General features: G+C 37.0%; 4 protein-coding genes across 4 annotated transcripts; 2 read left to right on the top strand and 2 right to left on the bottom strand.

Moving 5' to 3' along the window:
• The first annotated feature begins 22,407 nt into the window (after positions 1-22,407).
• LOC149646276 (uncharacterized) lies at positions 22,408-28,135 on the top strand. Its single transcript, XM_089849567.1, has 6 exons — positions 22,408-22,439; positions 22,486-22,684; positions 23,413-23,472; positions 27,218-27,340; positions 27,432-27,802; positions 27,862-28,135. The coding sequence occupies exons 1-6, from the start codon at positions 22,408-22,410 to the stop codon at positions 28,019-28,021; spliced, it is 945 nt and encodes a 314-aa protein (XP_089705693.1). The 3' UTR covers positions 28,022-28,135.
• LOC149646275 (uncharacterized) lies at positions 27,998-29,356 on the bottom strand. The gene is made up of 4 exons (XM_089849678.1): positions 28,856-29,356; positions 28,570-28,741; positions 28,350-28,498; positions 27,998-28,244 (listed from the first exon to the last, which is right to left on the bottom strand). Exons 1-4 carry the CDS (start codon positions 29,148-29,150, stop codon positions 28,075-28,077), a joined length of 786 nt encoding a protein of 261 aa, XP_089705804.1. The 5' UTR covers positions 29,151-29,356; the 3' UTR covers positions 27,998-28,074.
• Positions 29,357-36,790: 7,434 nt separating this feature from the next.
• On the top strand, positions 36,791-38,007 carry LOC149646274 (E3 SUMO-protein ligase ZBED1-like). The gene is made up of 3 exons (XM_089849566.1): positions 36,791-37,537; positions 37,591-37,842; positions 37,888-38,007. The coding sequence occupies exons 1-3, from the start codon at positions 36,791-36,793 to the stop codon at positions 38,005-38,007; spliced, it is 1,119 nt and encodes a 372-aa protein (XP_089705692.1).
• Positions 38,008-51,973: 13,966 nt separating this feature from the next.
• On the bottom strand, positions 51,974-53,517 carry LOC149646273 (uncharacterized). The gene is made up of 4 exons (XM_089849677.1): positions 53,243-53,517; positions 52,970-53,176; positions 52,397-52,918; positions 51,974-52,333 (listed from the first exon to the last, which is right to left on the bottom strand). The coding sequence occupies exons 1-3, from the start codon at positions 53,441-53,443 to the stop codon at positions 52,604-52,606; spliced, it is 723 nt and encodes a 240-aa protein (XP_089705803.1). The 5' UTR covers positions 53,444-53,517; the 3' UTR covers positions 51,974-52,333; positions 52,397-52,603.
• Between the last annotated feature and the right edge of the window lie 18,572 nt (positions 53,518-72,089).

Raw genomic sequence — 72,089 nt, 5'->3', positions numbered from 1 at the left:
ATTACGATCAGACCTTTCACTGGTCTGGGCTGCGTTCGGCAGAGCTCACCAAAAAAGACAGCGGATTTTGGAAATGTTTACCGGTGAGCTCTGTCGTCATAGCTTTTCTCCGGTCATCGGCGTTTTATAAATGACGCTAGCGCAATAAAGCGTGCAAGGTACCAAGGCTTAACAAAAATTGTAGGATAACATATTTATAGAGATAGATAACAACTTTTATAATTAAAATTAGAAAATAACATATCTCTTAAAATTCTCGGGTGATCAACTGGTTTCACGCCAATTAAATAGCTATAGTCCCATAAAGTTATTTGTATTAATTCCTCCATGGTTTTTTCGCCAAGCTGAGAACTACGCGTTTTACGTCACGTTATCCAAAAAGCCGACTATTTTCTTTGAAGACCGCGCTAGCTCAGCGCTAAGCACCGTGACGTCAAAATTCAAAAGCAAAATCCCGTTATGTAGGACACTGCTAGCAGCGCTGGGTTCTGCTGAACGCGGCCCAGATTTCCACCATGATTATAAAATCTAAGCCTAATTATTTAAAAGTGTATTTAACTTTCGGCTCACTCTGAACCGTTAATGTCTCTGCATACAGAAACGAAAACCAAACCCAAACGTTTACTTTTTGGTTCCCTAGGCCTATTGACAAATAAAAGTTCATTTGACCAACATAGCAGCGTTGTGTTTGTATTCACTGTGACTTTAGAAAGGATTATGCTATAAACAGATGTAGTATAGCTTAAGTAATATATAAACATCCATTTTAAATAATAATATTAAACAAAATCTTTGGAATATCAAAATGAAACGGAGCTTTAAAGCTACAAAAGTACTAAATGCATCATAATTACGAAAAATATTTCCACATATTCATTTTATATTATGGAAAACGGGAATATTAAGGTTCTGAAGGATTTCTTTACACATCAAAACAAAACGAACTTCTAACGCAGCGCACTAGTGTTACAACGGACGGACACATATAGACAAACACATAGACTGCTGTTTTACCCTTTCCGTATTAATTTTGAGTTGAGGGACATGATTATCTTAAATATTAAAATAAATATAATTAATATTAAATATTTTCTTCGATAGTTGTTCGCCTTATTGAGCGTTACATCGTTTTGAAAAAGAACAATTAAACATTCTTGAGAGACTTGACTAATATTGGCGTTTGAAATGAAGCATACGCCGGTTGCTTCGCCTTCATCAAATAGGTAGTATATAACGGTGTCGAATCTCAGCTATGGATAAGAACAGCGCAATTGCGTGAACCTTTGGTGGAAGCCCCACCATTGGGAGGCCGGACGTTTCTCGTAACCCTGGCCGATCGCCGCGTATGTCTTAACCTTAAGGAGTAGAAGCCAGGTGTACAGACTGGTGTCCATGTGGGATGGACAAAAACCAAGACCAGAAGATGGTGGTGTTAGAAGCCAGGTGTACAGACTGGTGTCCATGTGGGATGGACAAAAACAAAGACCAGAAGATGGTGGTGTTAGGTGCCAGGTGTACAAACTGGTGTCCATGTGGGATGGACAAAAACAAAGACCAGAAATGATGGTGATAGAAGCCAGTAAGTACCGACTGGTGTCTATGTGGAATGGACAAAGACCGCAAAATGGTGGTGTTTGAAGCCAATAAGTGTAGATTGGTATTCATGTAGAATAGACAATTGACTAGTCAGATGAAGTAATAGTGGCCAGTTGATTTGTGGATAGATTCAAGTTTTGAAATTTCCGGGAACTGTGAATACGGTCCGGAAATAGCGAACACATTTGCTTCAATTCGGAAACTGCGAACACGGTCCCCTGGGGTGTAAGTCAATAACAACAGACAGACACACACACACACACACACACAGACACGTCGAAATTAGAACCTCTCCGTGACATACGTCACTCGGAGAGGTAAAAAGCAGTAATATTAATGCCTAACAGAAGCAGATAAAAATTTATGGAGCGCTCGAAGTTGACTTCCCGTACAAAAATTTTAAGCTGTAATTCATCTGCATACGCGCTTTTTTATCGCTACCACGCTGTAACCATTAAGGCTACATTTCTGCAGCTCAAAAAACGGGAAAAATTTCACAGCAATTCTAGAACTGCAAATTGACTGCCGTTTCTACATTTTCTGTTTGTTAACTGTTAACTGTCTAGACTGGCGGAAATTTGCAGCGCAATTCTGCAAACGCTATGCAAAGGTAGAAATACCAGCTGTTAGTTTAAAACTGTAATTTGACCGTTTTTATAGATATGTTACAGGTCTTCAAAAGTGATGGAAAAGTAGAAATCCAGCTGCTAATTTAAAACTGCAATTCTACCACATTTATAGACATGTTACAGATCTGCAAAAGTGATGGAAAAGTAGAAATGCAGCTGCTAATTTAAAACTGCAATTTGACTACATTTAAAGACATGTTACAGGTCTGCAAAAGTGATGGAACAGTAGAAATACAGCTGCCAATTTAAAACTTTAATTTGACCTAAATTGACCATTTTTATAGACATGTTACAGGTCTGCAAACGTGATGGAAAAGTAGAAATTCAGCTACCAACCTAAAACTGTAATTTAACCACATTTAGAGAGATATATTGCAGGTATTCAAAAGTAGGAAATTCTACTTTTGAATACCTGCAATATGTCTATAAATGTGGAATAGTTACAGTTTTAAATAGGCAGCTGGATTTCTACTTTTCCATCACTTTTTCAGACTTGTAACATGTCTTTAAATATGGTCAAATTACAGTTTTAAATTGGCAGCTGGATTTCTACTTTTCCATCACTTTTTCAGACTTGTAACATGTCTATACATGTAGTCAAATAACAGTTTTAAACTAGCATCTGGTATTTCTACTTTTCTATCACTTTTGCACACCTGTAACATGTCTATAAAATGGCCAAATTACAGTTTTAAATTGGCAGCTGGATTTCTGCTTTTCCATCACTTTTGTAGACCTGTTACATGTCTATAAATGTGGTCAAATTGTAGTTTTAAATTGGCAGCTGAATATCTACTTTTCCGTACGTTTTGCAGACCTGTAACATGTCTATAAAAGAGGTAAAATTACAATTTTAAATTGGCATCTGGATTTCTACTTTTCCATCACACTTGCAGGCCTGTAACATGTCTATAAATGTGGTCAAGTTGCAGTTTTAAACTAGCAGCTGGTATTTCTACTTTTTCATCACTTTTTCAAACCTGTAACATGTCAATAAATATGGTCAAATTGCAGTTTTAAATTGGCAGCTGGATTTCTACTTTTCCATCACTTTTGCAGATCTGTAACATGTCTATAACTGTGGTCAAATTACAGTTTTAAACTAGCAGCTGTTATTTCTACTTTTGCATCGCGTTTGCAGAATCGCGCTGCATATTTCTGCCAGTACAGACAATTAACAGATAATAAACAGAAAATGTAGAAAAGGCAGACAATTTGCAGTTCTGGAATTGTTGTTAAATTTTCGCGTTTTTCGAGCTGCAGAAAATGTAGCCTTAATGTATACCTATTACAGCGTGATAGCGATAAAAAAGCGCGTATGCAGATGAATTACAGCCTAAAATTTTTGTACGGGAATACTAAATTCCAAAATAGATCTCAATTTGTTTTAGTTACAGAATTTTTATGCGGTTTCAAACATTTTAGAAGAAAAATGTGTGAAATAATACCCTTTAGAATTGTATCCCTTTCTTTTTTTTCCTTAAAAAAATCTGTAAGTGTATATTTTTCATTAAGATTTTTGTAATTTAAGAGTTAGTAACTGGCCACATCGATGATATTAACAATGCATATTAATAAATGCTTTAATTGACGTAAATATTATACTCGCCCTGAAAAAATTTACTTTTGTTAAAACCAATTAGCTAGGCAGCTAATATTTCCATTCGACTAGTCGTGTAATATCGAATACATTGTTTAATATTTGAAATTGTTATAATTGATGCTCAACCTGTATGTTACTTGAAATATTCAAAGTACAAATTCTAAAGTGATTTTCATTGAAAATGTATTAAAGAAATTTCAATACTAGGTATCAGTATCCTTTACTATAAGCGAATGAAGCCTCGAGTTAAGGCTTGATCGTCGCAAAACCGTCGGGCCTCGAGTTAAGGTTTGATTGTCGCAAAAGCATCGGACCTCTTGCTGACAGGCGGTTAAGTCGACTCTCAAACGTGTTGGATGAGGGTCGTATTTCATTCGTGTCGTAACAGTCGGTAAACCAGTAGACCGTCGTCCCACCGCGCGGAAATTTCGATTCTCAAACGTCAAACCCTCACTCTACCTGCCCTTTACCGACGATTTACCGTTCCTATACTAAAAAGCCGCGAAATCGTCGGATTGAGCGCGGCTTTAGGTAGGCATAATGACGCCGACATATAGTCGGCCAACAGTCGTTTTATAGTAGCCTCAAAACAGTAGGAAAACCAGCGGGCCGTCGTCCCTCGAGGCGGACATTTCGACTTTCAAACCATTACTCTCCCGACTTATTTGTGACTTTATACCAACTCGTCGGTAACACACAAAGCCGACCATGTAGGCCCTGCGTCCGCAGTGCTACTAGCTAACAGCTGTTAGATGTCTCGAGCTCCTCTCTTGGAAGTCTTTCTTCACGTGAGCCGGATCTCTAAAGGGACAGGGAACGGTTTTGCTTTATAACAAGATGGCCTCGGTCAGATTTGAGACCCATCGTTTGTTAGGCTCCATCTATCGAGAACATTCTATCTTTGGAATAGGTATTAGTTAAACTTAATCCCCATTCATTTTCAATCACCAATAAATCCCTTTCAGTTTTAAAAGCATCAATAAAATCCCCAATGAAATAAAAAATCCACTAGAGAGTAGCCCCACGACTAGCTGCTTTTAACAGTGCTAAAATAATTATCCTGAACCACTTAATAACACTTACTCCCAATCCCTTTTAAAATCGGCAATGACCTTTTAGTGAATAGCCCCTCGACGCGCTACATTCAAGGTACGTTTCTAAAATAATTGCACGCAACGCCTAAGTAACCCTTAAACAAATTCCCTTTTAAAATCACTAATTAAAATACCCAATGAGTGAAAATTATCATTAAAGACTAGCTCCTCGACGTGTTGTCTTTAACAGTGCTAAGATGATTACCCTTAACCTCTAAGTATACCTTAGTCCAATTCCGGTTTTAAATCTACGAGGTTCTAGTTTGTAGCCCCTCGATGATTAACTATAATCCAGACATAACCTAGAATCCTCATCCAATTTAAATCACCAATGAATCTATATCCTTTTCAAAGTATCGATTAAAATCACCAATAAATCCCTAACCCCTTTAAAAACATCAATGGAAATCACCAATTAACGAAAATTTTAAATAGTGCATAGCCCCTCGACTCCTATAACAGTGTTTGAATGATTACCCGTAACATCTAAGTGGACCTTAATAGAAAAACAAAGTTTTAGTGATTATCCCCTCGATTAGTTCAACAGTGCTAAAATTATTACAGACGTAACGCTCAATTAATACATGCACAGAAAGTTTAAGTTTACCCACGCTTACTTATCGCATCGTATTAATTTTTATCTTTGACTTATGTCCATGAGCTTTTGAAAGAGAAAGAATTCGGTAAAACACCGAGCTTGAGCTCTTTCTTTGTGTTATTTCCGAAGTTTTTATTTTATAGAAAGTTGTTCAGGTTCTTAGAATATTTATGGCTTGAAAGGTGAGAAATTTTATTTATTTAACAAGGCTCGAGGGATAGGGTCGTGAAGCCACCAGGGCTTGGGTACGACCCCCCTCCATGGCACAAGAGGCAAGATACAACACGGGAGTAGGTACAAAATTACAAACAGAACACGTACAAATGAACTAAAACATAGAGAGTAATAAATAAATAAAGACTACAATAGAAAGTACCAAAACAAATCATAGCAAAAATAAAAACAAAGCATAGTAAAAATAAAAAAAAATCATAGCGAAAGTACAAACAAATTATAGAAAAAATAAAAACAAGTCATAGCAAAAATAAAAACAAGTCATAGAAAAAATATAAACAAGTCATAGCAAAAATAAAAGAAAGTCATAGCAAAAATAAAAACAAGTCACAGCAAAAATAAAAACAAATCATAGCAAAAATAAAAACAAATCAGAGCAAAAATAAAAACAAATCATAGCAAAAATAAAACGAAAAAAAACCCCAGGGTAACCGCGGGCACGAGACTTAAGGGACCGAGGAGAGCCAGGACGATACAGCGGACTGAAACGACTTGCGACCAGCGGAATCGAGGAGGGCGGGAGGTAGCGCGTTCCAATCGGTCACAACGCGTGACGTAAGATGGTTTTGGCGATGGCGGGTGCGGGCACGTGGCTTACGGAGCTTCAGCCGATGACCGCGAGTGCGCGACGCAGAGTTAAGGTTGAAGTACTTCTCGACCGGGGCATCGATGGCCTCCCGAAACAAGTCGAACACGTACACCAGGTCATTGACCCGGTGGCGGAGGGTGGGCGGCAAGACACTGAGCCTAGAGTCGCGTTGGGCAGGTAGGAGACGTTCACAACCCTTGGTTAGCTTCGTGAACCGATTGTGGGCCTTGACTAGCGAAGTGCGTGGCCCCGCCTGCGGAGGAGACCATATGATGGACACGAAATCGACGGACGGGAGAAGCCTCGAATTGTAGATGGTGCGCATGAACCGGAAGGAACGAAAATAAAAATTGCGGCGGACCAGTCCCGAGATGGAGTTCATGCGGCCGACTATTTTGGAGGTGTGGTCGCGAAACAGGAGGGCGTCGTCGACAAGGGTGCCGAGGTCGGCAGCACACGCTGTAGGTGGAAGAGGGGCCCCTTCAATTCGATACTGGTGACGCGGATTACGCGACCCGAGGTGCAAGACTTCGCACTTCCCGGCGTTGAAATTAAGGCCGTAAGAAGTTGCCCAAGCGAGGACAGCGTCCAAGTTAGCCTGGAGGGCGAGGCAGTCGGAGGGGCCAGTGATTCGTCGGGATAGTTTACAGTCATCATCAAATAACAAGATCAGCGAGTCCTGAACTAGGGCGGGAAGAGAGTTGATGAATACGCCGAATAGGAGCGGTCCCAAAACGAAGTCCTGCGGACCCCACTATGTAGGGGCAAAGGCGCCGAAGTATGACCCTGAAAGACTACACTCTGCCTGCGGTCGGACACGAACGAGGTCAACCAACGTAGGGCCGAACCGGAGATACCGGCGCGTTCGAGGCCCTCAGATATGCCTAGCGTGGGGATGGTGTCGAACGCTTTGGACAGGTCTAGGTAAATGACATCAACCGAACCTCCGTCGTCGAGCCACGTGACCCACGAGTGAGAAGCTTCCAGCAGGTTGGATTCCAAAGAGCGGCGGGTGCGAAAGCCATGTTGGGAGGGATGCAGGAAGGCCGTGGTGGCAAGGTGGGCATCGACGAGGGTTTTGACGAGACGCTTGCAGACTATGCACGCCACGCTAGTTAGGCTAATAGATCGGTAATTAGAAGCCTTGGAGCGACCGCCCTTCTTGTATATTGGGGTGACGTTGGCCAGACGCCAGGCTAGCGGCACGATGCCCAGAGCAAAACTAGCGTTAAAAAAGGCTGACAGCGGCCCGCACAGGGTCGGAGCGAGAGCGCGAAGGAGGTAGGGGTGAAGGCCATCGGGACCTGCTGATTTGGAGGGTTGCAGAAGCGTTAGTTGGCGAAACACAGGCGAACTGCTCCAGCGTACAATGGCAGTAGGGCAACGTGGCGGGCGGCTGGGAGGCGAGTTCGAGGCAACACTAGCGAAGTGATGGTTGAAGATATCAGCAATTTCGCCTGGGTGGGTAGTAAGGCCTCCGGAAGCGCGCTCCAGTTCCGAGATGTTGAAGTTGCACTTACGTTTGCGATTCACATGGGCAAAGAAGGCTTTCGAATTGGACGCAATCAGAGACTCCAAGTGCCGTTCAGTCCGCCTCCTAGTTTTCCGTTGAGCCTTGGTGAGGGCAGAGCGGGCGGTGCGGTACTCACGATGGGCTTGCTGGATCAACAGGTCACTGGCCCGGCGGTGCTTGAGGCGGCAGTAACGTTTGTACGTAGTCGCTTTGCAAGAAAACGACGTTTGCGAGCGGACAACCCGAGACGGATGGGCCGGACGAAGAGTGCGAAAAGGGACAAAACGGTCTATACCCTTTTTGATCAAGGCGAGTAAGGCGTCCCAGGAATCGTCCAGAGAGGTGGCCCCAAGGACCAAGCCCCAATCGGCGGCCGCGAGATACGCGTTGAACGCTTAATAGTCCCCTTTATAGAAGTCCCGTACCGGCCGGAGCGACTGCGTGGCAGGCGAAGTAGGAAAAGCGACTCGGAAGAGTAGCGTGTCGTGGTCACTGGAGCCCAACGGGGCCATGTGGGTGACGTCAAAGGCCAGATCAGGGTCGGACGCTACCACGAGGTCCAGAACACTGGGGCGAGAGTCAGCGGAGCCCCCTTGCCTGGTAGGTGAAGTGACCAGCTGAGTGAGGTGGAGGTCGACCACTAGCTCTAGGAATATCCTGGCCAGTTAATACGAGGGTAGTTAAAATCACCAATGATGAGAGAACTACAGGAGTTAAGTGCGCAGTAGTCGTTAACGCGAGAGAGGAGCTGCAGGAGTGGACAATGGTTGTCAAACGATGGAGACCGATAGACAACGCAAATGACGAGGCTGGACTGAGTGTTATTGCACAAAACCGTGAGGGCTTCAAGCCCATGGGCCGAAGACCAGGCTGAGATCTCCGCAGGGGTAAGGAGGCAAAGGGCTAGGGAGTGGAAGGCGGTGAAAACATACAGAGAGACACCACCGCCCCGGAGGGAAAGGTGTCGATCCTGGCGGTAGAGGGCGAGCGACGGGATATGAAGTTCAGAGTCGAGGGTGTCGGAGGTGAGCCTGGTCTCGGACAGGGCAACGGATTTAGCGTCGTGGGCGCGCACTAGAGCGGACAATTCGTCCCTGCGGTACAAACTGTTCAGGCTTCGAACGTTAGCAGAAAGCACGGAACATGAGCGAGAGGGGCGTGAAGAGCGAGCGGCGGGGAAAAACGGTGGCGCCAAGGGGTTGAGAGCCGGTCCAGGAAGCCGCGCAACACCTAGGACTGGAAGCGCGGTGGCAACAGGTTTTTTGGATACGTGGTAGGTGATGGACGGTAGCTGAGGTTCGGAGGAAATGGGATATTGTCAATTCCCCGAGTCTGAGGCGGGCGATAGGCGTAGGAGGATCCCTGGGAAAGCAGGGGTGGCGGGTAGGCGCTGACAGGGGCAGCGGGGGGCGGTACCATCGCAACGACAGAGTCGCTCTTGATAGTGAGATTGGTCTCACCGTTGCGGAGGCGCTCCGTCAGTTCATCCCGAGCACGGCGTTGGGCATCCATTTGTTGGGGGGTGCGGTTGATACGGGCCGCGAGGGCGTAGGTAGGATCACAGCTACGGCAGTGCTTTATGAGACCCAAGAACGCCCATTTGGCGTCGGTGTGGGGAAAAGTTATGATTATAGGCCTGGGACGACCGCCGGGGCAATGGGGTGTCTGCCCAAGGCGCGAAACGGGGGCGAGGGGGACACTTGGCAGGAAGAAAACAACTCGGCGAGTACAGTCAGGCCAGCAGCGGGGGACTGATTCTCGGGTACCCCAAAGAGAATAGCATTCAAGCGCCGGTCACGCTGGTCAAGCACCTCCGGCGTGACGAAATTCCCGGTGGGCGCGGAGGGACGCAGGTGAGAGAACTGTTCTAGCAGGGAGGCCTCAAACGATTTAAAATTGTCCTTGAAGTCTGTCTTAAAGGTGGAGATCGACGTGTCCAGATTATCTAGCCGCTGAGATGAGGCCCTGGAATCAGCCCTGCAAGGTGTCCTGGGCTGAGGAAAGGCTATCATAGGCTTTTTTAATGTCAACTTGGAGCTGGGCTATGTCCGTCGTGGCAGTGTTGAGGCGGGCTCTGTCAGAGTCGCAGGCCGACTGGACACTTTGCAGGCGGGAGGCAAGATTGGAGACAGAGGCGCGAAAATTTTGGACGGTAGAGGGCGCGCTCGTCGTGATCTTCGTCTCAAGGGCAGCTATCTTGTCTTGTATTGAGCGGAAGGAGAGTTTCAGGAACGGGTTACATTTTGAGCAAAGCCAGTGGAATCTCGAGTCGTTGGTTACCCCTTCGTACACTTCGTCGGGGATGTCAACACAGGGGGCGTGAAACCAGTCCCCACAGTCCTCGCACTGTATACTGTTGGAGGGTTCGTCGATCGCCATCCCGCAGGGTGGACAAAGTGAGGGGGACCCAGCACTTTTAAAGGGAGGATGAAATTTTCCAGTTTATATAGGGCAATATGACAAATTTGTGTGTTCACAAAAGACATATGTGCAGAGTCATAAGTTTATAATGCCTCTAAGTAGAGAAATGGCTGCTACTCCTATGGCAATAGTGTTAGTCTGGCTCCCTTTAATGAAACCCTATACTCTCTCCGTATCATTTATCACCTCAACTTCAATACAAAATTGTACTGCCTACCCTAGCGTTTCTTTTATCCCTTTTAGAATGTTTCAGAACTGAAACCGCCTCTATCTCACGAGAGAGGGATTTTGGGGTTGCTAAAGTAAAATTTGTTCCCCCCCAATGCCTGCCTATATGAAACGTAAAAATCTCCTTTATTCCATTGGATGATTTAGTAATTGTCTCGACCGCTTGGTGGCTGCACCGCGACAGAAATTTCAAAATTTTCTCTCTTCGGATCTTAGCGCTATACGAGTTCTCACGTCACAGTAGCCTGCAGAAGATGTCCAGTTGTAACCCGTATTTGTGTACTTAGAGGCATGATAAACTTATGGCAGAGTACATTCCCAATGCATTGTTATAGACAAATCAAAATCCTCACCCTTTCAAAATCACCAATCCCTCTTTTCATTCTCCCTTTAAAAACGATACTTCTTCTTCTTCTCCTTCTACATCTACATCTTCATACTAAATCAAACTAATACCCCCATCGTTAGATGTGCATTAAACGATGTGGTTAAGAAATTAAAAAAAGGAATGGTCACTTTCGTTAAATTGTTGTTCTTTTTCCACTAGGTTTATGAAGTATCATAATAGACCAAATGGCCTAGACTGCTCTCAAATTCACAGCCCCCAGCCCTTCCCCTGATATTGTGCTAGAGAGGGCTAGGTTTTACAGTGGAAGGGGGCGTTTTCAACCAATAGCTGTTTCTCTCCCAAATTTTGGCGTACGAGTCGCACCTAAACCGGAGATCTGAGAAAAGTTATCGCGAGTTGGCGAATGTGTCGCCCTTCCTCAGTATTTCTAGACAAGAGAGGAGAGTCCCAAACCCCGCTTTTGGTTACTTCCTAGGCTAGTTTAATGGACTTCTGCAGATATATATATTGTACTCTTCGTTGATTACAGTTTTAGCATCTGGTCGCTAGTGCGAATTTTTGAAAAATATACAGACCCTGGAGTAGTATCATACAACGCCGTGCACTTTATCTGCTGTTGTTCTTGACCACTCGCCGCCGCTTATGAAACTGTTGCTAGGGCCAAACTTCGAATACTTAAGGAGTTCAGTTCCTTAATTACATTTATTTGGCTTTGTTTACTTTACTGCTTTATAGAAGATATGAATAGCTACAAGAGAAAAAACCTAACATGAAGTAAATAACTACACAAAGTAAAAACAGGATGGGCTAGCCCAAATAAAGCCACATCGTTGGCAACGTTAATCACGCGATGCCAACGCCCTAATTACTTCGCTTACTGTCAACTTGTCTGTGTTAGTACTTACTACTGTTACAATTTGGTTAAAACTATTAGTGCAATAGACACAATGTAACAAAAATGATACCATTAGACCTATGGGCATAATCGTCAAAGCACGCGTTTGTTGATTCGTGGTAGAACTAGAGATTAGAAGGCTGAATGTATATCGGAACAGCTATGAGAAATGTAGCAGGGTCACGTGGGAATGCTCTCAGAGAACAGGCGGTCGCAAATTTAGTCTTCGCACTATTACCGCAACGGTTCTATCACGGAGGAAGTAAAGAAATGAAAGTCAAAGGGGGAAGGTTAGTTGAACCTTTGAACGGCACAATTGACCATTTCAATGCCTTTCACCTCGCATTTTGGTGCCTTCACTGTTGTCTCTTTGTATATTGAGTGGTGCGCAGAGACGACAATGTATCAACCCCCTTGTTTGTCCTGATAATGAGGGTTGGCTAGCCCATTTTTAACTCTCCGAGTTAAAATGACGTCACGGAAAGGTATTACACTAAAGGTATCTATGAGTCTGTCACCGCGTTCGCAGTTGGCAAATCGGTGCAAACGTGTTCCCAGAAAGCAATATTAGCTTCTACTCCATTATCATCATGAGGGTTAAGCTTTACGCGGCGATCAGCTAGGGTTACGAGAAACGTCTAGACTCTCTAAGGTGGGGTCACCACCAAAGGTTCACGCAATTGCGAACTTTCTTATCATTTATAGTGAATCAAGCGCCTTATACGCTAAATTTCCAAAAATTGTTAAAGAGGCATACGTTTGAATTCAAACGTCAACAATAGCTGTGTTTAAAATGATTTTAGGAATAAAGCTTCTAAAACGATTTAACTATAATTAAGCTAAATTAGTGACGATTAAATTATATCAATTATATTTATTTAATTATTGAAGAAAAACCTCTTATTTGCGTCACGACTCGGAGAGGTTTATTTTGGTTGCGCAACGTGTTTTACATCGAAAAGGTCTATCGTTTCGGTAATTCGCACGCACCAACCTGGGACTAAACGTCACGTGATCCGTTATAAAGGAAATACAAAAGGTTAAATTAAAAATGACGGTTAGAGTTGTGCTATTTAAAACTAACGATTGAAAACACATCATCTTCAACACACTTGGCCAAACTAATAACCCGTCGTTAACGATGCGGCTAAAAACCAGATTTAGTCAGTTGTATAAAGAAAACTACATTAAGGTTGGTATGTTTTCCAACATTATTTCTTTAAGCGACTATTTACGTACAAGTGCTTCGTGGCACATAATTCTATAGATAAGACTTTATACTGCTCTTAATGTATAAGGAGGGTTTTTTTGTTTGGATGCAACGTTTTTCGTATTATGTTAACTGTTTTGAAGAAATTCCACGGATCTACAATCCAGGCCCTTAATATGTGGTTAAAATTTCAAAGAGATAATTGCAATAGTTTTTTTTGATGAAAATAAAGTTGCTAAAGGTGGTTTTCATTTTCATAAAATTATTCAGTCAATTTGGCAAAAAAGGGAAATTTCCCCCTAAGAATAACATGGGAAATGTTTGCTGTGATAGCCAAAGTTTTTGAAGACTATTTGTTCGATAGGTCAGAAAAAGGGTTTAAATGAAAGGTTGAACATTAAACTGGTGCCTTTTAAAGTTTCATTAAAAAAATTTAAGCATTGTTATTCATAATTTTAATTACATACTCTAAATTGCGTTGTTTACCTTTAAAACTGCGGAACATACGACTTTTTAGTGGTATGGGTTTTTAGGTAGTCGTTTCACCGCGATTATAGCGCCTTTATAGACGATTATACTAGGCTAGCGATCAATGGTAATTAAACTAGGTTAGCGATCAAGGGTTATTTAACTAGGTTAGCGATCAAGGGTAATTGAACTAGGTTACCGATCAAGGGTAATTGAACTAGGTTAGCGATCAAAAGTAATTAAACTAAGTTAGCGATCATGGGCAATTGAACTAGGTTCGGGATCATGGGTGATTGAACTAAAATTGCGATCAAGGCTATTGTACTAGGTTAGCGATCATGGGTGACTGAACTAGGTTAGCGATCACGGGTGTTTGAACTAGATAAGCGATCAAGGGTGATTGAACTAGGTTAGCGATCACGGGTGATTGAACTAGGTTAGCGCGATCACGGGTGATTGAACTAGGTTAGCGCGATCAGGGGTGATTGAACTAGGTTAGCGCGATCACGGGTGATTGAACTAGGTTAGCGCGATCACGGGTGATTGAACTAGGTTAGCGCGATCACGGGTGATTGAACTAGGTTAGCGCGATCACGGGTGATTGAACTAGGTTAGCGCGATCACGGGTGATTGAACTAGGTTAGCGCGATCACGGGTGATTGAACTAGGTTAGCGCGATCACGGGTGATTGAACTAGGTTAGCGCGATCACGGGTGATTGAACTATTTCGTGTTCAAAAATATCTTCTACCTTATTTATACTACACACCTAAATAAGTTTAAACCGTTCATCATGATTAATGTTCTTAATAAAATTTTTCAATTCAAATAAATGTTACATACCTTTCTATCGGCTAAAAAATCAAAAGCTGACGTAGACGGTGCTGGTTCCAAACTTGAATTAAGAAACGTCATACATTAACCAGTTCCCATTCCACTTGTTAAATTTGGCCTTGGTATGATCTTTGTTGAAGTATGTTCGCAGCTTTTGCCAGTTGTCTTCGCCTCCTAAACTATTATTGAAAAAAGTAAAATTTGTTAAATAACAACAGGAGTGTCTCAAACACTGGAAAAACAGAATGTACCTCAACATTTGATAATTTCAGAGACATCCCGAAATTTAATTTCTCTTTTTTCTTCATCCTTGTACAATTCATCTTTACAATTGTTCAAAAACTCATTATTTTGCATAAACTCTATTAAGAGCCTAGTTTATTCTGTTGTCCAGTGAAAGGTTGTCTAAAAAGATTAAGAATTATTCTAATACAATTTTATTTTGGTTAACAAATACTAGTGAAAGTTCACTTACCTTTTTCTGCTTAGAAATTCATTTGCAAAATTGCAATTAAAGTTCGGCAAAAATAAATTTATTGTTAAATGAAATAGCGCTCCCCGTTTAGCAGCTTCAGTTTTACAGCGGACTTCAATATCCAAATAAAGCTTCTTAAACGCCACCTTCCTTGGTGAAATAGCCCGTGATTTTGATTTTTTTTAATATTATTATTTATTTTCTTTTTTTTGTAATTCATTTTGATTGGCTGAAGACATGAAATCAAAAAGTTGGAACAGTGATCCAATTTTTCCAAGCCAACATTTTTGGTAACTCTTACTCTACTCATCCAGCGTTTTCAATATACAAATAAAGCTTCTTAAACGCCACCTACCTTGGTGAAATAGCCCGTGATTTTGATTTTTTTTTAATATTATTATTCATTTCCTTTTTTTTTGTAATTCATTTTGATTGGCTGAAGACATGAAATCAAAAAGTTGGATCAGTGATCCAATTTTTCCAAGCCAACATTTTTGGTAACTCTTACTCTACTCATCCAGCGTCTATTCACACGATCCAACTAGTTGGTTCAACTCAAGTTGATCCATCGAGCTGAGTCAAAAAGTTGAGTCGTCTGAAAGGGCCTTGAATGTGTTCATTTGCTGAAAACTTCAAATCTTGTTCAAAACCGGAACATAAACGAATTGAACACGTTAGAAAATGAGCATATTTTACATAATACATCAGAAAAAGGAACATATATTTGCTTGAACATGTTCTCATTTTCAACAATGTATAGGAGAGTGTTGCATGAAGGTGTTCAGGTATAGTGATAAATTTCCGAACACAGTTTTTTCTGTGTATATCCAATTTTGAAATAAATGTACCAAAGATCATTGGCTGAGACACCGGCGTAACGCCGAAAACGACCGAAAAATAGAACACAACTTGCTCCCGGGCGAGCGGAAATTCCGTCGGGCTCGGCGTAAAGATATTTCGGTCGAACCCCTTTTTGCGTTACGCCGGTGTCTCAGCCAATGAACTTATTCCACTGACTACGTCATAAATTTCAAGAGTGCACGCATACGCTAGATAGATTGATAGCCGCCATGTATTTTTTTTGGTTGGAAACATGCCACGAAGAAAGAAAAATGTATCTAATGGAAGTATATAGATGTAAGATGTTAATAAGGAAGTCTTTATTGAGGAGGTTAGAAAATATACTTTCTTGTACGATCCAAGCGACAATGGGACAGAGATACCAATTCAGAGTGCGGAATAAATATTATGGAAACCACTCTAATCTGTCACGTGACCCAAAAATATCTACCGACAAACTCAAAATTCAGTCGTAGTGTGAACAGTCTTCAGCGTAAGGTAAAATTTCTACCGTATGCTGCGTGATTTGCGCCGGTCTTTTTTCGGTCGAGTGGGAATCTAGCTTTATGAGGCACGAAGTTGTCATAGTCTGACGCAAGAATCAGGCCGTCAGATTAAACCTAAGCCGCGTATTTTCCAGTCATATTTTATATTCTGTTATTTAGCACGACCAGATCTATCATACAACACCGGATTCATACACGTACCTCATGAGGTAAGAATTCATACCTCATTCGACCATTTTAACCCCTGTCTGATTTATTGATGGCCCCCTTTGATGACGTCAGATTTCATATATTTGGAACCGCCATTTCCAATTCTATCATTAGCCACCTTTTTTATTCATGTAGCTCATGAGGTAAGAAATCATACCTCATTAGGGTCAAACATGACCCCGCCCCCCTCATATGCCCCAGCTGTGGCGCGTAAGACGGCCAAATCTATTAATTAGCATCAAAACCGAACTCATTCCAATGGTCAGACCTTTTGTACTTTATGAGGTAAGATCCAGGCTCTTGGTCTATATGGAATTATTTATCTTTTTTGAAGTAAAAATTTAGGAATTGTTAAAGCAGTATTCCAAGCATTGCGAATATACAGTAAAGCAGACGACATTTTACATCCAATAAGGATAAATCAATCAATGGGAAAAAGAACAGGAAATGAAGTGTATAAATTTTGGAGAGATATAACCTTTATGTGTTTGTAAAGGCCCAATTGTCTACGCTTCAGCTGTTTACTCTATATTCTCATAGCTACATTCACAACTGGTTTGCAGTGTAAACAATGTCGTCTTGTCTCACCTCAACAATATTCTTAGGTTGCCAACATGCGTGTTAAGGTTACGTTACTCGGAGAGGTAAAAAACATTAGAAAACGGTCAACGTTCTATATTTAGGCTTATAATTACAAAGGAGGGTAATGAAAAAATTATTGCATGGATCCAATCAACGATTTAATCTTCTCGGGAAAATGGTGAGATTATATTTTTTTTTTTTTTCCCTTAATAGCTAACTATCTCATATAGCTAGTATTTGAGCTACTTGGAAGCCACCACAAAATTCACAGTGAAACCTTACATTTTATTTAGTTTCGATATCCTTTTCTAGCTGCTCAAACTCTGTAAAAACATTAATTAAACGGTCCACTTATTATCTTCAGGCTTCTATTTACAATAGCTAGTATTTGAGCTACTAGGAAGCCACCACAAAATTCACAGTGAAACCGTACATTTTATTTAGTTTCGATATCTTTTTCTAGCAGCTAAAACGCTGTAAAAACATTAGAGAAACGGTCAACTTATTATCCTCAGGCTTCTATTTACAAAGGGAAGTAATGAAATGTTGTTGCATGGACCCAATCAACGATATTGTCTCTTCTGGGAGATTTTATTTAACTTATAAAAACAAACAGAGAGACAATGAGGCAAGAGAAATTCTGTATTGGTACATATCATGAGCCTAAAAATCATGCCGCACACGTTCTACCTTTTGTAACTCAATTATTATATAAAAGACGATAATTTTTGAAAGATTAGAAAAATATTTCGAGTGTTGACTCATATCGCTACATTTTTAATCTTAAGATAAATAAGTCAGTAATATCTACAGAAGCGGGAGTGCGCTCTAACTTTCCGAAGCATTCATCGTCGTCACATAAATTGGTAATATATGAGAAATAATTCTTTTGTTTCCAAGGTATCTAAGAAAGACGTTCTTCGGTAGATCGTCAAAATGTCTCTTATGCAATTATAATGTATTAAACCACGGAGCAGACTAGATCCTGGGTGATCATTAAAGCGACCGCTGTGACCAATACCTGAAAAAAAAATTTAAAAAGAAACAATATCAATAGAGAAGACTATTACTATCCACTTATTCAGCTAATTATGCAACTATTGGTATTTATTGATAAGTAACTGCAGGCGTATAAATTAACAAACCAAAATATATCCCTCCGAGTCGAAACTAAATTAAGAGGTTTTTCTCAAGTTATTAAATAGTCAGTAATTTACCTCAAATCAGAAGTGGATCATATTACAGCTCCCTAGAAGTACTGGACGATATAACATCGCCGTGCATCAGCATTGTCTCCTAGCACTGAAGAGAAAAGGGTATATGCGAAACGCAGCGGCGAATTTGTGAACTAAACCAGAGGAATGATTTTGGCGCGAAAGTAATTTTTAATAAGCGGGCGAAGCATACGGAAGTAAGTGGTAGGCTGGTAGCCAATGAGGAAAGGTTTGAGAGAGAAGAGCGCGGAAGGAAACAAGTTGTTCCATACAAAGTGTTGGGTTGTGAATATAATAGTAGAAGTCCACTTTATTTTTCCGATTTTAAAAAATAATTGGCGGTCTATAGGTACGTTTTAAACGCTTGTGTTGAAAAGAAAATAAATATGAATTCAAATGATCAAAATAGCCTTCATCATGCTAGAATATTTCTAATGTATCCCTAGTACAGTACAGCACTGAGCTGAGCTTCCACCGATCGATTTAAAGGTTAGCCGGGATAGTTGGACCGATTGTTTACTAATTAAAGCAGGGAGTAAGGAACGTTAGAGGGAGTGTTGATCTAATGCTAAAACATCCGTCATACAGTGGCAAATGGGAAAGAAAGTGGGGGTAGGAATTTTTATCTCCGTTCCACAATTTTAGCTAACGCGCAGGCGCGACTCGCGAGTGACGTCGTTTACTACCGCCAGCAGAGAGAATTTAAAAATTTTTAAATTCTCTCTGCCGCCAGCTTCCGCTTCCATCGACTGCTGCCCCACTCACTCTGTTCAACCAACAATCACCGTCTGTTGGGAGGAAACCGAGGCTTAATAAAAATGCCAAATTTTTTTGTAACGGTTGTAGTAATGATTCAAGGTATTCGCTTAAAAATATATGAAAGGAATATCCTTCCACGCGTTTCCAAAGCCAAAAACCTAGATAAAAAAATGTAAAAGATGGATATTAGCTAGCTTCTATTCACTTTCAATAAATTTCAAGCTTTGTTTTTGGTTTGGGAAATGGTTAGAAAACGATATTTCCCATGTCGGGTCTTGTTAAATACTCATAGGTTACTTGAACAATTGAAAAACAACACTTCTAATAGTTAACCATGGCAGAAATTCAAACACGAACTTCCCCTTTTAGTTCAAAGCCGGTTATTAAATTTGACGCATGCGCGCGGACACCGCGATGAGACCCCGGGTCAGCGCCAGAGAGAGAGACGAGTTTAGTCACGAAGCGAACGAACGCGCCTATTCACTTTAACACTCCCTCTCAAGTCTCTCCTCCCTGATTAAAGGTTATGTGCGTCGACATAGAAATTTGTTTTCCTTTTTTAAGTGTGACAAATTTTTTCAATGCTTTAACGTTTTCCGTTTGCGAAAGATGCTGGTCAATATTTTTCAGTTTTGCAAAACGTTTTTTTAGTTTCTTACGGTTAAGTGCTTTTAATATCACATAGATCGTGTTCAGATGTCTCTTTAATGTGGGCATGCAAACATTGCAAATAGTTACATTGATCCTAACATAAGCCATTCTAAATCGAAATTATAACGCGAATTATCGCTTAAGCTTCACACTAATCACGACACTGACGGCGGTCTGACAGCCATTATCATCAACCGGAACTTCCGTAGGTTAACCTAACGCAAGATCCGGGTTAATGGGAAAACTATACTTGTAAAACTGAGCTATAGATGGCGGGCTTGGATGTCTTGGAAGAAAACGCTGTTTTCAAAAGCATAACCTACGTCCAGTACTTATAGGGAGCTGTAATATGATTCACTTATGCTCAAATCTAGTGTAGTCGTTTTAAGAAACGTTACTCCTAAAATTAGTTTAAACAAAGCTATTGTTGACGTTTGAATTCTAGGGCATGCACCTTAAACAATTTTTTGAAATTAAGGGTAAATACGTTGGCCGATATAAAGGAAAAGAAATAGCGCAATTGCGTGAACCTTAGGTGGAAACTCTGCCATTGGGAGGCTACACGTTTCTCGTAACTCCAACCGATAACCGTGTACACCTTATTCCTAACTAGAGATGTGAAATTACCGTAATTTTTCAAAACGGTAATTTACCGGGTAAATTACCGATAAATTACCGATTGAAATTTTAGGAAAACAAAAATTACCGTTCAGTCGGTAATTTTTGGTAATTAATATTTTCCTGTGCTTACAATCCATTTCTTAAAACAAAGTTTAATTATGAGCACTGTCTGACTGCTTTACACGTATTTGCGGCTTTTGCTACCAAGACGGCAGCCGTGTCCTTTCTAATCTGATTTCTAATTAAAGTTTTATTAAAGACAAATATCTAGCGCAACTTTGTAAGTACTGGCTAGCGAATAGCGCCTGGTGAGTCATTTTGGAAGTAAGCACAGAAATAATTGATCATTTAAGAGTAAAATGAACATTTATTGCGTAATAAAAATGTTTTGAAATTTACCACGGTAATTTACAATGGTAATTTACCGGTAAATAACCATTGCAAAATTACGGTAAGATATAAAACGGTAATTTACGGACGGTAAATTACCGATTCACATCTCTATTCCTAAAGATGATAATGGAGTACAAATCAATATTTACTATCTGTGAACTGCGAACACTGTTCGGATATTGAGAACGCGTTGGCTCTGATTTGCCAACTGCGAACGCGGTAACACACAGACACGTCCAGGTAATTTTATTTTTTTTTCCCAAATATTAATTGATTATTTCACATATCTATAGGGCAACACAATTCTTGTCTACCCGATTTTGCAAAATATAAAATTAACACGATAATTTCTTCCTAGCAATTTTTACGAAATTGAAATGGATAGCATATTTCTATACTCAACCTGAACTGTAAGTGTTCTACGAGTCCTAGATCACTTATTGTAGCTTTGATAGTCATAAAAATGTGAAAACTAGTTATGTCATAGCTTGGAGCGTGCGGGTAGTGATTCTTTGTATATTAATCTGGTTCAAAATATCAAATATTTGCTCTTCAGGCACCAAGGCAATTAGGCTATGGTTGTCGGGTAAACCCGGTAATAGTCCGATATTTAAAGTTACGAGGAATACTTATCGGATAAAATGATTATAATACGGCATTCCCACTCTCAATATTTGGCTGAAATTGAATGGGGGACATCTATAAAATTCATCTTATAGATTATTTCCAAAACCTTTCACTAATTGTGCAAATCAAAATCTAACATGATGTTGAATACCGAATATTTAGGAAAACCTTAAAACTTCAAATTGCACACAACTTATTCAATTATATTGAATATGCTTTTACCAACTTTACACATTAAAAATTACATATAAAGCGGAAAAAACACAGATTGTAATGTTATTTGAATGCGAAATATCTTTTCTTTTGTTTAAATAGCATTATGAGTAGTAAAGAATTCTTTCAATTTATATTCCCAGGTTTTTACGCCAACATTGTGCATAATTTACTGCAAAAAGTGTTACATTTCCTAAAATATATTGTGATATTATATTTGAATATTACACAAATATTAGTCTAGATAACGTTTTATTTATACTTCATAATTAAAACAAAGGGCCCTTGTGCAAATTATTCACCCTGTAGGGTGGGTTTAATGGACATTGTCAAGTAGAGAAAAATATCTCAATAATCTAAATATTTAGCGAAATTACTGAATACTTCAAACTTGGAGTAGGTTATTTCTCAGTTTTTTAGCTTTCTTTAAGCTTTCGTTTCGGTTCATATATACAAATAGTTTGACATCAGACAGAAAAAAACTTAGGGCAGATACTATAGACTAATAATGTTAGCTTAAAAAGCTTAATCTAAACATGGGATTTTGGTATTTGGATTCATAAATGGGTGCGCAAACGGTAAAGTTTTAAAATTCTAGTGTTTCCTTGGATTAATAAACCACCGAAAGCTAAGATTAGGTGAAATGAATTTAAACTAAACACGTAGTTTTAAAAGTTGTAAATAATCTTTACCGAAAAAAATAACCTGGGAGAAGTACAGACCCACCAAAATGACATGTTTACATAACCCGCCAACCAGTTTGAACCTGACACGGGTAGAAGAAAGAAACATTTTTTTTCTGCCCGGGCGGTTTCGCGTATTTGGAGAAGTAAATTTCAGGTATCAGGGTGGGTGTTCGACCTGCTCCCCGAACGGGTACCCGCATAGTTTCGCGTAACTGCACAACCCTAGTCATAGCATTTTATATGAGGTAAAAGCGTTGTTGTTCTCATTGAAGGATTTTCTTGTTTTTCAAACTTTCAGTATCACGATAATATTAGGAAAACCACAACTTTTTGGAATTATAGAGAAAAATTTTACATAGAAGATTACATTATGGATAAACTGTCCAACAGTCATAACATCAGGTACTGTAAATATCTTCCATTAAATTTTGTGAGTGGACCACAGTAGCGCAGTCGGCTCTTTCAGACGATCCAACTTCTTGACTCAGCTTGAAGGTACAACTCGAATTGATTCATCTAGTTGCATCAGGAGTCCATCACTATTGGAGAACAAAACTCAAGCTTTCCCCATACCCTCATCAGGGCAAAATTCAGCCAAACGCCGCGACGCTACCGCCACCACACAAGTTCTTGCCTCTGAGAGAGCCGTGCGATAGGTGCGGTCCAAAGAGAAAAAAGCTGGTTCAGCAACCAGAACATTTTTGCACACCCAATCAATTTATAGGATATTGGTCCAGTGAGGCAGTGACCCCTATAAGTGTCTCAAAGTTATCTTATTTCCGTCCCGGCTAAATAGAAAACCGACACAATAGGTAGGGTTCATACAACTTTGGAAAACAAATTTCCCTGAGATTTCCAGGTTTTTCCCCATATACTTCCCTGAGTTGCCCATATTTTTCCCGTATGTGGAGTATCCTATGGAGCAAATGTTAACGAAGGAGGAAGGGTAAATAGGACAATTACATTATCAAAGGGCATCCCCGTATCTCTAATATAATCAGAGTTATGAGCCTCCAAAGTATAGTGTTATGTTAATCCTATGGAGGGAATGTTCACGAACATTTTGTTTAATTACTCGGCCCCTGTTTGACAAAATCCCAAGTTTTTAGCATCGTTGGATGTTAGGCAAATAAGACTATAACATACTCGAAGGACATCCCCGTATCTCTAGTAGAACCAGAGTTATGAGCCTCCAAAGATTAGTGTAATGTTAATCCTAAAGAGGGTATGTTCATGCCATGAACATTTTACTTAATTACTCGGCCTCTGTTTGACGCAAAATTCCCTGATTTCCCTGAATTTTACTAAAAATTCTAAATTTCCCTGAGTTTTCCCTGAGGTTTTCGTCAACTATTTATTTCCCTGATTTTTCCAGGTTTGTATGAACCCTGTCCCTGATAGCTCACAGCAAGACAAGGTTGAAAAGGGGGCGGAAGTAAGTCAAATACTTTGAGCCTCCTGGAAATTCGCGAGAGCGGAGATAAGCAGAACACTTGAAATGTATCCATAGACACTATTCTCTAAACATTTGAATGATTATTACCCTAATCCAAATGTAAATATTAGGGTTGGTTCCATAAGGAGAGCTTAAAACCTTATTCTCTAACCCAAATCCAAATCGACATTTGAATCTCCCGCCAAACATTTCACCATCTCAAATTATTCTCTTAATTCTTTAACCCAAATCGACATTTGAATCTCCCGCGAAACACTTACCGAAATGTACGTCACTTCCTCTTTCATTGCATAATTTTATTTCAGCATAAATTACACAAAGGCAGTAAATTACTTACCTACGATTAATTAATTTATTACTTTAAAATTTGAATTTTATTCATTATAAAACTAAGCTTTTCCTGAAGGTTTTGAACCGTTTAATTGAAATTATTTAAACTATTAGTGATGATCAATTGGCCAATAACGTAAATTAACCGATGTCAATACCAATTTATATAAAAACAATGAAACGAAAATATCAATATCAAACAATTATCCACTGGAAAAGATATCAAGCTATTCTTTAATTTAAATTTCTCAGGTTAAGTTTCAAAAGAAGATGAATTTTATTATTTTCTGACACCAAAATTGGCAGCTTCTTTGCATAATTCCCGAAGTTTTTCTATTCCAAAATAGAAATATTAACGTTTTGTGATATTTAAGGAGAAACATAAATATAATTTTCGTTTCTTTTGAACTAGTTTCTATAAAGGAACTTTAATCAAATGGCCATTTGTATGAGTACACTTACCGGTAATGGATTTTACTAATCTAGACAACTACTACGTCTTTTAATTAATATTTTATAAATACTACCTGAATATTTTTTTTAAATATGAAAGATTTTATTTTTATTTCAGATTAATGAGTTAAAAAAATTGGTATCCGTGTTTCAGTTAAGCTTTGATATTGACATCGGGCAATATGCCTACAATCCGATCTTATATTGAAATAAAAACTGTAAAAAGTAATACCGAGTGTATTTCCGCGTTATACGGCGTAATACGCTTCCCATCTTACACCCTCAGAAAGACTTTATTACAGAGTGGCTTCTCCCTCGTCAAATTTTTCATATGGAGTAATATTTTTGCAAATGCCATCTAGATGTCGTGTGCAAAAATAAAAATTGTCTCTAAATCGGTGTTACTCTATTTGCTTTTGAATTTCCCGAACATAAAAGAGCCAATGAGAACAGAGAGAGGTTGCAAAAAGTGACAACGGAAATTCCCGTGAACACAACGCGGCGCAGAGGCTAGCGTGTATATTATGGTTAGGGATCCGGTAGTTTTTTTTATAAACAACGAAAAAATCTTTTTTCTTGTCGCTTATGTTGAGATCATAGAATTTTATGAAGAATGGTATTTAACTTAATTAATTTAGTCATCGGAATATGAGCAATATATTAAAATATCGAGCGTTAGCATTAACCGAAAATTGATTCATATTAAAAATTTATGATTTTACGAACGTAAAAAAAACAGAGCACTTGACGAACTCCTCGCCAAGCCTTCATCTACTCCCCCCGTATACCATTTTCTATGGTAGGGACTAGTGGCAACAGAAAACAATAGAAAAGATAACAGGTTGATTGGACAATACTATCTAACGTCACCCCTTTCGTGATAAAACAACCCACCAAACCAGGCTTGAAAGGTGAGAAAAATATTTCCCCAAAACTAGTCGGAAAACGGGGGGTATGGAACAAAATTTCCATACTGAAGACGGCCATGGTATAAACCGTTACATCTCCGTACTTCGAGGGGTTTATGGACTTCTGTGAATATCAGTATTTATACGTCTGTTCTCTCGAAATATTTCTTTCGTATGTTGTCAGCACGCTTAGGGACCGTTCATAAACTACGTCACACTCTTATGGGGGGAGGGGGTTTCTAAATTTGTGACGGTCCATGAAAAGGGGGAGGGAGGGGTTCTTCGATGCGTGACGTCACATTTAGCATTGATTTTGTTACGAAGTCAGTAAGAGGCCGATTGGTTCTCTTATGTTATAGAAAAAGAAACACAACATTCCAAAGTCCACCGTTACAATAAATTACCAAAATTGTTATTCGATAATCGCTTAAATAGTAAAACATTTAAGCAATTATCTACTATAGCCAATTTAAATAGCGCCAAAAACGGATTTATGTAAGAAGAACGTTGAACGTAGCAAATTCTCTACCCATCCTCGCATACTTTATTGAGAAACTTCGTCTGCTTATATTTTGACTCCGCCCACAAATTCTGTATATAGCGACTTCTAGAAATCGAAAATGTCATTCCTATCTCTATTTTCGTGGTTAAATATTTTTTCCGAAATTCCGCCAGTGGTAAAAAAGCAAAGTGGACAACAATGAGATATAACTCCCGATTTAGTGGAATTAAGTTTTAAAGTTAAGAATATTGATGTTGAAGAAAAACTAGATACTTAAAAAAACATCAATTATTTATATTCTTAACTTTAAAACACAATTCCACTAAATCGGGAGTTCAGTTATATCGCATTGTTGTCTACTTTGCTTTTTTACCACTGGCGCAATTTCGGAAAAAATAATTAACCACGAAAATAGAGCGGCGATATACAGAATTTGTGGGTGGAGTCAAAATATAAGCAGACGAAGTTTCCCAATAAAGTATGTGAGGATGGTACTAGAGGCTAAATCTACGATCCGACGTTCTTAGTACATAAATCCGTTTTTGGCTTTATGGAATTATATTATTTTACTTTTTTGAAGCTTATAAAAAGCACATCCAGACATTAAAATTCTAAAGGTCAATCAGAGGAAAAAGCTTAAAACGGAAGGGAACTTTGAATTTTCAGCCGAGCAAAATATTTCTGAGTGAGGCGGCATTTAACTCAAAAAATTAAATTAAATTTGTAAATTAAGACAAATCATGGTGCCGTGGGGGGGTTTAAAGAAGTGTAACGTAGTTTTTAGGGGAGGGATCTGAGAAAACGTGACGAAGCGTGATCTGGGGGGACGGGAGGTGGGTCAGAAAATGTTTTTTTTTGCGTGACGTAGTTTATGGACGGTCCCTTAAAATTACGTTATAGATTACCGCAAAGTCACTCCAACATACAGACCATGGTTTGCTCGTGCTGAGAACCAAAGCTGGAACACATTATATATCGATAGATCCGACCGTGGATGCAGGGCCGTCGAGAGAGGGGGGCAGTTCGATCCTTTTTCCCGGGGCCCGTACCTCTCGAGGGGCCCGGCCAGGCCTCGACCTTTGTTAATTCTAGTGAATAATGGGTGTTAAAATTTAAATATAATACTTATAATAATGTTATCTTCAACTAGAGCTTAAAGGGATAGTGAAGGAGGCAAACAAGTTATTTTTAATCGATTAAGGCTGTTAAAATATCCATAAAAACATAAACATTACTCACCAAATCGTTTTCGTTAATTTATAATTAATTATGAAAGTTGTGATTTGAGCTCGCTAAGCCTAACGCGATTTTTCAACAAAATCTCGATATGGAGTATTGAATTTTCCGCGACCAATCGGGGGGCAGTTTATAAGAACCAATGAAAATGCACCGTTGTGTTTTCGTCTGATTTTGTATTCATCAGAATTCATATTTCCATCAAAAAAAGTTACGGAAAATATTAGAATTCGAAATTGCCGCGTATAGTTTTCTCGTATTTTTTTTCGGTTTTGAATCATAGGCGGCGACTTAGGCGCTCTATAATGTACTTGTAGTCTTTGATGATAAGCACAGTTTGCTTGGAGCAGCTAGTAACTCGACTAATCTGAAGTTAAAAGTCTGGATTTTTAGTTTGGATACAAAAAACTCTGAAAAGGTAAATAGTTTAAAACATAATTATCCAGAGGTTTTTAAAGCTTAACTGTTTTCGGCAAAAAAAAGTGATATTTGGCCTGAAATTATTACAGATTATGAATTTTGGCCAAGGGTTAGGTGCACAGCCATACAATTTTGAGCCTTTACTATCGGATCATCCAGAATATTCACAAGGGTATGAAGAAATTATCGACGATGATCAGATAATAGCGCCACCAGAAAATCAACAACGAATCGGAAATAATAATTGGTGCACTTGTGGTAATTGCGTACTGATGAATACAGTCAGGGAAAGTTTATGCTGCCGTGAAATACCAAAATTAGTAGAAAAGACCTCTGATCTAAAATGTGCGTTGGATTGGGCTAAATTAGTTAAAAATTGTCTGGACATTGATGTGGTGGGACCAGCGTATGATCATTATGTTGAGGAAACTAATGATAGAAACGATTTTCAAATTCACGAGTAAGTAAACAGATTTTTTCAGTTTTCTTGGTATAAGTACCAAATCTTGCAATTTTTAGAAAATACAGATATGTAGCATATAGGCAGTTCACAAGAATTACCTACAGGAAGTTAGGAAGAAATAGAAGGAAACCAATTCCAAGTTGCGTTGTGGCTAAAATAAGGGAAATATTTCCAAGCGAGGATTATGTTGGGTTTCGTTATCCCAGATTTGAATAATAATAAAATTAAAAACTAATGTAATCAATTGTTTTATTAAACATTTTATTGGATTATTTTGTAAATCTGCTTTTTCTCTTCGCAACAACTTCGTTTTTTCTAACACCGTCAGAATATTTTCCGGCTAGAGTATCAGCGTGACATGCTGGTGCCATTAGTTCACTTGCTGAAGTTACTTTCAAGGCATTTTCGTAGGTTTCATTCATAAGCTTTTCTACGTATTCTGTAAATAATTTGACAGAATTAATGGAATTAGTGACGTTGTAGTAAAACTGAATATTCCAACCAGTTTTTAGCATATAAAATCTCAAGTTAGAATGTTATTTACCATAAGTGTTATCCTCTAAAAGCTTCTTTGCTGTAGGCTCACCCCTTTTAGCTTTAGGAAAAGCTAAAAAAAATACTTCCTCGCCATGCTCATTTATAACTTGCTGTTTGTGGCCATTCTCGTTGTAGTGCATTACCGTTAAATAAATTCTATAGGTAGAAAAAATACACCGTTTTATTCTTAAAACGTTCACCGTCGCGTTAATAATAGGGTACATTACCTTGACTTTAGTGAATCTTGGTGAAAATGAACTCTTTTTGTACAGAAAGAATTCAGGACAGAATGAAATACCTCAACTGAATAAGTTTGGTAGTCACTTGAGAGATTTGCAATTGCAGCCAACGTGTAGGGTGAATTCACAATTTTGCTAATGCTCCAATACAGGTCTGATTCTATGATAATTGGGTCTTTGAGAACTAGGTAGATTTTTTATATCTCCATTTGGCACAATTAAGATTAGTCCCTAATTTTTTTCTTGGCGATACTATGGGAAACATAAAACTAACCTTTGTCAATCCAAACTTTTGTATCTTCTGCGGGTATAGGACCATGGGTGCATTTTGGATAAGTTTGGCTATGACCTTCATGAATGTTACAAATATGATTTGTTAGGGACGTCCATTTGTCAATCCGTTCTTCTTTAGTTGTCGATGTGTTGGCAATCCAATAAACATGATTTATTATCGCTTGAATCCAAAGTTCAAGGATGCTATTAGATTTCTTCTTTGCAAGAGATGCAAGTTTGGTCTTGATATCTAATCCAAAGAATATTTTTAGCAAAATTGATCGGGAATATTTCATGCATTGATTTGAAATATTACTTTTACAAACATGCCAGGTGTCTAATTAATGTATTACATTAGGGAGATGGTCTCTCACGTATGCCGTAATACTTGGGTGCTTGTCTGTTACTATTTTTTTTATTTCCAAACCAAATGAAAACAAATATGCCAATCCACGTTTCAAACCCTCAATTTCCATTTGGTTTGAGCTGCTAACTTCTGTAGACTTTTTGAGAATATTTATCAGTAAATTCAGTATAAAGTATACCCACTGTTATTGTTGACTTACTTGAAGTAATTCAACGTGCAAAATTTTATGAGATGCAGCTTCCATAAAAGTATAGGTGCCATACTTGGCTGAAAACCCTGGACTGTCAGCTCTACCGTCACCACAGATAACTATTGGCTCGGATAAACAAGCTGCCAGAAGTTTTTCTTGTTCACCAAGCCAAATCTATAGTCATGCATTTTTATTTTTTAGTAAAATATGGGGTGTAAAAACTAATATCTGTTAACTGTTTATGTAACATACCCTTTCAATAACAGGGTGAAACATTCTTTGGTAATAGAAATACATTCTAGTTGAGAAAATTTTTAGGTTGAATTGTTTCAGGGTTGTTATGAACTTTGTTGGGAGAATTGCAGCGTAAAACATGGAAGCTGCTAGCAAGTAATTTCCCCAAAATGTAAGACCAAATTTAGGTTGACTGTCCCAAATGAAAACACAGCCATCTAAACATTCAGTGGTTATTTGTAGAGCTGTGCCAGCTACTTTTTTTGTTGTTTTTATTATCGGCTGTTTGTGGCAAATATGGCAGATTTTAAATAACATCAACAAATTGGAGGCAAATACTATGTATTTGTCCTCATGATGAGGTAATGGATGCGAGAGAAACTCTTCCTCCCTAAAAGTAATGTAAAATTGATAACATCAGGCTAATCCGATTATTATCACGATTTACCCTTCAGATTCTGATGCTTCTGTATCCTCCATCTCTTGACTAGCTCTGCTACTCTGAGTAGGCTCATACGATGAGTCATAGTTATCATTTACATCCTCCATTGAAGAGCATGTCTGCTCAGTTTCTTGAGATAAAGTTTGAGAACACATATTTTTTAAACACTGCCCGTACTGCATCACATTGGACGTATCGAGAAACACCTGTTATTTAAGTATTTCTTATTTAAATATTTCTTATGAAAGTGAAGTACAACAATGTACCTTTTATCCGCGCTTGGATGCCAATGTTTCTACAAGGAATTTTTGCCTGTACAGATACAGTTTTTTTTTTATTTCCTGAAAAATAGTTTACATATGCTATTATTTACAAGAGAGATAATAATCTAGGAAATCAGGAACTTATAACTTACCAATGATGAATAAGTATGACAATTGTGCCTTGGAACATTTGAGCACGATGCTTGTTCCTCAGGGTTCAATAAAATGGTTGGATTTATTTTAGGAATTGTAAACACTATAAAGGGTCTAAGATACTAGGTATTGCCGTGTGCTTCAATAATTTCCGTTTGCTTCTTCCATCTTTTGTTTTATATGATTTGGCAACTGCAGCAGGGTCCTTAAATGAGTCTGGTGTGAAGTGAATATAGCATACTTTTAAATGTGTGTGAGGTAGCCAATCTGAATCTTTTCCTAATGCAGCAATCCATTTTTGTTTTAATCCATCATCACTAGGAAAGCTATGGAACGTGACATCATCGACACATTTATTCGAATTGTTGTCACAGCCGTATACAGCACATTTGCAGCCAACCATTTTTGAAATTTGGACTGTTAATTATTCGTCTAATTATCAAATCCGAAGAAGTTTTAAAGAAATTAGATACGTTAGTTGTACTTCAACTTTAATTTACCTCTGATTTAGGCTACAAATGTTTCTTGGTGGGATCCAAAAATCTTAGAGCACCACCTAACTATCCTGAAAGTATGAAGGCTCAAAATTGAAAATTGTATGGCTGTGCACCTAACCCTTGGCCAAAATTCATAATCTGTAATAATTTCAGGCCAAATATCACTTTTTTTTGGCCGAAAACAGTTAAGCTTTAAAAACCTCTGGATAATTATGTTTTAAACTATTTACCTTTTCAGAGTTTTTTGTATCCAAACTAAAAATCCAGACTTTTAACTTCAGATTATAGCGATTTCCACTGACTGCACTAGAGCACTCTAAGTGCACTCTCGGCGCGTTTTCGTCCGCCACTGGGAACACGAGTGCAACACGCGCCCAGAATCGCGTTTTCCACTGACCACAAAAACTGCCCGAAAACTGCTCTTTCGTGCTCTGAAAAATTCGACGGAGCGACGGTGCTCGAGTATGACGTAATGAAATTAAAATGGCGGACCACGCGGTATCTCATACAAGACAGGCTCTCGCTTATGCTTATATATTTCTGGAATCATCTTCTGAAAGTTCTGAAGATGAAGAATACGAGGTTTTATCATTACTTTAAAGATATTACGCCTCGTCCTTAAACCAATAATTATATCAGAGACGTTGTCGATCATTACTCAAATAGATTTTTTTGTAAATTAATTGAAATGTTAAGTCTATTAATTGGTTTCAGCTCATTTGCGCCAAGATATACACACTTTATTACAATTTCGTCTCCGGCGCCAATTTTGATTATTCAGAGCGCGCTCGGACCTCTCGATCGTGGTCCACTGACGAAACTATTTTCTCCAAAACTCGCTGAGGGCAGTTACGTCATCCTAACCCTGAGAGCACTCTTTGGAGCAGTCAGTGGAAATCGCTATTAGTCGAGTTACTAGCTGCTCCAAGCAAACTGTGCTTATCATCAAAGACTACAAGTACATTATAGAGCGCCTAAGTCGCCGCCTATGATTCAAAACCGAAAAAAAATACGAGAAAACTATACGCGGCAATTTCGAATTCTAATATTTTCCGTAACTTTTTTTGATGGAAATATGAATTCTGATGAATACAAAATCAGACGAAAACGCAACGGTGCATTTTCATTGGTTCTTATAAACTGCCCCCCGATTGGTCGCGGAAAATTCAATACTCCATATCGAGATTTTGTTGAAAAATCGCGTAAGGCTTAGCGAGCTCAAATCACAACTTTCATAATTAATTATAAATTAACGAAAACGATTTGGTGAGTAATGTTTATGTTTCTATGGATATTTTAACAGCCTTAATCGATTAAAAATAACTTGTTTGCCTCCTTCACTATCCCTTTAAACAATAAATGGTATAAATTAAATGAAGAGTGGTAGATTCATAACTTGAGCTTTCTCCCAAAATGCTCTCAGTCCTTTATTCTCGCCTTTCCCCACTAAGCATGAGTAAGGCATCGAGGGGCTGATTTTATGCACGGTAAATAATTTAAGCATTGTAAATTTCACTCATTAGGGTAGGGTATAGAGGGGTTATCCACTCATAAGGGTAAGGTATAGAGGGGTTATCCACTCATAAGGGTAAGGTAAAGAGGGGTTATCCACTCATAAGGGTAAGGTATAGAGGGGTTATCCACTCATAAGGGTAAGGTATAGAGGGGTTATCCACTCATAAGGGTAAGGTATAGAGAGGTTATCCACTCATTAGGGTAGGGTATAGAGAGGCTATTCACTCGTACGATGCGGCTACTATTTTGAGCCCTTGGGCCGTCTTGTTAATTATCATCTTGTTGCATAGTCGTCAAATAGTGGCTTTTCCAAGGCAGTAAAAATGTATTTAAAAGCTTTCAATGAAAAACGACATTAATAGAAATTAAACTACATAGCATTTTTGGGGTCGCTTAACTCGACAAATAGCGTGTTTGAATTGTAAGTACCAAACTCGTGGTTTGGCTAAATTGATTAAAAACATTGGCGGGATTCGGTCTAATGGAATTCTACGAGATGGCAATATACCGTTAAGAATAGCAACCTTTAAAATTATTTTATTAGTAAAGTTTCTTAAATCGACTTCATTATAATTAACGTAAAATACTGACGATTAAAATAATTAATATCAACAAAAGTAATATAAGAAACCTCCCTTCGGGAGGAAAGTATACAAAGGCGAATTTTTCCCGATACATCCTCGTACCGCGAATGTCCCCGCGCACTTATACGGCCGTAAACAAAGTTAAAATAATAGGGCCGCGCCGCGTAGAGCGTAGGAATACATTCTCTGGTCTCGCGTTTGCGTCGGCTGCTTAAGTTAAGTCAATTTCACCAAAGAGGGTACCCTCTTTGATTTCACAGACTCATAGTAATTTTAAGCTTTTCCAATGAAATAATTCATGCAGCATTTTTAGATTTTGATGATAATCAATCATTAATAAACAGGCAGTGACTCGATTATAGGATTTTCATTGGTCTTTGCATAAAATTTGAATTAAACCCTTATCTTGCTAAGGTATATGAATAACACTATACGTAGATAGATTTTTAAATGGTGTTATTATCTCGAAATTTTGTTCTTGTATTCATAATATTCATCTTCTTCTTGGATTCACAACAAACTAGATTATCGTTTCGAAATAACCGTATGTGAATATTTATTGGCAAAATCAGGAATCTTCTATTTCTTTACGACAGACGGCTAAGCAGACTACTCTAGTTTGAAGCACTTTTTCCTCTTTTCCTTTCCAATTACCATATCAAAGGACTAAGATCTACAGTACCTTGTCCATGAGCAATAGTGTCTGAATATGGTATTTGGCGGTTCGAGGATGTCTCGCCTGTTTTAACGTTATGCCTATGGCGTCTTGTATACTTCCCTCCCGTAGGGAGGTTTCTTATAATACTTCTGATATCACTTATATTAATTTAAATATTTAAGGGAAACCTCTTTGTTCGTGTTAGGATAGAGACGGTTGGTTTTTAATTAGCTTTTTGCAAACGTTAAATTAACTTATTACACACGTGTAATTTACCTATAAAACACGTTAAACCAATTTTAATGCACGTTTAATAAACCTTTTAGACACGTTCGATTAACCTGCATTCAATTAAATTATTACACACGTTCAATTAACCCGAAAAATAAACCAACTTGGAGCCATTGAACGCATGATTTACACACGTTGGTGTGTGACTTGGTCGAATGGTGGAGCCGGACTCAGTTTGCGACCAACGGGGAACTGATGCGAGCTCTGATGGTATGCATCGTATAGTGAATCCGGAATGCTGAACCATTCCGGAGTTATCGTCAGACTGGTACTGTACTGGTGGCTGCCATTTGCGAGTGTGTCTTGTTCCCCCATAATTGTACTGACGTCCCTGATGTTGCTTTCGACCACAGTTTTGAGGTCGAAGTTGAACTCGTGGCCGTCAGAATATTTGGTGTTGTTCCGTTTGAATTATGTAGGAGTCCGGTGTCGTAGCATACTGGAGGATTACAGCTGGTTTCCATAGTCGAGGACCCGCAATGTACCACACTGGTTCTCCAATCCGTAACGGCCGTAGAGTTTTTTGTGGCTTTCTGCTGTGTTGTTTAACCATGTTTTGTTGCCTCTCCCTCAGGCCTGCCTGTATTTTATGCGTCGGAAAGTTCGGTCTGAGAATCGTGTCGCTCGTTCTCAGTGGGCTGCGTAATTTCCTTCCCATTAACATTTCCGAAGGAGTGGGAAGGTTGTCCAACGGTGTTGTTCTGTATTCAAGTAGGATTTGATTCAGATCTTTCCTTTCCGGCTCGGCTTTGGCTTGAAGGTTCTTCAGTGTTTGCACCATGCGCTCTGCCAGACCGTTGTTCTGAGGGTGGTAGGGGCATGACGTAAGGTGCGGGACGCCCCAATTTTGCAGGAACTTCGTGAAAGTGTAGGATGAATAGGGTGGACCGTTGTCGGATAGAAACCATCTTGGTATGCCGTGGCGTGAGAAGTGAAGAGTCATGAACTTTATTACAGCTTCAGCGGTGGTTGAGGTCAGTTGTTGGGCTTCAACATACTTGGAGTAATGATTGATGATCAAAATGTAGTCCTTTGTTTTGAATTTGAATAAATCCGACGAAATGGTGTGCCAAGGATGAGGCGGAATTTCCAGTGGTCGAAGCGGCTGGGGGATATTGGCACGTGCTCTTTAATTGCAAGTGGTGCAGTTTCGGACGAAATTTGTGATGTCCATGGTCATTGAAGGCCAATATACATTAAGTTTCGCTCTTGCTAGGCAGGCTGTTACTCCTTGATGGACGTTGTGTATTTGCCTTATTGTCTCATGTTGTAGAGTCATTGGCACTACCAGTCGTTCCCCTCTGTATAAAAGAGCATCTTGGGTGTGCAGTTCTTCTTTAATTGACCAGAATGCACGGACTCCGTTGTTCTTTATTGAGTTTAAGTTCATGGGCCAGCTCTTTCCAATGTATTGATGGACTTGTTGATGAACCTCGTCATGATTGGTGGCATCTTGGAATTTTTTGTAGGCGGTCTTCCGATAGCGTTGTGAGTGCATGTAGTGCTGCAGCTGGGCCCTTTAGAAATTCCGTGGACATCTTGCATTCCGGATGAGGAGCTCGTGACAATGTATCTGCAATGTATAGCCTTGTTCCGGGGACGTTTACTAAAGCAGGAACGAACCTAGCGAGTCGCAAAGTCAGGCGTTGCAAGCGAGGAGATAGCAAATGGAAGGGCTTCTTCACGATGGAGAGTAGCGGTTTGTGGTCCGTTTGTACGGTTAGCGGTGCCACTGCGACGAAGTAAATAAAATGTTCGCAAGCGTAGAGTATTGCCAGGAGTTCCTTCTCGATCTGTGCATAACGACTTTGTGCAGGGGTGAAGGTCATCGACGCATACTAGATTGGTTTTCCTTCTTGTAACAAGACGGGCCCAATGCCGTGCTGGCTGGCATCAACTGATATTGTGTTGGGAAGTTTGGAGTGTTTAGTACGAGAGTACGGGTGACGATGATATGGCTTGTTTCAAGTCTTCAAATGCTTGTTGATGCGTCTCCTCCCATTGAAAAATGGCGTCTTGTTTCAGTAGAGGTCGTAATGGTGCACTTCTCTCGGAATATCCTGGTATGAATTTCGCGAGGAAGTTTATCATGCCAAGGATTCGCAGTAATGTCGATTTGTCTGCGGTGGTGAGAGATCCCTTATGATTTTCACCTTCTCCGGATCAATTTCTATTTCGTCAGGCGTGATTATGTGACCCAGATAAGTGATGCGAGGTACAGCCAATTGGATTTTCTTGGAATTGAATTTGAGGCCCGTTTGTCGTGCTCGTTCTTAGTCGTAAGCCAAATCAAGTAATTCTATATGAAACCTCTGTTATGCAAACACTAACTGAAACTGGGAATGGCAAGGGCCTGAGGGAGTTGTTAATAAAAAAGTGGGTGTCTGTTAACCATTCGGACTCACATTTACTTAATAGATAAAACTTATTGTGATATAACGTCAAATGAAAAAAAAGAAGTTCGTCGACACTGTCGTAGAGTATTGTGCCCTTGACGAAAGACCATTCAAATGTTTAGTCGGTGATGTATTCTCAAGAATAGCCCAGTCCTTAGTTCAAATAGGGTCGAAATACGGAAACGTGCCAGTTCACACCATCATACCTAATCCTACAACTGTCAGCCGAAGACTTGATCAAGTGGTTACAAACAGCAAAGTCGAAGTGATATCTGTGATTACAAAGACAAAATATCTGGCCATTACTACTGACCATTTGTTATCAGATGAAACATAGCAATCTTATATGTCTGTAACAAGCCATTTTTTGGATGATAACTTTGAGTTGCACTCGAAAACATTAGCTTCACGCCCAATGGACGAAAAGATAGATGGAGAGAACGTAGCGAATAAGATAAGTGAAATTTTGAAAGAATTCAGAATTTCTTCCGAAATGGACATTTCATACGTAACTGATGGTGCTCCCAATATGAGTAAAGCCTTCCCAAGTCGACTGTGGTGTGCTTCTTATCAGCTTAATGTAAAACTTGGCCACGTTTTTGAAAAACCCCTTGGAGGAAGACCAGCGACTCCTCAAGAAGTTGTGAACATTTTTACCATTTGCAAAGAACTTGTGGCTTATTTTAAACGAACTGGTTTACAAAAAGAGTTGACCTTTACACTAAAACAAAACGTAATCACAAGGTGGAGCTCTAAACTAATCATGTTGGAATCAGTGGAAAAGTCAAAAGAAGAAATAAAAGATATATTACGGAGGAGACAAGAACATCATGAGGTAGCCAAGCAGAGACAGGCAGCGAGTCAACACCTTTATGCTTTAGAAGAGGCGCAACCTCTAATCAAAGAGCTTTTACAGTTGCTTGGTCCGTTTAGAAATGCAATAACATTACTTTCGGCGGAGAAAGAACCAACTCTGCATCTTTCCTTCCTTGTCGTGAAACTCTACTTAAACACTGTATTCCAAAAGAAAACGATTCTGCTTCTATTAAAAAGGTACACTAAAATTAATACCAAATCAGAAGCGCTTTATATAGTATACTATTATGTGATTCCTTAATTTATAATTTTCGTATCTTATTCCGTCAGTGTAAAGAAATGCTTATTACTGAGATGAAAGAGTTAGAAGTACATCGTTTTCATAAGATTGCAGTTGCTCTAAATCCAAGAACAAAGAGTATGGCTTGCCTCTCAGCGAAAGAAAAAGAACTCGTGACGTCATGGATTAGAGATATGGTGAAGGAATTTGTTACTAACAAGCCAAATCTTGAAAAATCTACATCGACTGGACTCACTGAAGAAATGAACTTTCCAGCAAAACGACCCCACTTGGATAAATCGGTATGAGTCACTAAGTGTAATAATAATCGTACGGGTTGTTTCTAGTTCACCGAGAGTTTATTCGAAGCATACGATGAGGAAGAGGAAGCTTTGGCACCTAGGGAAATAGAAGAACTTACATCGTATCTGTCGGAACCATTCCTGATAAAAATATTCCTCTTTTGAATTGGTGGCGCCAAAACAAGAGTCGCTATCCATCGTTGGCCCAAGTGGCCAAAAAAATCTTCTGTATCCCAGCATCTAGTGCTGCTAGTGAAAGGGTCTTCAGCAAATCTGGTCAAATTCTAAGCGCAAGAAGATTTTCTCATTGGCTTTGGCAGGGATTGGAAAGTTTTTTATATCTATCAATCGGCTTTGGCAGGGATTGGGAAACTTGTCGAATTTCTCATTGGCTTCGGCAGGGATTGGAAAGGTTTTTAAATCTATCAATTGGCTTTGGCAGGGATTGGAATTCGTGCGAAACTTCACAATTGGCTTTGGCAGGGATTGGAATTCGTGCGAAACTTCACAATCGGCTTTAGCGGGGATTCAAAAATGAAATGAACTTTAGTGTGGAGTTAGGGAGGAGTTAAAAATATAACAATGGCGTTAGGGTGGCAGTGGCGTTTGTGGAAAATTTACCATTGGAGTTGGCAGGCTTTGGGAATGAATTTTTTCATTTTGCAGCCCTCTAATACAAAAGCTATCGTTAGTAGGTAAATAGTTTTTTTGTTATACAACAGTCACCCCGTTTAAAAGACTAATACACACGTTTATTCAATGTAACGTTGGAACGTTGTGTCTACGTTAATTTCCTACCTGGGTGTGTTTTCGAGGACAAACCGACACTGACAAAAAGAGTCCTTGGGCTTTCCTTTAGACCGTTGAAATGTCCTAGCCATAAATGATTCGACCCAACCGATGCGGAAATGAAGTTTGCAAACAGTGATACCGACTCTGAAAAGTAACTGAGCAAACGCTCTTTTTAATCTTCATCTTAAGTCGACTTTTTCAATTTTTGAAAGTCGTTTTATCAACTTATAATAATTACAGTATTACTTCTCGAATTTGTTGGTATTTCACGAAAAATGAACTAAATGTGCTAGCCTTGATTTTTGGGTTCGAGCCGAGCCTCAACTCCCTCGAGCCTTGCTTTTCTTCGGTTATCGAGCCGAGCCTCGAATTTCTTATCGAGCCTTATGCTGCACGTTGAAAATCTTGTCTCGAGCTTTGATCGAGCCTCTTCTAAGGCGAGACTAAACGACTTTCAATTTAGCACTTGATTTGCAATGCTATTCCTTTATACTTTCAATTACTGTCATTAAGAAAGAAAAAACCCTATAAATTCGTAAATATAGCAGTTAGTCTTTTATTTGACTATGATTACACTTGAATCCTATTATCACTAATTGAACTCATTGATAATACAAACCTAGAGTATTTTTCTATACCCAAAATTAAAACTTGAAAAATGATTTTTTAGTTATTTTCTTTACCCAAAAGTGGAAGTAAAACTTACACCAAACAAATAAGGGCTTACAAAAAGGATAAGAATCTTACAAATTAATAAAAACTGTCTTTGCAGACAAAGGCGAGAAAAAATAAGAGATAAGTTTATAAAGTTATTGCCTGAAGTACAGATATTCAAATTTTGACTTTTGAAGATATGATTATAAAACATTAAATATTTAAAAAAAATTCTTATCTTAGTTTTTTTTTCATCAAAATACCTTTATTAAAAATATTTTATTATGAAATATCTGCTACGTTTCAAAAACAAAACGCGTATGCATTTTACTTTCTATTAAAAATGTACAGTTAGGTTTGACTATTCGACTCTATAAGGAGAATAAAATTCACTGAAAATCGTTTATAGCTGATAAAAAAATTAGTATTGAGACCTAACAAAACGTGTTAGTTAATTTTAGGTTTTCCAAGTTTCAAACATGAACGTGTTGTATAGCTCTCAAAAGATCACGATCAAGGTACAGATCTTTTCGACTCTAATAACAATATCACAGTCAAGCGGCCTATGTAATTTTCCGCTTCGCATTATTTTCAATATTAAAAAATCAAAATTAAAATAAATCAAGTACAATTTTTCAGAGTATTTGAACTTCTTAAAAGCACTTGTTAGTCAAAAAAAAAAGAAAAACACTGGTATCAAGCTAGTATCCCTGAAGATATTCTTGGAAATGCCATTTGTATCTAGAACTATTATTAAGAGCAAAATACTTGTTTAAATAATGTTTGAAAAATATTTTCGGCAAATGAAACTTTGGTGAAAAAACTAAGATAAGATTTTTTTCAAGTCAAAATTTGAATATTTGTTAATTCAGGCAGTTAATTTATAAATTTATCCCTTACTTTTCTTGCCTTGGTCTGCAAAGACAGTTTTTATTAAAATCTGGCACTTCCGTCTCAATATTAATTAAAGTTGTTTAGAAACTAGCGTTTTAAACCTGAGGAAAGAAAAGCAGGCGCTCCTTTAAGTCTAAGTACTTTGCAAGTCCATTATTTAAAGCCTCAATCCTCTCTGATTGACGTGACAATCAACGCCCAGTCCAACTCAAATAGCTTTCCCTTCGTTTTATTAGTGGAAACTTACCCTTGATGGCTAACCTATTTCAATTACCCTTGATCGCTACCTAGCTATCTTTGATCGCTAACCTAGTATTATATAAAAACGTCTTGGTTTGGACCAAGGCCGAAAAAACAAACGATATGTTTGAGGTTTATCATTTGACTGAAGTTCAGATATTGCAACTGTTTTAGTTATTTTTATCCATTTAATCCTTAATCAACATTAAATTCAATCAACTGATTTTACTGTTAATCGATCCATTCCCTCTAAATTAATTGAAAAAATTACATATCTACGCTTTTTCAAGAACAATCACATTTTCCGAAAACATTTTAACATGAAATTAATTATTTTGAAGGGAGTACGTGTTGAGGTATCAACATAGAATATTTGAAATATTCTATTGACTTTCTAAAAAGAGCAAGCGAACTTTGACGTAGTTGGAAAGAAAATGTAAATATTTAATTGAAATGCTACATTTCTATTGTCGCCTCTATGATGAAAAGATTGCACTGCAATTTCTCTCTCCGTGCTTTAGAATTTCTTGGTCATAACTCAGTCTTCATTTGAAACGTCACCACCCCTTTCTACACTGTTTGCGCTACTTGTACACCGGTTACGTATTACGCGTAATTATTTTAGCACGCTTAAAGGCCATTTCGGAAAACACACAGGGGCGAGGCCACAGTTCACTAGAGGCAGGAGGCTAGTCAATTCGCTCTGCCTATAGCGGTGCTTCTAGGCGAGAGAGAGAGACGACCCCAATGGCGGCATCACCATTGTGTTTTAGTTTCTCTGTATGTAATTTCTAAAACGGTCTACTCATTTACAAATGTACACAAATTGCACTGAGTGATCGGTCCTTCAGGCGCTAGCGAGTGATAAGCCACAACCATAATCATTCATGTACACGAATGTTTTATAGTTTTAGGTTATTTAGGTTGGCGGGCAAGTCCGGATAGTCACTAATGTGAAAAGATTTCGAACTATATGGTATTATTGTCTGAGTATGTTGCGACGGCTCAGATGACCCATACACTTGAACCACTGGTGCTTTTAAGAATTTTTATATTGGGAAATTAGAGGAAGGGGGGTCGAAGTAAAGTGTGACCTTCTTCGCATAACTGGTAATGAATAATGTGTATACCCATATTATTTCAGCATGAAATGAATATAACAAGTCATTGGTACTGAGAAGTATTTTTTTTATGTAATCTTTACCCCTTACCTTTCGTTATATCAGAAGGACTAAAAGTATCGAGGTAACCAAACTCTTCACTTGGCGATGGCAGCGGCATAAAATCGTCAAATTTGTTCACTAGTGCTAGGCTCTATTACCAATGCTAGGGCACTTTAATTCTAGTCCCTTATCTTACTGCTGGTTATATTTATACCGATATCATATTTTTGCTGTGCTACAGAGAGCCACCTACTAAACGAAACCACACAGGATAAACATTGTTCCTTTGTCTTAAGAAGACGACATTAGTTTATAAATTAGTTTGAGAAAAAAAGGTCTTATCATATTTTCTCTAACATAGTCTTCTCAGAAACTTACTACAGATTTAAACTTTTTTGGTGCAAACTTGAAAATTTGTTAAGCCAGCAATAATTCAAACTATGTCCGTCAAGGTGCTTACAAGTTAGTGAGCAACGACACGAAATCCCTTCAAAATAATTAATTTCATGATAAAATGTTTTCAGAAAATCTAATTGTTCATGAAAAAGCGTAGATATGTAATTTTTTCAATTAATTTAGAGGGAATGGATCGACTAACAGTAAAATCAGTTGATTGAAATTAATATTGATTAAGGATTAAATGGATAAAAATAACTAAAACAATTGCAATATCTGAAATTCAGTCAAATGATAAACCTCACACATATCGTTTGTTTTTTCGGCCTTGGTCCAAACCAAGACGTTTTTTTTATAATGTCTGTCACTTCTGTCTTACTGTAATTAAAATTTGAATAATTTTATTTTTGCTTTACCGTCATACATTTGGGGTTGATCTATTTCTAATTGCTTAAAGAAGTACTTAAGTATCGTTAATTACATTTAACTTAAATTCAAAAATTTAAATTGATTTCGATAAGCAAATAATGTTGTACTTTATTTATGAAAGAAGTTTAAAAACGACGGTATTTGAAATATGGAAGAAAAATATTTGTTTCATACATTGTATACATATACAGTGTTGACGAGATCAGACCAACAGCTTCCTTTATGTAAAACGATTGTCTACCATTGGGTCGAATCCCATTGGATCGAATGTCTCGTTCGACCGAATCCCATTAGACCGAATACCGCAATTTGGGCGGTTTTCCAATCATGAATTTTCCTTTCAATCCTATTTTTCTATTGATTTTCCTATTAAACTTCTTGTTATTGCAGAAAATACTAAACCAAACGTAACCTAATATAACAGTAATGTTTTGGAAAAGGCATATTTTTGGAGAAGTCAATGAAGCTAAATTTCAATATTTTGGAAAAGGCGTAACATTGTTAAATGATTTATAAATTATTACTAACCTAATTTAACCAAACCTAACCTAACATAGAAGTAATGTTTTGGAAAAGGCATATTATTTGAGAAGTCAATGAAGCTAAATTTCAATATTTTGGAAAAGGCGTAACATTGTTAAATGATTTATAAAATATTACTAACCTAACCTAACCTAAACTAACCTAACCAAACCTAACCTAACCTAACCTAAACTAACCTAACCAAACCTAACCAAACCTAACCAAACCAAACCAAACCAAACCAAACCAAACCAAACCTAACCAAACCTAACCAAACCAAACCAAACCTAACCTAACCTAACCTAACCTGACCTAACCTGACCTAACCTAACCTAACCAAACCCAACCTAACCAAACCTAACCTAACCAAACCTAACCTAACCTAACCTAACCTAACCTAACCAAACCTAATCAAACATAACCTAACCTAAACTAAACCTAACCTAACCTAACCTGACCAAACCTAACCTAACCTAACCTAACCTAAAAATAAAATTGATTTTCTTATTAAACTTCTTGATACTGCAGCAAATAATATGTGTTCACCAATAACATTCTTCAATAAATTTCAGAAAATAACTTCCATTTTTGGAAATTGTCTAACCCTAACCTAACCATACCTAACGTAATCTAACCTTACCATTAAGAGATCTCCCTCCCAAGTACTGACGGCGCTCGATGCTGCTTAACTTCTTCGATCATCCAAATCACTTTATCCATTGCGCTACTGGAGCCCGGCAACTCAAGGAAAACGCTATGATTTTATATGTGTAAACCCATCCCATTCAGTCGAAAGCTCTTCCATTTAAATATTCCCATTCAGTAGAAAATCGCTCTTTGGGCTATAAATTGTTTTAAATTTGGCTACAATTTTAGAAATTTGAATTCGATCCAACGGGATTCTATCCAATAGGATATTACCTGTAAAACCCCCAAGACTGCCAACGGGAGATGTCATACTAAATTATACAGGGTGTAAATAAATGTTTAGAATTCATGTTTTATTGTATGCCTGAATGAAACAAAATATATTAAAGCAGAGTCCTACGATTAGTCTTAGAACCTGGGTCTCAAATTGCAACCTCTAAACTGTTTGGTAAACATCTCAACGTAAATATTCAAAGGGTCTACCATTGTGGTTGAGGCACTCTTTCAGAGGACTGTCCGTGTCTTACATTACATTTGCAACCACTAAACTAATTTATTGAATTAGGGATAGCGAGAGATGGCTAGCGATGTGGCTTAGTTATGGGCTAGACGCCCTTGTTTTATTGGCAACATTATTACATTGAATGTTGCCAGATTTAATTGTTGCTGGTGATTTTGCGAACTATGTTAATGATATATTAAAATTTAAATGGAAAAGTTTCATTTTGACACATTCCCTACCCTAAAATTTTGTATTTGGAGCCTATTAATGTATTATAGTGATAATGTAAATAATTTTAGTGTTAAATTGGAAAACATTTAGGCTGAAAGAACAACTCGCGTAGTTTTATCTTATTTTATTATTTCAGTTAAGGGTTATCTATAGTTACTCAAAAAACCTATCGTTTTCGATTAATTTCACGTTAAATATGGTTATTAAGTTGAAATTAACGGCTTATCTTCTTTTACTAGTGTTATTTCAGTTTATTATACGAGTTTGAACAAGAAATTCTCCCTAACTGCAAACTGTTTGACTCTTGCGGAACAATCACTATTTTCCCCCAAAACTTTTAAATATCGCTCCTTTTCAATGGCTCTCTTTTCAAAATGGGAAAAATGCTTTTAAATGATATTTTAATTAATGAAATGAAATGAAAGGAGGATTTATTGCGCATAAAAATTGTAAGAATTATACAGGAAAGTGGAGGCTGGGTGAAAGATAAGTGTAGTTTTAATTTTAATTTGTTAGTTTAATTATAAGATATCCATGAATTTACCCAAAACACGAATCTTTCACATTAATTATACTTGATTGAGTTTAATTTAACGGCTTATCTTGTCTATCTAGTGTGGATTTAGTTTATAATAAAATATTAACTTTAGTTGCAATTACACTAAAATTTTAATGTATGCGCTTTTGATATATTTTAATGATCATTCAAATTAATTTGAAAGTGAAATAGGAAACTACTGTGGCTGTACGAAAAACTTAATCTTAATTTGAGCGTGTCTCGTGAGAGTGGATTAAGCTTAAAATTTATTTGAATTTTTTACTCTAATTGCAATGTTTAGTGCAGTTTAATATTTTTCCCATATATTCATCATTATGGTACCCTAAACCTTTGAATTTCGCGGCCATGAATGTACTTTAAAGATAGTTTAAATTAACTTAAGTGTGAAATAGAAAATATTGGGCTTTACCAATGGCTTGGGTAGTTTTAATAATAATAAAACAGTTTATTTAAAAGTTATTTGAGCTTTTATCCAAAAATGTATATTTTGGTTTAATTTCACGTTAATTATATTAAATTCAGTTAAAATTAACGTAAGATTGTGTTTTTGCAGTGTACATTTAGGTTGTAAAATGAGTTTAAATGTATGCTTTACCTTAATTGCAATTTTTAGTGAAGTTTTCGATTCTCAATTTTGAATTTCGCGCCTATTAAGGTACTTTGGAGATAATTTAAATTAGCTTAAGTGTGAAAGAGAAAACATGGGGCTTTACCAACGTCTTGGGTAGATACATACAATCTTAATCAAGAACATCATTTAAGAGTTATCTGAGTTTTCATCCAAAAAGATGTATGTTTGGTGTTTAATTTCATGTTAATTATACTTAATTACGTTGAAATTAATTTGTCATCAGTGCTCATTAAGCTTATAAAATGACTTTCAACAATTAATTCACCTTATCTCTAATGTTTAGAGGAGTTTTTGATTATTTCCAAAACATATATCGTTCAATTTTTATCATATCCTGATCTAGGTTTGTGGTTAAGATTATTTATACAATATGTTAATGAATGCAATGATGTTATTCTAGAGTTTAGCTTGAATATCAGTAATTAAATCAAACCTATACAATTCATAGCAATTTAAACCAATAATTAAACGGCAATGTGGACTGTGGAAATAGCAAACAACGTAACCCTCCTTTTCTAACGTGGTTACGTTGAGAGAATCTGTGATGTAAACCTGAAAATAATTTCACTAATTAAATTATATAACGACACTGTCCTCCTGGATTAACCAGTACCACTGTTACTTATGAAGAATTAAACAATCCACTGTTGGTAACAAATAGTTTATAAAATGATAACGTAACATCACAGTATGGCTGATTCAATAGGATCAAAATTGTTTTAACGAATAATCTGGTCCTCTACATTGGTTTAGTTTCAGGAATTATATCACACACCTTCACAATTAGTGGCATTTTAGTGGGATTAACAAATAATGAAACCGTTTATATCTGTCCTCAAATGAGAATGTTGAATTAACTGCGCTAACGTAAACACCACTCTTAACTGCCGTAGGGAAAACACATTGAACATTTTGTCATCTTTCCTGTAATATTTTGAAGTTGAATTCTTCACAGGGTGAAAACACTACCATTGATTTCTAAACCATAATAATTTGGATAGATATGCCATTTTTTACTTAAAACTAGAAGCGCCAACAAACAGTCATGATGAATGCAGTATTAAGTAGCGTAAAACCTAGGCCCTAGGGTTAGGATTTGTAGCATGAATCGAAGCAGACTGCGTATTTTTGCAATTCCAATCCAAAACAGTGCTGGAAATTAGCTTTCTTATAATCTTTAAAATGAAAGACCATAGACATTAGAATACTATAATAAGATGTATCTCTATAGGAAAGACACTATAAACTCTATAGTACATGGTCAAACTAAAACTTAAGCCTTGGCCGTAAAGAACGCCGAAAAGCTTACTTTAAATGATATAAAAACCTCTATTAACCGTAATTATTTACCTGAATTACTTTTCTAGACGAAATTAGACCTGATAACGACGTATTTCTTATTAAGGGTGCTACAGTTAATTAGAAAATACATATAAAGGTGCTCAAGCTCGGATGAAATACGAAAGTAATTTGTTGGCGTCTACTGCTAAGAAATTAGGAAAATCAGCAAGAAACCCAACATTTGAAATTTGTCAACGTAACTTGTTAGCACCCACAAACCTAGGCCCTTCTAGTTGTCAACGAGAACGAAATGAAGAAATAGGTTTAAGCGCGCTATAAGGTTAGGCTGACTTCTGACCCAAAAGTAACTATTTGACGTACTTTGTTAATTAGTTATAAAGTACAATACTTAGACTTCATTAATTAAAAATCGAAACAGGTAAGTTTTCCATTTAATAAATGCTTGTTAATTTGGAAGTATTCCGAAAACTACCTTCGCTATACTTTTCCGTATGGCCTATGAAAATTGCGTTAAAAAAACGAAATTTTTTTATGCTTTTTCTATGGGACGCTAACCCTAAAAACTGTGAATTTTCCTTTAACATTACGGAAGGGTGTCAAGTCATATCTACAAGGGCCTATATTCTATCGGCCCTGTAGAATAATTGTCTATAAAGGTGCTATAATCGCGGTACAACGACTACCTAACCCATACCTCTAAAAAGTCGTATTTTCCACAGTTTCAGGGTACACAAGGGAATTCAGAGTATGTAATTAAAACCATGAAAAACCATACTTAAACTTAATTGTTCTTAATGAAACTTGAAAAGGCACTAACATAATGTTCATCGTTTCATTTAAAACCTTTTTTAGACCTATCAAATAAATGGTCTTCAAATAATGGTCGAGAAACTTTGGCTGTCACGCCAAATGTTTCCCGTGTTATTCCTATGGGAACATTTCCAGTTTTTCGTCAAAATCTGTGATTAATTTTATGGAAATGAAAACCACCCTTAGCAACTTAATTTTTTTTAAATAAACTGATAAATGGATCTCTTTGAAATTTTAACCACATATTCAGGGCCTGGATTTTAGATCCACAGAATTTTTTCAAAACAGTATTTATACGAAAAACGTTACACCCAATAAAACAAGATATGCCCCAAGCAGTGTGATATTGTCTTTAACAAAACCCGAAATTAGGGATATTCAACGTCAGTTCGATTCCCGCTACCAATAAGCAAAGGCGTGGAAAAGTATACGAAAAATATCGATAGCTTAACAACAATCCGTAGTGGCGCAGACGTAAAGTATCTGCATCCCACACCGGCAACGTCAGTTCTATTCCCGCTACCTCCAAGAATCCGCATTTTCTCGTCGAAAATATGATCGAATCTAGTATAGATGTCGCTAGTGCGGTAGAGAATCAAATACCGGCGAGCTCTGCCGCGTAATTTAAATTTACGAAAATGTACGCGAACGCGAAACAGCCAGCTGTCCTGGCAGCTAGCCAGCCAGCCTGCTTCCGTATAAAGCTTTTGCTATGGGCAAAAAGCTTAAAAAACCAAGAGATCTACCACTCTCATAGAATAATTTCCTAAAACAAAAGCTTTTTCCACCAGCAAGGAAATGGGATAAAATAGCTTTGAACGTTCCAACGTTTAAAGCTCACTTTTACGGTGAAAAACGTTTTAGCCATACTTTTGAAAATAATTTAAATAAAATACTTGGGCTTGGGTCCATAATTGTTTTTGATGAAACTTGAAAAAGGCACATCCTGAATAGTTACTTGTTAGTTTAGAATTACTTCGCTGTAATTTTTAAGTTAATGCTTTTTTGTGGGAAACTTATTTTTGCTTCGTTTACATTACTGGTTTGTGTCAGATCATATCTACAAAACATGTGCCTACCGACCCTGTAGAATAATGAATCCCCGAAATGTCCGTGTAAACCTTTATATTTGCTTCAACAATAAAACTTTCACGTACAAGCTACATTGATATAAAAACTTCGTTATACCGAAATTATTGACTACAGTGTTTCATTTCTGCTTTCCAGTTCTAAGTACATCACCCGAGAACAAGTTAAAAGAGGTTTGGCACAATTGAAAGATCCAGTTGCAAATGGAAGTGAATTCAACTACCTGGGAAAAGGAGTCACGATTGGGGTAAGTTTATACTTGGTTTTTTTCGGGACAGAACACCGCTTGGCTACGAATACAATCGTTGAGAAATATTTCACGAAAGAAAGCTAACGTCATTCACTGTAAAAAAACTTAGTACGATCTAGTATCGACTAAGGTATTTTTCTATGCATACCTTAATTCCGTAGTAAAAATATTTACAGTCGTTTAATTAAAGACGCTACGAATAAACGACTATAAAATGTTTTTCTGCACTAGTTTAAGTGTGATTTAATTTTTAACTTCATTAACATTTATTGATGAAACTTATTGAAACAAGGCCGTCGCCAGGGTGAAATGTTAAGCAGGGCACATTTTCGGAAAAAATGGTATTAAAATCTTCTATGCAAGAAATTAAATCTTTATGTACTGTTTATTAAAGAAAAACTTCATACAACTAGTTTTCGTGATTTCGAAGTGAACCTTTCAAGAAGACTGTCAAAATATACACTTCATGTGTATTCCTTTTGCGCAGCTAGTAATGTCAAATCGTACAGACGTTCTGGTAACATAGACTGGCGGTCGGGGCTTAACACTCTAGTCAAGGTTGAAAAAGTCCCTTCGCAAGTGCCAAAGCAGCCCAGCATATTTTGTATAGAAATGGAAATGCGACCTATATAGTCAATACAAGAAATATGAGAGCGCAATCACTGTTTTCATGTTGAGTTGTTTAAGATCGAACGAATCATTTTTGTATTTTGCTGATACGTTACACTTTAAGAGAGCTTCGCAAACAACTCGCAATTTTTTCTTTTCGGCAGCAGCATTTCTTAACACACGCGGTCTATGCTCATTAGCTGGCAAATCGGACCCAATTTGTCAATATCAAAAAATTATGCAAAACTTGGAACTAATGATGCAAAAGCCTTCGACAGAACTTTGTTCCGTTCTGAAAATTTACCTTCCATTTCAACGTTAATAGAATCAATAACACTGTAAAATAGTCTTTTCATCGACGTTTAGATAAATTGCTATCTGCGGGCTCAGAATGTCCGACCGTTGACATAACGTGAGCATCTTTGAACTTGGGATGAATTTTTCGGGTACGCTTTTTTTCTTAACTCGTGGTCATCAGCTTCGGGAAATAGTTTCATAGACATAGTACATATTCGAGAAAAATGTTTTTCACTTCGTTGCTGTTTAATTGCTTCAACTGTTGTGGTTATTAAATCTAGCCCTGCTCTTAGATCACACTCGTTATTTTGCAAATACTTGTAAGCTGGAGCAAACACTTCTGAAAAGTAGAAAATTGCAACACTTTTGTTATGTAACTACGTAAAAAAATAGAAGTCGGTGACCGTAAATTGAAATTGTTAGAAATAGGATTACCTAAAACGCTTTTCGTCAAAATAGCCAAAAACAGAAATTCATGCCCTTTCATAAATTTTTAGTCCATTTCCATCCACAGCAGTCTCTCCAGGAGGTGAACTAGTGACGTGTCTCTACTTAAATCTTTAAGCACTAAAAACATTTCTTGAAAGTTTTCAAAGATGATAGTTACGGTTTCCAGGGGTCCTATTCTACTCCGATCCTTAGAGACTCTAAGGATCAAAAATGTTCCTTAAGCATATAGGTACTCCTTAACGTACGGTTTTGGTATTCTACCTTTCACCTTAGAAACGATTGTCCTTTCGAAAGATCAGAAACGCTCCTTAACGTAAGGAGAGGGTTTGAGCTCTCCTTGAGAGCTGGAAGGATCGAAATAAGTGGTAGCTAGTTGAAATTTAAAAATGGCGGGTCTACTAGCTCGGATGGAAATTTTAGCTTTAGCTGAATTAGCGGACGATGAAGGCGAATTAATAGCTCACCAATTACCAAGAAGAGATTTAAGAAGACAAAGAGTTATTAGGGATAGGAGTTTCGCATTTGAAATGGATGATTATCGATTTAAAAGGCTATTTCGGGTGAACAAGGAGATTGCTTACTATTTATGCGACCGCTTGGGTGATCGACTCTCCGGAAATCACGTTTTAGGTATTCCCGTTGACACAAAGGTGAGTGTATTTCAAAACAATCCACATGATGCTTAAAGATAATGTTTCTTAATTCTCTTACGTAGATTTTAATAGCTTTGCGGTTTTTTGCTGTTGGTTGTTACCAACTTGCCATCGGTCAAGATAAGTTTTTGACAGTTAGTCAAGCTACAGTGAGCCGCTGTGTCAAAGCGGTTAGTATGGCTATAAGCGACATCATTATGCCCGAGGAAATCGTTTTCCCAACCACAGACAAGCAAGAAATGGATGTAAAAATTGGTTTTCACGAAATTGCGGGATTCCCAGGAATTATTGGTGCAATTGACGGAACGCACATTGCCATTATAGCTCCATCGTCTCAAGACGAAGAGTACAAAGAATACCTTTACGTCAATCGTAAAGGCTTCCATTCTTTAAACGTCCAAGTAATTTGTGACAAAAATATGCGATTTCTAAATGTCAATGCAAAGTTTCCGGGATCGGCTCACGATTCGCACGTGTTTAAGACATCGAAAGTGGCTGTCCACTTAGAAAATTCTTACGCGAATGGTCGAAGAAATTCATGGTTAATTGGAGATAGCGGATATGCTTTAAGGCCATGGATGATGACTCCTATTTTGAACGCTGTGGAAGGTTCGCCAGAGGAAAAATATACAAAAGCTCTAACTAAAACAAGAAATATTGTTGAATGTTGTATTGGAGTTTTAAAACAAGTGTTTCGCTGCCTGTTGGGACATAGAACCCTTCATTATCACCCTACAGCGGCTGGAAGAATTATACAAGCATGTTGCACGCTTCATAACTTGCGTAGGCGCAAGAACCATCAGCCTGAAGATGATGAATTTACAACAACGGAGGACGAGGACAGTGGACACGAAGATGATGAAAGAACAAGAGAACGAATAAGAGCTAGAAGGCAAAGAATTCGTCAACCTAGAATGGATCGTCAATTTGTACCGGTTCCGCCTTATATTCCCGCTGAAGGTGCAAGAGTTAATCATTTCCTCGTCCAAGGTGCATTAGTACAAAGTCAAATTGTGGCAAGGTTTAGGCATTGAACCCAGTCGTTTATTTAAAAAATGTTTTCACTTTCTTCAATAAATGTTTTAAACTTTAAAACTGTTGTTAAGTTGAATTACATTGTTTTTTATCAATAATTTGGATAAGATTGGCAACTGTTTGTACTATCGCACTAGCTGAAGCAGCGATACTTTTAACCGCTAAGGCTTTTTCTTCCACGGCAACCGCAATCCTATTTTGCGCGAGAGCTTTGGATTCCTCAGCTGAGGCAATTCTTGAAAAAGACTCACTAATTTCCCTTAATACAATAGTTTTATCGTCTTCCATTAGTTTAAGTGCAGCTGTGGCACGTTCATAATGAAATTCTTGTTTTCCTAATGCAAAACGTACCAATAAAAATCAAGTATATCCATCAATAAAATTCATCCAATACTTACTCTTTAAATTTTTCCCCCTTGGTTTGGTAGTACTTGGGGTACTTGCTGAGGGCAGTGACGTGGAATTATTTGAAGGAATGTTGCCATCGGAAGTAGTAGTTCCTTGCTTATTTTTTGGGCTACCTTCAGTATCTTAGCAAAATAACAAATGAAACAATAATACCTAGGCCTAGCTTCTTAATAAAAATATATGAAAATACTTCCGTTTCACCAATTGCAGTTTGTTGCCTTACCTTTCAAGTCATTTACTTCCGTAATTATTGAATATTCCTGACCGTTACTTACGAACGAAGGATTAGCACCCAAATCTTCTAGTTCAAATTGAGATACACTAATTTCTCTAGTAATATTTATATTTGGCTGATAATTTTTGGAACATCCCGGTTGACTTGGTGGAAATACATCCTTGTGGCACTGACTAGACGTAATGACTGGGGTAATCACTTCTCTTGAATGGATATTTTCTTCTCTTACTGGCATTTGCTTGCCTTGTCCGCGTTGATTTTCAGTGCGAAATTGAGCCTAAAATATGTTCTTATGTAATCATGATAAAAACATGTGGAAATAACGTACTTCAACGTCATTGTCAGGCATTGTGAAGAAAACTTCATTTAAGTCAGCATTTCCTTCCACAGCCGTGACGCCTATAATACTTAATAGCCTCTTTTCTAACGGTGTTAGCTCAATATCGTCAGGGCGATCTCCACCTCCAGTGATATGTTTTTGTTTTTTTCCCGTAGCGGCTTTCGACTTGGTGTCGGATTTCCAACTCTGCCAACACTGTGAATTGACAAATCCTTTAGCTAATTTACCATAAAAATACCAGTGTAATCTTAATATACGTACCTTTTTCCATTTCTTAACATCCTTTACCGCACCATTTCCTTCGCTATTCAGCCGAAGCGTTAAATTATCCCACAATGTATCTAACGTCTTTTTGGTGAATTGAGCGCTAAATCTACTTGTTACAAGACCTTCATTCGATTCCATGTAATCAAGAATTATTTCGCGTTGTCGGTCGGTAACTCTTCCCAATCTTTTCGCCATACTTTTGAAACAAAACACTACAAAAATTTCCGTCTATTTTAATCAACTAACCTCTTGTCACAGCCAACGCTAAGCCTTCGCGTAAAAAAGAAACATTGCGAGAGGGAGGAAACACGCGGGAACCGGCCACTATCGGGCAACAATTTACAAATAAAAACCCAGCGGAGCTAGGCCCTAGCTCTCTTACTCGATCACGTGGTATAAAACCAAAATGTAACGATGACGCTGATTCGATCGCGCTACCGGATGTTCAACAGAGATGACTCGGGGACCTTAAGGATAATTCTCTCTCCTTAAGGTAAGGAGCTCGTAAAGATTGGACGGCGGGAAGGGTTTGGAATACGAATTTTTGTTCAAAAAACTTTCGCTCCGTACGTGTTCCTTAGGAAAGATTCCTTGGAGTTAAAGGAGCGGGCTCTAAGGATCGGAGTAGAATAGGACCCCAGATGCCCAGTCCATCTGTGATCCATAAGACGTTTCAGTGTTTTCCCTGAAACCGTTCATGGGTCTTTTAATAAAGCACAGCTGGTATTTTGATGATTAAAGCTGTGAACATAAGGAATATCCCTTTCCAAAGTTCGAGAAATTATGTTTTGTATTCCTCCTTTTACACCAGACATAACTACATAAATGTTTAGTTTTTGCTAAAAACGGTCCAAATAGATTGCAATTCCGTATCCTAATAACTACAAATAAAATACCTGAAGCGCCATCATAGCATTGACTTGTAATTTTGTTTAGATCCAAATGGTGTTTTTCAAGAATATTTAATATTCGTTTCGAAGTATACTCAGCATTTAACTCCTCTAAGAAATCATATCTAATAGATTTTCAAATGGTACACCATTTTTAACATGTCGAATTACTATGCAAATGTCTTCATTTCCAAAAATTATTGGAATTACCAATGAAGGAATGGATAAGTTAGGATTCATGTATTGAAAATTTGAGTTGTATTATAACGTCGATAAAAATTATAATTTACTTGATTTATCTAGTGTACCATCACATTTATTGTATAATATCCTGGCTTCGATAAGCGAACGTTATCCGCAACCGCCGTTCCTACGCATTCAGCTAGGATTTCTATGAGTTCATTTTGTACAGACGGTGATCTATAATGCGCATTCTGTGGAATGGTTTTTGAAACCTTGACTAAATCTGGATCTCGTTTTAGGGTGAACTCAAATAGGCTTAGGTAAAGCCCAGATGAAGTTTGATGTACTAGTTCTGTACTGCCACGCAGAGGAAATTCATGTTCGGCTAGAAATTGTATAGTTTCATAAACCGCTCTAAAGTAAAATCGATTTCTCTGAATCTGCTCGTCAACCAGTTTTTAGTAATAATTGAACTTGCTTGTTCTCTGGCTTGGTGCTCTTTCCAGTTTAGAAAACCTTCCTTTTGATATTTTGTATCTGTGTGCTTATCAAACCCAGTTTTCGATAAAGCGTTTTTCCAATTTCTATAGCCTTGGATAGTGAAAATTTGGTCTGACCTCTAGTAATTGAATACTTCCTTCATGAGTCTGCATTCCAGTTCCGGATCCTCATTTACTAATGTATTTCTTTCTTCGTTTTCTACCTCGATAGTGACGCCAATGGATTGGTCGTCACCTTGCGTATTGTTTTCACCTTCAATTTCCGTATTAATTACGGTATTTTGCCGAACAGGAGCTTGAGCTTCGGAAGATGATTGCATAAAATCAGACCTAAGTTCAGTAATCGAGTCTGTTGTTCGTGTTGCTTTACTAAAATAGTTCGTCAACGGCATAAGCCTCCCCTTTTTTAGTGGACTTCTTAAACTTGAGCTTTTCGGTTCATTTTATAAGCTTAATATTACGATTTCGAAATGTCATTCACGAAACTAAACATCGCGTGGGAACTGTCGATGCAATGTCAATGAAGACTAGGGATGAATACTAATTTATATCAAATTTTCACGAAAAGTGGACTTCTTAATTTTGAGCTTTTCGGTTCATATTATATGCTTAATATTACGATTTCGAAATGTCATTCATGAAACTAAACATCGCGTGGGAACTGTCGATGCAATGTCAATGAAGACTAGGGTTGTATTCTAATTTATGTCAAATTTTCACGAAAAGTGAAATACGGTAAATTAGAATTGCATAACATACCATCATATAAACCTCTAATGAGCTGTTAAAAATTAACCACTAGTGCAAAAAAACGACAGATTCTACAATGTAAAATTTGTGATGCTAGACAGCGTGGGATATAAGGCGGTGGCACAGGGCAAATGACCAGTTTAAAAATTGCCTGGACCAGTTTAAAAATTAATCGTAGGGGGGGGGGAGTCAGTGGTCCACGGGACCACTAAGAAAATTCAAGGGTATCCAGAGTCTACACATTATCTCAACTATTTTAATTATCCACTTCTTTAGTTTGGCAGACGACGCGCCCTGGCTAGTGGTCATGGACCAGTTTATTTATTCCAGACCAGGGGGGTCGCTGGCCCTATGACCAGTTTTAAAATAATCCTTATTTCCCACCCTGACAGGGTGAGAAATAAGGTGGTGGCACTGGGCAAATGACCACTTTATTAAATGCCTGGGGGTCTAGTGGTCACCGTGACCACTTTTTAAATTCTCCTTCTGTCGTATAAAAATATTCCCAGGAGTAGTTTTGATGTATACATAATAAAATTTTCCTTGGAGAAGCGTAACACAACAATTCGTCTCCTGGTTACTACTCCACGGTGACCTATTGCTTGTAAACAATGATTTATTGAAGAACAGAAGGGGAAAGCTTGGGGAAAGTGACGGAACTACGTTATCTGGGCCGGACCGGTTAGCGCCAGTGCCTAGTAGGCTAGCTGCGATGTCCGTTGTTTTTAGGCGTCGTTAGTCTTTCATTGTAAGAGGGTTTATTGTTTGTAATACAACAAATAATTCTCTCAGAGCAAATCTTAACATTTCAAATCAGGAAAATTCTATTCGTGTTAAAATGGAACATGTTTCCATTAAAGATTTTGACTGTCAGCCTGCTCTAAATTTATTGCTAGATTCTCCTAATAGGCGATACAAAAAAAGAAAACCTAATCTTAATAATAATAGGGCCTAATAATGTTAAGTACAAAGATCTTTAGTCTGAAGTGAAATTATTTTGATTCTGAAGTATAAGATACTTTTATGAAAATAAAATTTGTTCCAGTTTTAATTATTTTTTCTAACATATATAAATTAACCTTTTAGTGGTATATAGAAATAAATACATATATAACACAGAAAACAGTATATAAAACCTAGATCCATTTCAGTGCAGCTCTGACAGTATGTAGAAATATTAAGTGGTCATTGACCAGTTTTTTAATTGAAACCCTTGGGCTCTCTACTGGTCAAATGACCAGTTTAAAAACTTTCCTTATTTCTCACCCTGGTTCTAAAAGATCCATCTCGTCTCCATGCCAGTCTGGGAAATAAGGATATTTTTTAAACTAGTCCTTGGTCCCAACCTTTGTTCTCCTATATGGACATGCAATTAATAAACTGGTCCCGAGGACCAGTAACCCCCACTTCTTGAATTTAAAAACTAGTCCAACCAATTAATAAACTGGTTTTGAACCAAAGGAAGTGTGCTATTTCCCAGACTGCCATGCATCTCTAGACCTCCAGTGTCGTCTGCTCTGACGTCTACGAGCAGTGTTGCCCCGATTCTAGGCAAAGTTTTTCAAAAAGTTACTTTTATCATGAATTTATTCATTTAACATGAATATATATATATCTGCATTTACTAGTTAAACTCAGATTCAAGGGTGGGAGGGGCTTAGTTTGCGTGAAGTCAGAGAATTTCCGGCGGTTTGTTTTTAAAGCTATATTTCTTGTCATGCGAAAGGCTAATTACGCTTGTAAATTGACCAACTACTCCAATAATTTTACCTCCAAGAGCAGGAAAAAAACCAGCGTGATCAATTCTCACCACTTCAGATGTTGATAGTTCATTTTCAACCGTTTCATTTTCTTTATTGCCAAGGCTTAGCACTTTACCAACAGTTTTCAGTTTTAGAATAGGAAAAACATTGCACGTACTTAATATAATTTCCTTTAAACGATCAATATCACCTTTGGACATCGTGCTGAGATATTTATTCACGTCTCGGCGATCATTTTTAATATTCAGTTGACGCAGTTTGGTAAACCTAACCGAAAATTGTATCCCTCATACAATTTAGTAAAAATGGTCGTCTGCTGTTCGACTTCCAGATGTCTCAATTTTGATTGGCTACCGCGATGACGTTAAACGCGTTTGTAATAGAAAGGTCCCTCCCATCCCTGAATAACATGATAGAAAGGCTAATGATACACATATATATTCATGTTAATGAATAAATTGATGCTTTTATGCATGATAATAAATTTTTATTTTCATTTAAAATTTTAGGATAATTATACGCACAAAAAATTACAATAAGCGTATTAGGACTGTAGGCAGGGGCCAATGAAGTTGCTGGTAGGGCCAAAAGAATTTTTCGAAAACCTTTAAGTAGGGCCAAGTACATTATAGATGGGGCCGGGCCAACCGCCCCCCCTGACGCCTGGCCTGTATTGAAATTGAAAGTTTGAAGCATAAAACGTGTTTTTCACCTATTAATTATATTAAGGTTTCCCACAGTTCAGTTCAAACAGTTCAGTTTTCGGTTCAGTTCAGTTATTTTCGGTTTCAGTTTAGGGACTAAGCTGATTTGTATGCTTCTGTTCAGTTTCAGTTTGCACATCTCCAAACTGATCAGTTTTCAGTTCGGTTCGGTTTATTTCTTAAACTTATTAAAACTGAACTGAAGAGATAGTTAAGTACTCTTTCGATCTATCGCGAGAAACGATATGAATACGTTCCCGCTAACATTAGTAGAACAATAGAAAACTGGCATCGTTTAGTATTGCATGCTGTATGATATTTTGGGGAATGTGTCGCGTAAAGTTACCTTATTATTGTCGCGTACAGTTACCTTATTATTGTCGCGTACAGTTACCTTATTAGTGTCGCGTAAAGTTACCTTATTAGTGTCGCGTAAAGTTACCTTATTAGTGTCGCGTAAAGTTACCTTATTGGTGTCGCGTAGAGTTAAATTATTTATGTCGCGTATATTTACTTATGCATAGAAATAAGCTATTAATTTAAGTCCCGTGATTAGCTGGTTAATAGTTACAATCTGGGTATTTTGGGCCTCTGACACCGTATTTTTCTTCTTGATAATCTCTGAAGGTGTTTTCGGTTCAGTTCAGTTATAACTGAAAACTGAACTGATCAGTTCGTTTTCCTGGCTGAACCGAACTGATAATTTCAATTCAGTTTCAGTTTTTGAAAATCTTAACTGAAAAGTTTCAGTTTAGTTTCAGTTTTAGACCAAAACCGATTTGAACCGAACTGTGGGAAACCTTACTTTATATGACACTTGAACCAAAAAGCGTTGAGAATATTGAAACCAATACACATCCAATTCGATTAGTGCAACTTTAGTTAAAGTTCTCCTTAAAAAACCTCAAAAGTTGACCCAGGAATGTCATTTTTTATAAACGTTTGGTAATATTGACATTTGTTATTGGTATTTAGCTCAAACACTTCGTAAAACCAATAAGAGTCGGGGCTTCTCATTCATTTAAATAGTTAACTTTGGTCTTAAAGCAGGTTATAGCTTATTTCTCCGTCGCATACGCATTGCCATTTGTTAACGCATGCTTAACACGGCATTGCCTGTCCATGGCTAGGTGGTCTTGGTAATAAATTAAAATACCTTCATGGAGAAAATGCGTCTCATCGGTTACTTGAAGTAGGCGTGGAAATCTATTGTCTTCCACTCTAGCCAAAAACCACTGACAAAAGCCTATGAGTCTTGGATAATCTGTTTACTCCCGGTAATGAATAGGCTAATCAGAAATACCCTGCATATAAAGTGTCAAATGCGATTTCGTCAGTTATTTTAAATGATTAAATTAGTAAATTTTTTGCTTCCAGATTATCCACTCAATTTTTACGTTTGGGATGCCACAACCATCTACTGTGTTGAGCTATTATTTTGTTCCACCTAGTCATTATACTAAAGTGGGAATATTAACTTGCGACCCAATTAAAAAAGGAGTCGTGACTCGAGAACCTGAAGAATTATCCGTTCAAGGATTGGATTATTCCGTCTGGCTTGTTTTAGTTATAACTATAATTTTGATGGCATTCCTTTCGAAACTTTTCGAGGAGTTTTCTTTTCCAAATGTTAAATCCAAATTGCAAAAATTTGCCAACGTATTTTGGTATTTCGCAGCAACCCTTCTTAATGGTGATATTTTTAACGTTTTAAAGTGTTACTGACAAAAACTCTACAGGGTGCTCCAATAAGGGTGGTAGGACAGAAGTACAGTGGGTTGTATGCCATTTATTTGTCCATGCCATCATTTAAGAGTTATGGCCCTTTAAATAAATTAACTTTGTCTTTAATATTTTCTTATGTTTAATTTAAGATGTCATCCCTAAAACACTCCGATCATAAATTTCAAACGGTAAACCGGACATCAAAACCTAATAGAATACATTCCACTCAAAATCGCACATTGAACACTTTCTTCCCACCACTCATTTTCGAGCCCGGGGCACTCTCAAAACGATATTTTTCTACATTTTGTAGTCCGTCATCAAGTATGTAATTATTTATATGTAATTTTTTAAATCCACAGGAAGTGATTTACAAACTACATATTTCGCTACCAGAATATTTGTTGGCACTTGGATTCTCCTATCGAGCGTCATAATGAAAGCTTACAATGGCAACTTGAAAAGCGATCTCGTTACAGACAGATCAAGATATATTGAGTCGATTGGGGACCTCTTATCGAATAATAAACTAACACCAATAACCGCACAAGAATCAGTGGCTTTATATAGAGCAGAAGTGAGTTTCAGTTTTTATAAATCTGAAAATAATCATGATTGTAAGACACTGTACATGTGCATCTCCTCCGACCTCGCTTTCGCATTTCGGGCCCTGAATTCGTATTAGGAGAATTGAAACTATAACCCCCAAAACTTAAATATTGTATTAGTTTTTCCAAATTTTTTTCCCCGTTGATGTTGTGTTCTTATGTGTCTACACATTACTAGTGACTAAGACTATGAAGTTGATATAGGTAAAGGTATTTAATGGTATTTACAATGGTTACAAGTCATAGTTCTAAAAAAGCCTGCCTGGAACTAACTGTAGAGTTATCGTTGCCTGGGTTGATATACTAGCCGTTATCACATACATATAGATAAGGTAGTAGGTCAATTAGTCTTTTAGATAACAACATAACAGTTGAGAATTAAAAACTTCTACAAAAGCGGTCTTTAACTTTTAAAACCTTATTACATTTTCTTTCCTAAAGGAATTGCAGAAATTAAACGACGCCATGTTTACTAAGTTGATGGAGAATTTGAAACCCATTCCGTCAAGAGAATTAGAGAAAGTGTTTGTCTGCGGTAAACACGCAATTTTTCACGACTTTGACTATTTGATGTACCGTGTTTCCTTGCCACCATTTAATTCTTGTTCATGTCATTTGGGAACGGAGAAATATTTTTCTACTTTCTACGCTATGTACTTTTACAAACATACGCCTCGAATCGTTTTGGAAAGCGCCAATTACATGTAAGTACGTAAATTATATTTTACGGGGATTGTATCTTCATAACTCTTATGGACATTTTTTAGCATAGCCTTTATCTCAATTCTGTGGTGCCCCGCGCCTGTGGGGCCCTAACCTTTCGAACTTTCTATACTTTCGAAAACAACCCGCAAGTAAATATTACCAGATAAGGAAGCACAATAAAACCAGGGAAAATGGTAAAGGGCAGGCCTGTGCGAGTACTCGAATGAAGGCGAGACTCGAAAATCAAAATTTTAGGACTTGAAAATTATTTCGAGTCCTTAAAAATCTTCACTATTGGACTCGAGGAGAATTTGAACCGAGACTTGATGCCTTATCATGTCCAAAAATATTAAATCGGTGATCCGGAATTTTAAGTAGAGCGCCGCTTCTAGTAGGGTTTAATCGATTTAAAGTTTAGAATAGACCGGTGATTGGACAAAAATTTGACTGCAGCTAAATAGTTAAGCAAACCAAAACCAAAAGTTAAAAAATTATTGTTAATACGCGTCATTTTCGTCGTGAGATTTATACTTCGTGAGAAAAATGTATCCTTATTAGAAATTAATTTATTATAATTCCTGTAGTAAGTATTAATTATGTAAAATTAAACAAAGTAAATTAAATTAAAGTTAGTATTAATGGTATTAATAGAATTAAATTAATTGGACTCGAGTATGACTTGATATAATTTATCAGGACTCGACACTGGACTTGAAACCTCGTTTTTAAGCTGACTTAAGGAATCGAGGACTCGATACCAATTAAAAGACTCGATTCGATTCTATATGAGCTTTTTTAAGGACTCGAGACTCGACTCGAACCCCAAAAAACTGGACTCGCACAGGCCTAGTAAAGGGTATAGAAATACTTCAGACCCACAGAATGACCTTAGAAAGCGAAGGGGGGCAAGTCGGAAAGAATACACGTCTAAAAACGCAAAGTTTGGATATTAAAATAGCAAACACAGAAAAAAGAAAGGAGGTTCACGATTATTTTCAATACCTTATATAAACATCAGACTGATTAAATTAAAAAAAAGGCTATTGCCATAAAGAATATAGTATATTACAGTAGTAACATTATGTCGGAGCTGGCCCAGCGGCGTGGGAAATTGGCGTGACGTAGGACTTGGCGTGAACTGGCGGGGGAAATTGGCGTGAAACCTCATGATGGCGGACTTGGCGTGGACTGGTGGAGGAAATTGGCGTGAAAGTCGTGATATCAGACTTGGCTTGAACTGATAGGGCAATATTGGCGTGTAATCTTATGAAGACGTTTAATCTCATGTCGAACACTTGAGATAGGGTTATCTATTCCTGTTGGCGTGTCTTATCTTATTTTTCGAAGAAAATAATAAATGCATGGTCTCAATGATAAGGGATCCGCTGATAGGGATTTTATCTTGTTATTATAATATAGGATTTGACTTCCTTATATACTACGATTTTGAGGCGAGTTAAAGTAAATGCATGCGGCATTTCAAAGTGTAATAATAAGTAATGTATACAATAATTCGTACTCGAATTAGTTTATAACGTTCTAACTTATGATATGGCAAATATTTGTCAAAGAAAATAATTAATTATATATCTTTGAAAATTCCCTATATTTCGTCAATATCTTAAATTGGCTTGAATTATGGTGGTTGAAACCCACGTCACGTGTTAGGGAAGTTAGGCTTAAGACTAGAAGTCATAGCATATGAAAGACTTATTAACGAAGTAAGCGGGAAGTATGAAAGTACAGTTTTCAGATACGACAGTGTACCTGATTCCTCACGAGGACAGGAGAAACCATGAATTTCGCAACCTAGAATGTTTTAGAACGCAAATTAAGTGTAAATACGAACACATACTATCTCCGATATTGAAGTTGAAAATTGAACGCATCGCTAAGCCTTGTCATGGCTCGGGGTTTTTAACGCCGTGTTGACTCTACATGGCAGAACATCGCGATAATCCTATCATATTTTAGAAGAACGCCACGTTGACGTGGTTAGAATTCAATCATACCCTAGAAGAAGGTCACGTGACAATACAGTATAAAAGATGTAGACAGTTTGAGGATAAGGCATTCTACAACTCTTTAACCTTCCTCGAAGTACCGATCCAGATCCGAAACTTAAAATGTAAGTACAATTCTCAAGTTCTCTTTAGATATATTTAAATTAAATTCTCTACCATTTGTCGATATGGATTTAAGTATGCAACACCCATGTGGGAAGTGTGTTTTCGTGGGGGAATAAATTAAACATAAGGATATGTGTATTTCACCCACTCCCGAAAGAATAATTTGATGTTATACGGCATATTTAGCGTTATACAATACCATACACCAAACTTGGAATTCCATGAAGGGTTATTAGATGTGAGCATCCTAGATTCTAGTGTGAGGAACCTAGTTATATTAGATGACCTACTATATACTATTGTATATTGGTGTTGCGAATGAAGTAGGGCGGTGTTTAAAATTTTCTTTGCGCGATTTAAAAACCACCTTGAACACTTTTAAAACTAGATTTTCTGTTTTACAGTTCCCGTGTATTACCGAAGGAATAATTTGGAACAACTTGGACGGTATCGTGTATAACCCCAGAAACAAAATATTTTTAAAGGACGCCGTGAAACTTAACAATATAGTTAACCCTTCCATGCGCATTTGTATCCAGACTTATAATCAGAGTATCCGGTTAATTTTTACAAAAACAGGAACGAATCAATAGCGTTCTCCGAAACTGACAATACGCCGGACACACCTTCCTGCCCAATCTGCTGTAGTGAGGACGGTAGAATGAATTCACTCATTACTTTAGAAGCCGTCGTTAGACGAAACAACTTAAGACGAATTGAAAAATTTGCTGCTATCGGATGGGATAAAGATTACGGAAAATCCGAAAGGACTACAGATCCTGAAACGGGGGATTTACTAATAAACCCCGCACCGAATGAAGTCTATAATGTAGCCGATGGTGAAGGTTATATATTGCAATACGTTAATAGCCCTAATATAAATTTTGGTTTGAAACACTTAGCGATGTACAGATTACTAACTTCTACAGTGCAATTACCCGCAGGGTCATTAATTGACATGTTTGCTAGACAGTTTCCGTGTATCATAAATAAGAAGGTTCATCAATTCAAATTGAAAGAATTTGCGGGGATACTATCCTCGTATTTCCCGTACACCTCACACCGCACAAAATGTACGGAATGCCAACCCCAAATATTTGCCATTTAGGGAGTTGTCATCCCCGCAATGAGGAGGAATGCAAATTTCGCACCTTTTATTACGGTGGATATGAATTTCATTGTCCATATCAGTACTTAAGAGTTCTGAACTTACCCCTTCATATGTGTATGTTTATGGTATATAAAACTAAAAAACCGTAAGGAAAAATTATAGTGATGAAAACGACATAGCTACGCATTATATATTGAAGGCCCTGCAGATTTGCAGGTTAGCCGAGTGTCTGTGTGATAATACTCACAGTTTAATGTTTTACGAAGTTCATTATCACATGAGATCCAATGACGTGAATAATAATTTCGTGAATAAGTATTTCGCAGACTTTCTTTAATTAATAAAACGTTTGTAAGTTCTACATTTTGTAGGCGAAGGACAATGTTAAATGTTAAACAATATTTGTAGAATCTCGAATAAAAAGAAAATGTTTGAATGATATAGACTTTTAATTATTTTACGTAGGTTTAATATAATTAATATTTTAAACCCTGTTCAAATATTTCTTACTTCAGTTCAAACATTCACGATTTCCGTTCAAAGTTTCACTATTTATGTTCAAAGTTTCACTCTTTCTGTTCAAAGTTTCACTCTTTCTGTTCAACGTTTCATTATTTATGTTCAAGGTTTCATTATTTATGTTCAAAGTTTCACTCTTTCTGTTCAAAGTTTCACTCTTTCTGTTCAAAGTTTCACTATTTATGTTCAAAGTTTCACTCTTTCTGTTCAAAGTTTCATTCTTTCTGTTCAAAGTTTCACTCTTTCTGTTCAAAGTTTCACTCTTTCTGTTCAAAGTTTCACTATTTATGTTCAAAGTTTCACTCTTTCTGTTCAAAGTTTCACTCTTTCTGTTCAAAGTTTCACTCTTTCTGTTCAGAGTTTCACTCTTTCTGCTCAAAGTTTGACTATTTATGTTCAAAGTTTCACTATTTATGTTCAAAGTTTCAATCTTTCTGTTCAAAGTTTCACTCTTTCTGTTCAAAGTATCACTCCTTCTGTTCAAAGTTTCACTATTTATGTTCAAAGTTTCACTATTTATGTTCAAAGTTCCGCTATCTATGTTCAAAGTTTCACTCTTTCCGTTCAAAGTTTCACTATTTCCGTTCAAAGTTTCACTATTTCTGTTCAAAGTTTGTGATGAATACGGAAAACGAATTACGTAGTGTAAAACGAATGATTTCAAAGTTCAGACTAAATAACAGAAAATCAATGCAATACCACCTCCTCATCAAACTTGTCCTTATTACCGTTCGAACTTTCGTTGTTATTTTTCAATCGTTTCTTATTACTGTTCGAATTTTTGTTACTATTCTATCCCTAAGCTCTTAGTCAAAAGAGTATCGAAATAGGAAAATATGTGATTGAAAGTGCTGTGAATCTACCAAACTACGATTAGTAGTGGTGGAAAATAATTGAAAAAATGACCAAAATACTATTTAAAGTGATGGAGAATGATAGAAAAGATGACAAATATACTACTGAAAGTGATGTAAAAGATTGAAAACATGAGGAAAATAAGATTGAAAGTGACGTAAATGATTGAAATCATACTCAAAATTCTATTGAATGTGGTGTTAAATTATTTAGACAACACAAAAATATATTTGAAATGAATGAAAACATACTACAAAAAGTGACCAAAGGCGTTTATAAATGGATAAAACAAGGTCGAACAGGCTGTTAAGTGACATAAATCTGACATAAGTCAGACATGATTAGAAGGAGAACGTTCCCATTCTTTTTATCTGATGTTTAAACGAATAAATGCGCGTGAGAAGAGGGATTGTGATCATCGCAATATCGGTCAGTTGGAAATAAGATTAACGTCTTTCGAAATTTCTGTGGTGTTTAGGGGAAATATTTACTTACGCGTTGAAAGAAATTGTAAAACGTTTTTCTTTTACATCAATACGAAATATCTGTCTTTCGAAACTAATTTGTTCATTCCACGTTGATGGAAAATATCATGGCTTATCGGTTAAAATTTTGACGCTTCTTTTATCGTTTTGAGAGAAAATATGGAGATAAGATTTAAAATAGGCTTACAAATAATTAAAAATGAGCTTAAAATATTAATTAATTCAATTCTCAGAAACATATTTACTAGCAGCAAAGGTACCCGGCGTTGCACGTGAGCCCATAAGTCCGTCGGGGCGATTTAATTACTTTTTCCGAAATTCCACATCGCTTTACTAATTTCTATGGTTTTGAAATCGAATTTCAAAGTTCCATAACCAAAATTCCCATGTGATATAAATGTGATGAATACCTTAATACCTAATAATGTATGAATTCCTAGTATATAAACGTCTTACTCTTAACCGGGATACATTAATTTATGATTTTAAATTACTTTAGTATTGTGATATTTCGAACTCTAGATAAATTCCTATGTCTACTGCAAAAGTTTATATGGAAACCAATTTTCAAGGTGAAAGATACGTAGTGTAAAACGGATGATTTCAAAGCTCAGACTAAATAACAGAAAATCAATGAAACACCATCTCCTCATTAACATTAATTTATGTTTTCATATTATTGCAGTTTGGTTTCTAATATGTTTATATGTATTTACGTAACAGAAAACGTTTTCAAATGACTGAATTGCGATTAAGTTTTGTACACAAGAAACTATAAACGCGGTTGAAAGTGACATGAAATGTCTATAATTCAATTTAAAGTATCGGCAAAACACTAAAAATTGGTTAAAGTTTCGCTAAATGTTTAGTAAACGTTTCAAATCACATTCAAAGGAACTAAAAAGCAGTTGAAAAAATGAAAGCATTCGATTGAAAGCGAAAATACGACTAAGAAAGTGGATCAAAGTTTTGTTCAACTACTAAAATGTGGTTCAAATCACATTCAAAGGAACTAAAAAGCAGTTGAACGTTCATGAAATGACAAAAGTACAATTGTAAGTAATGTGTTTAATATTTTTATAAATTTTGCAAGGATATGAATACTTCTCGCGGATCTCAACAGTGTGTGAAATTTGATAACACGAATGTTACCAGTAATTGGTCCATTAACGTAACAAATGCGGACGATTACCAAGAAATAAACCCATTTGATTTCAATCGTGATTTGATACTATCATAACCAAAACTTCGGTATATCACGACGTTTCGAGGAGACCTTTATACACTTAATACTAGTCGAAACCCATTGGTGAGAAATTAACAATTGCTAAATTTGTTTGCAATATAAACCAAGGCTTTGAACGCAGAATTTATCCCAGTTTGTTTATTTTGTCAGTATAGATCTTCTCAAGACACACTTCCTTATCAGTTTGATAAATGGAAATTTCATTGGTGATAAATTATAAAGTGCAACGCCTAATAAATCCGCATCTCTTTTATCAGTATCATCGTCTTTTCGATCTTACGATGAAATTTCAAAATATCATTTAACCACTTTGGAACAGAAAAACTCCAATGCAAAAACAGATGGACACGCGTAGTTTCAATAGAGAATGATGTACTACAGACATTGGTTGGAAGTGTCAAGCCTGCCAATCTCAAGACCGGGGGAGGGCCGCCACACGCGCGTATTTTTGTTTTCCCCGGCGCGTGTTGTATTAGGCGGCCCCCTCCAGGTCTTGAGATTGGCAAACTTGACACTTCCAACCAATGTCTGTAGTACATCATTCTCTATTGAAACTACGCGTGTCCATCTGTTTTTGCATTGGAGTTTTTCTGTTCCAAAGTGGTTAAATGATATTTTGAAATTTCATCGTAAAATCGAAAAGACGATGATACTGATAAAAGAGATGCGGATTTATTAGGCGTTGCACTTTATAATTTATCACCAATGAAATTTCCATTTATCAAACTGATAAGGAAGTGTGTCTTGAGAAGATCTATACTGACAAAATAAACAAACTGGGATAAATTCTGCGTTCAAAGCCTTGGTTTATATTGCAAACAAATTTAGCAATTGTTAATTTCTCACCAATGGGTTTCGACTAGTATTAAGTGTCTAAAGGTCTCCTCGAAACGTCGTGATATACCGAACTTTTGGTTATGATAGTATCAAATCACGATTGAAATCAAATGGGTTTATTTCTTGGTAATCGTCCGCATTTGTTACGTTAATGGACCAATTACTGGTAACATTCGTGTTATCAAATTTCACACACTGTTGAGATCCGCGAGAAGTATTCATATCCTTGCAAAATTTATAAAAATATTAAACACATTACTTACAATTGTACTTTTGTCATTTCATGAACGTTCAACTGCTTTTTAGTTCCTTTGAATGTGATTTGAACCACATTTTAGTAGTTTAACAAAACTTTGATCCACTTTCTTAGTCGTATTTTCGCTTTCAATCGAATGCTTTCATTTTTTTCAACTGCTTTTTAGTTCCTTTGAATGTGATTTGAAACGTTTACTAAACATTTAGCGAAACTTTAACCAATTTTTAGTGTTTTGCCGATACTTTAAATTGAATTATAGACATTTCATGTCACTTTCAACCGCGTTTATAGTTTCTTGTGAACAAAACTTAATCGCAATTCAGTCATTTGAAAACGTTTTCTGTTACGTAAATACATATAAACATATTAGAAACCAAACTGCAATAATATAAAAACATAAATTAATGTTAATGAGGAGATGGTGTTTCATTGATTTTCTGTTATTTAGTCTGAGCTTTGAAATCATCCGTTTTACACTACGTATCTTTAACCTTGAAAATTGGTTTTCCATATAAACTTTTGCAGTAGACATAGGAATTTATCTAGAGTTCGAAATCTCACAATACTAAAGTAATTTAAAATCATAAATTAATGTATCCCGGTTAAGAGTAAGACGTTTATATACTAGGAATTCATACATTATTAGGTATTAAGGTATTCATCACATTTATATCACATGGGAATTTTGGTTATGGAACTTTGAAATTCGATTTCAAAACCATAGAAATTAGTAAAGCGATGTGGAATTTCGGAAAAAGTAATTAAATCGCCCCGACGGACTTATGGGCTCACGTGCAACGCCGGGTACCTTTGCTGCTAGTAAATATGTTTCTGAGAATTGAATTAATTAATATTTTAAGCTCATTTTTAATTATTTGTAAGCCCATTTTAAATCTTATCTCCATATTTTCTCTCAAAACGATAAAAGAAGCGTCAAAATTTTATCCGATAAGCCATGATATTTTCCATCAACGTGGAATGAACAAATTAGTTTCGAAAGACAGATATTTCGTATTGATGTAAAAGAAAAACGTTTTACAATTTCTTTCAACGCGTAAGTAAATATTTCCCCTAAACACCACACAAATTTCGAAAGACGTTAATCTTATTTCCAACTGACCGATATTGCGATGATCACAATCCCTCTTCTCACGCGCATTTATTCGTTTAAACATCAGATAAAAAGAATGGGAACGTTCTCCTTCTAATCATGTCTGACTTATGTCAGATTTATGTCACTTAACAGCCTGTTCGACCTTGTTTTATCCATTTATAAACGCCTTTGGTCACTTTTTGTAGTATGTTTTCATTCATTTCAAATATATTTTTGTGTTGTCTAAATAATTTAACACCACATTCAATAGAATTTTGAATATGATTTCAATCATTTACGTCACTTTCAATCTTATTTTCCTCATGTTTTCAATCTTTTACATCACTTTCAGTAGTATATTTGTCATCTTTTCTATCATTCTCCATCACTTTAAATAGTATTTTGGTCATCTTTTCAATTATTTTCCACCACTACTAATCGTAGTTTGGTAGATTCACAGCACTTTCAATCACATATTTTCCTATTTCGATACACTTTTGACTAAGTGCTTAGGGATAGAATAGTAACAAAAATTCGAACAGTAATAAGAAACGATTGAAAAATAATAACGAAAGTTCGAACGGTAATAAGGACAAGTTTGATGAGGAGATGGTATTGCATTGATTTTCTGTTATTTAGTCTGAACTTTGAAATCATTCGTTTTACACTACGTAATAGACCCTTAAAGAAAATAAACAAGCTGGACACCTTTTATCGCCGAGTCGGGATTTTTTCGAAGAGTACCAACGCCATCTAGTGGCTAAAGGTTTCGTGAAATAAATTTATTCGTCTGCTCTTTCAATTTCAAAAAACTTTACTAAGCCTTTGCCAAAATCTAAAACTGTGTAATTTCAATGACAAGCTTTGGAAAACATTCTTACCTTTCTACGATTTGAGACTCCATTGCGAAAAACAACTAGTTAATTACGATTTGAGCTTGTGGTAAAGCGAAATCTGCTCTAAAACCGTTCCTAAATCGCTTTCACCTGAAACATCAGTTCCCAAGTTCCGCCATTAAATTTTAAAGTACACTTCCTTGCCATTACTGCGCAAAATCGGACCATAGCCGTCTAAACCAATCAGATTAATATACTGATTACCAGAATGCTCCGTCAATCCTCAAAAGACGGTTGAGAAATTTGAACGATTTTCTTTAAGGGTCTATTCGTTTTCCGTATTCATCACAAACTTTGAACAGAAATAGTGAAACTTTGAACGGAAATAGTGAAACTTTGAACGGAAATAGTGAAACTTTGAACGGAAAGAGTGAAACTTTGAACATAGATAGCGGAACTTTGAACATAAATAGTGAAACTTTGAACAGAAGGAGTGATACTTTGAACAGAAAGAGTGAAACTTTGAACAGAAAGATTGAAACTTTGAACAGAAAGATTGAAACTTTGAACATAAATAGTGAAACTTTGAACATAAATAGTCAAACTTTGAGCAGAAAGAGTGAAACTCTGAACAGAAAGAGTGAAACTTTGAACAGAAAGAGTGAAACTTTGAACAGAAAGAGTGAAATTTTGAACATAAATAGTGAAACTTTGAACAGAAAGAGTGAAACTTTGAACAGAAAGAGTGAAACTTTGAACAGAAAGAGTGAAACTTTGAACATAAATAGTGAAACTTTGAACAGAAAGAGTGAAACTTTGAACAGAAAGAGTGAAACTTTGAACATAAATAATGAAACCTTGAACATAAATAGTGAAACGTTGAACAGAAAAGTGAAACTTTGAACAGAAAGAGTGAAATTTTGAACATAAATAGTGAAACTTTGAACAAAAAGAGTGAAACTTTGAACAGAAAGAGTGAAACTTTGAACAGAAAGAGTGAAACTTGAACATAAATAGTGAAACTTTGAACAGAAAGAGTGAAACTTTGAACAGAAAGAGTGAAACTTTGAACATAAATAATGAAACCTTGAACATAAATAGTGAAACGTTGAACAGAAAGAGTGAAACTTTGAACATAAATAGTGAAACTTTGAACATAAATAGTGAAACTTTGAACGGAAATCGTGAATGTTTGAACTGAAGTAAGAAATATTTGAACAGGGTTTAAAATATTAATTATATTAAACCTACGTAAAATAATTAAAAGTCTATATCATTCAAACATTTTCTTTTTATTCGAGATTCTACAAATATTGTTTAACATTTAACATTGTCCTTCGCCTACAAAATGTAGAACTTACAAACGTTTTATTAATTAAAGAAAGTCTGCGAAATACTTATTCACGAAATTATTATTCACGTCATTGGATCTCATGTGATAATGAACTTCGTAAAACAATAAACTGTGAGTATTATCACACAGACACTCGGCTAACCTGCAAATCTGCAGGGCCTTCAATATATAATGCGTAGCTATGTCGTTTTCATCACTATAATTTTTCCTTACGGTTTTGTTAGTTTTATATACCATAAACATACACATATGAAGAGCTAAGTTCAGAACTCTTAAGTACTGTATGGACAAT

This window comes from Phalangium opilio, unplaced genomic scaffold, assembly GCF_054372755.1.
Source record: "Phalangium opilio isolate 3A_F unplaced genomic scaffold, DU_Popi_V2 ptg000089l_1, whole genome shotgun sequence".
NCBI lineage: Eukaryota > Metazoa > Arthropoda > Arachnida > Opiliones > Phalangiidae > Phalangium > Phalangium opilio.
The sequence above is the reverse complement of the archived record's forward strand: the minus strand, read 5'-3'. Positions and strand labels throughout refer to the sequence as shown.

Excerpts from the sequence above, each read along its gene's own strand:
- LOC149646276 (XM_089849567.1), top strand. The coding sequence starts at position 22,408 with ATGGATAAACTGTCCAACAGTCATAACATCAG. Across the intron at positions 23,473-27,217 it reads AGGTTGAAAAGGGGGCGGAA|GCGCTCTATAATGTACTTGT; the intron begins GTAAGTCAAATA and ends GCGGCGACTTAG. Across the intron at positions 27,803-27,861 it reads AACGATTTTCAAATTCACGA|AAAATACAGATATGTAGCAT; the intron begins GTAAGTAAACAG and ends TGCAATTTTTAG.
- LOC149646274 (XM_089849566.1), top strand. The coding sequence starts at position 36,791 with ATGTCTGTAACAAGCCATTTTTTGGATGATAACTTTGAGTTGCACTCG. Across the intron at positions 37,538-37,590 it reads AATCAGAAGCGCTTTATATA|TGTAAAGAAATGCTTATTAC; the intron begins GTATACTATTAT and ends TTATTCCGTCAG. Across the intron at positions 37,843-37,887 it reads GACCCCACTTGGATAAATCG|TTCACCGAGAGTTTATTCGA; the intron begins GTATGAGTCACT and ends GGTTGTTTCTAG.
- LOC149646273 (XM_089849677.1), bottom strand. The coding sequence starts at position 53,443 with ATGGCGAAAAGATTGGGAAGAGTTACCGACCGACAACGCGAAATAATT. Across the intron at positions 53,177-53,242 it reads ATGTTAAGAAATGGAAAAAG|TGTTGGCAGAGTTGGAAATC; the intron begins GTACGTATATTA and ends GTCAATTCACAG. Across the intron at positions 52,919-52,969 it reads TGCCTGACAATGACGTTGAA|GCTCAATTTCGCACTGAAAA; the intron begins GTACGTTATTTC and ends AACATATTTTAG.
- LOC149646275 (XM_089849678.1), bottom strand. The coding sequence starts at position 29,150 with ATGAAATATTCCCGATCAATTTTGCTAAAAATATTCTTTGGATTAGAT. Across the intron at positions 28,742-28,855 it reads AAAAGTTTGGATTGACAAAG|AATCAGACCTGTATTGGAGC; the intron begins GTTAGTTTTATG and ends CAATTATCATAG. Across the intron at positions 28,245-28,349 it reads TTTAGAGGATAACACTTATG|AATACGTAGAAAAGCTTATG; the intron begins GTAAATAACATT and ends AATTATTTACAG.